A 72,089-nucleotide genomic window follows, 5' to 3' on the forward strand; every position below is an offset into this window, starting at 1 on the left:
GAATGTGATAAGGCTTTCCAAGAATTAAAAGATTATTTGTCTACTCTCCCTGTATTAGCTAAGCTTATAGTAGGAGAAACTCTTTAGGTATATTTGTCGGCTAATGAAAATGTTGTAGGCTCTGTATTATTCAGACAAGAAGGAAAGGAACAACAACCTGTATATTTTTCTAGCCATTTATTAAAAGGAGCTGAGTGTAGATATACTACACTAGAAAATTTGGCTTATGCACTAGTCTTGACCGCTCAGAGGTTGCGCCCATATTTCTTAGCACATGAAATTATTGTATTAACCAACAGTACTCTTGGACGGGTGTTACTCAATCCAGAGGTATCAGGTGTTGGGTTTTTGGAGCCACGAAAACCACGTTTTTGCGTCGCGGAAACCCCGAATCACCCATGCCACTGGATCTTGTGCGAAGAAAAACTTTCAAAAATATGAGTACGAGTTAAAAGCTTCGATCTACAGTAGATCTACAAAAGAAAACTTTTATACCTTTGAAGCGAAGCCCTTCGCGTTCCCGCTCGTCCAAAGGGTGTCGGATCTCAAGAGTATCAAAATAGATACTCCTCTAGAAGTATCCACACGAACTAATTAGGTGGAGAAGACCTAAACGAAGATGTGCTAGCACGTTGATAGGTCACGGCAAGAAGAGGAGAGGGAGAAAGGAGAAGAGTACTTGAGGAAGAAGATGGAATAATGAGGCTTGAATGAAAAAATCAAATTCTCATCCACACTAAAGTGATCGGCCACCTTAGAATGTGTAACCCCCATTCTCATTAAATGTACCCATTAAAGAGAATGACATTGTAACTCCCATGAGGTGGCACACTTTGACGATGTGGCACATTATCATTAGTCCTCCGAATGCCAAATCACTAATGATGTGGCAAATAGTCAAGTAAAACTTGACTCTTCCTCTTCCTCTCAAGTCAAGTCAAACTTGACCAAATCTCTCCCATGGTTGATCGAAGCTAACCATTTGATTCAAGCCAACTTAATATAATGAATCTAATTCATTTAATTAAATTGATTCAATGAGTCATAATCTAAATTATACTCATTGAACACATGAATCAACTTGAGTCCAACTCAAGTTATCCCAATTAGGATTACTCTTAATCCAATTTGATTCATCAAATAAATCTAATCCTCTTGGTTCATCATATGAACCTAATCTCCATCTAATTGTCCTTATTGTGTGACCCTATAGGTTCTTGTAACGTTGGCAATGCCCTAAACTCATTTTGGAGCATAAGTAATGAGCGGTATCTAGCAACACATCATTACTACCCAAGTTACAAGAATGTTGAGATCCAACATCACCTTTGTGACTACTAATTGTGACTCCTCACAAAATATGTGACATTGTCCTTCTATCCTAGACATCTAGATTGATCAATGTGAGGCATAGACCGTGTCATCCTCTAATCAATCTAAATCTTGAACTCCAAGTAGACTCACTCGATCAAATGAGCTCAACGTCTCATGTTGACTCATTTGGGCATGGCCATGCACTTCGTGGTCTAACTCTATCAAGAATACCGATGTCGCTCCCGTCATATGAGAGGGATAGATCCCATCTACATCACTCACATCCCTCTGCATAATTCGTTATATACCCAGTAATCGCCTTTATAGTCCACCCAGTTACCGGTGACGTTTGACGAAACCAAAGTACATAACTCCTTATGTAGGGAACCATGGTGACTTCAGGTCTAAGGACCAATAGTCATACTAATAGTCACATGAGAAAGTATATGACACTCATATAACGATCCATGATACTTTCTCATGGCGGGTCATTCAGTATACATTCTCCAATGCATACCCATGTGTCAACTTGATATCTCCATATCTATGACTTGTGAGATCAAGTCATCGAGTTGACCTATATGCTAGTCTTATTGCATTAACATTGTCCCTAAATGTTAATACTCGACTAGGAATGATTTAGAGTAGTGTTCCCTATATCATCTCACTATCGATTCAACCAATCGATTGATATAGGTAAGAACCTTCTACTCAAGGACATTATTATACTTAGTTTATTTGACACCAATACAAGTAAGTATAATAACCAAAAACCAAATGCCTTTATTTATATAGAATATGATACAACAAGTCCAAAATACAATCATCAAATGATTGGCTCTAGGGCTCTAGCTAACAATCTCCCACTAGCACTAGTGCCAATCAGTGTAGGCTCTAAGCCCCAATGACCTAGTGTGACCATCATGCTTCCTCTGTGCTAAAGCCTTGGTCAAGGGATCTGCGATGTTAGCCTCTGTAGGTACTCTGCAAATCTTCACATCTCCTCTCTCGATGATCTCTCGAATGAGATGGAAGTGCCGTAGTATGTGTTTGGTCCGCTGGTGTGAGCGAGGTTCCTTCGCCTGTGCTATAGCTCCATTGTTGTCACAATAGAGCTCAATGGGGTCAGCAATGCTAGGAACCACCCCAAGTTCAGTGATGAACTTGCGAATCCAAACTGCCTCCTTTGCTGCATCTGATGCAGCAATATACTCGGCCTCTGTTGTAGAATCAGCTACTGTGTCCTGCTTCGAACTCTTCCAGCTCACAGCACCACCATTAATGCAAAACACGAACCTCGACTACGATTTATAGTCATCCTGGTCGGTCTGGAAGCTAGCATCACTTTAACCCTTTACAGCTAGCATCATTGCCTCCATATATCAAGAAATATTCTTTAGTCCTTCTCAAGTACTTAAGAATATTATTGACCGCTATCCAGTGACTTTCACCTGGATCTGACTGGTATCTGCTCGTCATGCTCAAAGCATACGAGACATCAGGTCGAGTACATAGCATGACATACATGATCGATCCAATGGCTGAGGCATAAGGGATCTGATCCATGCGGTCTCTCTCCTCTCTAGAAGAGGGACCTTGAGTCTTCGAAAGACTCACGCCATGTGACATCGGCAGAAATCCCTTCTTGGAGTTCTGCATGGCAAACCGAAGGAGTACCTTGTCAATGTATGTACTCTGACTTATGTCAAGCAATCTCTTAGATCTATCTCTATAGATCTGTATCCCTAGAATGTGAGATGCCTCACCTAAGTCCTTCATTGAGAAGCAACTCCCTAGCTATGTCTTGACAGACTGAAGCATAGGGATGTCCTTCCCAATGAGCAGTATGTCATCCACATACAATATGAGGAAGACAACTATGTCCCCTACAACCTTCTTGTAGACACAAGGTTCATCTTCGTTCTTGATGAAACCAAACTATTTGATTGCATCATCGAATCGAAGATTCCAGCTCCGAGAAGCTTGCTTTAGTCCATAAATGGACCTATGCAGCTTGCATACTCTGCTAGTATGCTGTGGATCTATAAAACCCTCAGGTTGTGTCATGTACACATCCTCGAGTAGGTTTCCATTCAGAAATGCGGTTTTGACATACATCTGTCATATCTCATAGTCATGGTAGGCTGCAATAGCAAGCATGATCCGAATGGACTTAAACATCGCTACTGGAGAAAAGGTTTCATCATAGTCAATACCATGAATCTGCTTGAAACATTTAGCTACCAAGCGACCCTTATAGATAAGTCCATCCATGTCAGTCTTTCTCTTAAAGACCCACTTACACCCAATGAGTTTTACCCCTTCAGGTGGATCAACCAAAGTCCATACTTGGTTGGTGTACATGGATTCCATTTCGGATCTCATGGCCTCTAGCCATTTCTCAGAATCTGGTCTCATCACAGCTTCCTGATAGGTGGTAAGCTCATCATCTATGAGCACAATGTCATCATGGTCAGACAAGAGAAATGAGTATCTCTCAGGCTGACAACGTACCCTATCAGACCTGCGAAGATGTATGTCTACTTGAAATGGTTGTTGTTCCTCAACTCCTTGTGGAACAACATCATCCACAACACTTTGTGGTTCCAGTTCAATTTCCATCGAGGCATCAGTGCTATTGTTCGCATCTTGAACTTCTTCAAGATCGAACGCGCTCCCACTAGTCTTTCTAGAAACAAAGTCTCTTTCTAGAAAGACCCCAGTCTTTGCCACAACTACCTTGTGCTGACTGGGAAGGTAGAAGTAATATCCCTTAGTTTCCTTGGAATATCCAATAAAATAGCACTTGTCGGATTTGGGTCCTAATTTGTCCGAGACTTGACGTCTAAAGTAAGCCTCACAACCCACATCCTCATGAAAGACACCTGGGCATCTCTCCCAGTCCATATCCTATATGGTGTCTTTATCACGGCCTTGGATGGAACTCGGTTGAGTATAAAAGCTGCCGTGTCTAGAGCATAGCCCCAAAGGTATGTCGGAAGATCTGTGTGACTCATCATCGATCTTACTATATCTAATAGGGTACGATTCCTCCTTCCGGATACACCATTCCACTGTGGTATTCCAGGAGGAGTGAGTTGGGATAGAATCCCACACTCAGCTAGATAGTCACGGAACTCATGGCTAAGGTATTCTCCACCTCGATCGGATCGAAGTATCTTAATACTCTTGCCAAGCTGGTTCTGTACTTCATTCTTGAATTCTTTGAACTTTTCAAAGGATTCTGACTTATGTGTCATCAAGTACACATAACCATATCTACTAAAGTCATCAATAAATGTGATGAAGTACCTATAACCGCCTCTAGCAGCGACATTGAAAGGGCCACATACATCACTATGTATGAGTCCTAACAAATCAGTCGCTCTCTCGCTCTGCCCACTAAAGGGAGTCTTGGTCATCTTGCCTCGTAGGCATGACTCGCATATCTCATATGATTCAAAATCTAATGAGTCCAGCAAACCATCCTTATGGAGCTGGGATAAGCGCTTGTCATTTATATGACCTTAGCGACAGTGCCAGAGGTAGGTTTGGTTCATGTCATTTGACTTGAACCTCTTAGTATTTATGTTATAGATAGGGCTCTCAAGGTCTAGAATATAGAGTCCGTTTATCAAAGGTGCACTACAATAGAACATATCGTTTAAAAAGACGGAACAACATTTGTTCTTTATTGTAAACGAGAAACCTTTCTTGTCCAAACAAGAAACTGATATAATGTTCTTAGTTAATGCAGGCACATAACAACAATCGACTAACTCTAGTACAAGCCCAGAGGGTAGAGATAGAAAGTAAGTCCCTACAGCAACAGCAGCAACCCGTGCTCCATTGCCTACTCGTAGGTCCACCTCGCCCTTTGTCAATGCCCTGCTATTTCTCAGCACATCAGTACAAATGTGAGAAGCACATCCAGTATCTAATACCCATGATGTAGAAATAGATAGATTGACTTCTATAACATATATACCTGAAGTGGAAGTCTCACTTCGCTTCTTCTTAAGATCCTCCAAGTATACCTTGCAGTTCCTCTTCCAGTGCCCGGTCTGACCGCAGTGGAAGCAGGTAGCATCCTTGGCGACCCCTCCTTTAGGCTTCAGTGCCTTGCCTTTGCCCTTGGCTTGGGACTTTCCCTTGCCTTTGGGCTTGCCCTTGCCCTTATGTTTCTGAACCATCAGAACAGTGTTGGGCTTAGCCTTCTTAAGGTTTAGCTCAGCAGTTCTTAACATGCTGAGCAGCTCGGGCAGTGGCTTGTCAATCTCGTTCATATTGTAGTTTAGAACGAATTGACTATAGCTATCTGGCAAGGATTGCAAGATCAGGTCAGTAGCCAGCTCTTGGCCAAGAGGGAACCCCAACCTTTGTAGGTTCTCTATGTACCCAATCATTTTGAGTACATATGGGCCTACGGGAGCCCCGTCTGACATCTTGCACTGAAACAGTGCCCTTGAGATCTCAAATCTCTCATGCCTCGCTTGTCCTTGATACAGCTGACGAAGATGTTCAACCATATCATAAGCGCCCATTAACTCATGTTGCTTCTGAAGCTCAGAGTTCATGGTCACGAGCATTAGACAAGACACATCTAATGCATCATCTTGATGCTTCTTGTAAGCATCTTTGTCAGCTCGCGAGGCATTGGCAGGAGGAGCCTCCGGAATGGGCTGCTCCAGAACGTACAGTTTACGTTCTTGGGTGAGAACTATTCTCAGGTTCCTGTACCAGTCCAGGAAGTTTGCTTCGTTGAGCTTGTCCTTCTAAAGGACAGATTGCAGGGAGAAGGTGTTCGTGTTCGACATCATGGTAATCTACAACAGAAATAAAAGCAGAAATAAATATCATATTCTTAATCATTTAATTAGGCCTTTAACTAAATGATGCTCCCACTGAATTCTATAATTCATGTGGGACAAGATCCACATCATACTAACTCTTGAGTTAGCTTTGGCTAATACGCCCAAGACTTAGTATGATCGGTAGGTAACGATTACCAATTACATCTCTATGCAACTCTTGTTTATAGGATCAAGATCCGCATTGATATTAAAACTCGAGTTAGCTTTGGCTAATACGCCCGAGAGTTAATATAAACGTGATTTTGTCCTACCTTTCCAACCGTTGGAAGAATGCCTACTGTTGTACTCGATCCAACCGAGTTAACTAGTTACTCAATCTAATTGAGTTGAACTCACCCATGCGTTGATAGGCGGGACCAAGATTGTCCCTCCGTACCCTACCAAGATAATATGTGTTGCTCTGCTTTGGCAGATTCAACAACACATGTGATCGAGGTAGTAGTAGGTATCACGGCACGGTAGACATTAGAGTTGACGTGATTTAGATCTAATCTAAATGATGATGCATATCAAATACTTGATTTAGATCTAATATAATCGTGGGGTGCATCATGTGCACGATTTAGATCTTATCTAATCGCTAGACACTAATTAACTACTTAATTAAACATGCATCACATACATATAAGCAATTAATTAAATTATTTTGTGATTGTGTCATGGCCCTACTACGATCTTCTCAAGCCAATGAGAAGATCGGATGGTCAACCTAAAGTCAACAGCTTCTCAAGCTTCTTCCTTTGACCACCTTGTGTTGCTCGCGCCCTCCTCGTAACTCCGTCTCGTGTGGACCTTCCACCGCTTCAAAATTACATTACAATTTTGAAACTCGAGTTACATTCAAGTCTAAATCTAATTTACAACCAGAATACAAGAGAAAGGCACGACGCGCAGGTCGTGAAAATAAAATAAATACAACACACACATCACATAACGGCACGCAGGCCGTATTATGAATTACAACACATTTCCAAATCCAATTTGGGTCGTTTGGGCCATGACTATCACAAAATTAACATATAATTCAAAATTATATATTTCTATAATTTTCTGTAATTTTTTATAATTTTACAGATTTTATGAGTAAATTTTTCCCGGCGGTCCCGATTAGCGATTTTGGGCGCAATCGCGGAGCAAATCCCCATGCGGGGTTAGGGGCAGTACCCCTACCCGCGATCTAACCATCGCGAGTTGCTCCTAAGTGATCCAAGAGCGCCTTAGCCCGCTGTCCCAAAAATTTTTGGGGCGAAACTTTGCCGTTTTGAAAAATTCTTCTCGGTAGTCGAAGCCTACAAGTGCCGAAACACTTGTGCTTCGCTTCTACGAGAAAAATACCCATAAAAACTCTAAAAACCATAAAATTACAGAATATCACAGAACTGAATTTTTGTCACAAAAACAAAAACTAAACTCGTACAAACTTCGCACGTGGCTTTGATACCACTGTTGGGTTTTTCGGGCCGCGAAAACCGCATTTTCGCGTCGCGGAAACCCCGAATCACCCATGCCACTGGATCTTGTGTGAAGAAAAACTTTCGAAAATATGAGTACGAGTTTAAAGCTTTGATCTACAGTAGATCTACAAAAGAAAACTTTTATACCTTTGAAGCGAAGCCCTTCGCGTTCCCGTTCGTCCAAACGGTGCCGGATCTCAAGAGTATCAAAATAGATACTCCTCTAGAAGTATCCACACGAACTAATTAGGTGGAGAAGACCTAAACGAAGATGTTCTAGCACCTTGATAGGTCACGGCAAGAAGAGGAGAGGGAGAAAGGAGAAGAGCACTTGAGGAAGAAGATGGAATAATGAGGCTTGAATGAAAAAATCAAATTCTCATCCACACTAAAGTGGCCGGCCACCTTAGAATGTGTAACCCCCATTCTCATTAAATGTAGCCATTAAAGAGAATGACATTGTAACTCCCATGAAGTGGCACACTTTGATGATGTGACACATCATCATTAGTCCTCCTAATGCCAAATCACTAATGATGTGGCAAATAGTCAAGTCAAACTTGACTCTTCCTCTTCCTCTCAAGTCAAGTCAAACTTGACCAAATCTCTCCTGGTTGATCGAATCCAACCATTTGATTCAAGCCAACTTAATATAATGAATCTAATTCATTTAATTAAATTGATTCAATGAGTCATAATCTAAATTATACTCATTGAACACATGAATCAACTTGAGTCCAACCCAAGTTATCCCAATTAGGATTACTCTTAATCTAATTTGATTCATTAAATAAATATAATCCTCTTGGTTCATCATATGATCATAATCTTCATCTAATTGTCCTTAGTGTGTGACCCTATAGGTTCTTGTAACGTTGGCAATGCCCTAAACTCATTTAGGAGCATAAGTAATGAGCGGTATCTAGCAACACATCATTACTACCCAAGTTACAAGAATGTTGAGATCCAACATCACCTTTGTGACTACTAATTGTGACTCCTCACAAAATATGTGACATTGTCCTTCTATCCTAGACATCTAGATTGATCAATGTGAGGCATAGACCGTGTCATCCTTTAATCAATCTAAATCTTGAACTTCAAGTAGACTCACTCGATCAAATGAGCTCAACATCTCATGTTGACTCATTTGGGCATGGTCATGCACTTCGTGGTTTAACTCTATCAAGAATACCGATGTCGCTCCCGTCATATGGGAGGGATAGATCCCATCTACATCACTCACATCCCTCTGCATAATTCGTTATATACCCAGTAATCGCCTTTATAGTCCACCCAGTTACGGGTGACGTTTGACGAAACCAAAGTACATAACTCCTTATGTAGGGAACCATGGTGACTTCAGGTCTAAGGACCAATAGTCATACTAATAGTCACATGAGAAAGTATATGACACTCATATAAGGATCCATGATACTTTCTCATAGCGGGTCATTCAGTATACATTCTCCAATGCATACCCATGTGTCAACTTGATATCTCCATATCCATGACTTGTGAGATCAAGTCATCGAGTTGACCTACATGCTAGTCTTATTGCATTAACATTGTCCCTGAATGTTAATACTCGACTAGAAATGATTTAGAGTAGTGTTCCCTATATCATCTCACTATCGATTCAACCAATCGATTGATATAGGTAAGAACCTTCTACTGAAGAACGTTATTATACTTAGTTTATTTGGCACCAATACAAGTAAGTATAATAACCAAATGCCTTTATTTATATACAATATGATACAATAAGTCCAAAATACAATCATCAAATGATTTGCTCTAGGGCTCTAGCTAACATCAGGTCGGCTGATCAAATGGACAACTGAACTTGGAGAATATGACATTCAATATCAACCTCGCTCAGCCATCAAAGCACAAGCTCTGACAGACTTCATTATAGAAGTTTAAGGCCCTCCGGAAGAAAAGATTTGGAAAGTTTATGTAGATGACTCCTCAACCAGACAAGGTAGTGGAATTGATGTTCTTCTTATATCTCCACGGGAAGACAGACTTCAACTCTCTATCAGATTGAAATATAAAGCTACTAACAATGAAGCAGAATATGAAGCCTTGATAGCAGGATTGCAGGCTGCTCGGCATATAGGGGCAGCCCGAGTCCTCATCTATTCTGATTCTCAATTGGCATCCCAACAACTATCAGGTAATTTTGAAATTAATAATGACAGACTCAGGTTATATGCTGAGGCATTTGATAGGTTGAAGTCTCAGTTTCAAGAAGTAAATATACAAAAGGTTCCTCGATCTGAGAATCAGGTAGCAGATGAATTGGCTAAGTTGGCCTCTTCTATAGTACCACGGAGTTTAGATCGACCCGTAGAACAAACTCTGTTAATATCCTGTATCGAAAGACAAGCTGAAGCAGAAATCCAAGGTGACTGGAGAGCTCAAATCATATTATATTTACAGCAAGGTATTCTTCCAAGTAATACAGAATAGGCAAGGGTATTTAAGAAGAGAGTTGCTCAGTACACTATGGTAGGAGAGCAGTTATATAAAAGAGCTTTTTCTAGACCGTTGCTCAAGTGTATTGGTACAGAAGATATACAATTTATTTTACAGGAAGTTCATCAAGGTTCATGTGGTAGTCATATAGGAGGGAGATCCTTGGCCCATAAAATCTTATTAGCGGGATATTTTTGGCCTACTCTACACGAAGACGCCAACAAATTGGTAAGAACTTGTATGTCCTGCCAGAAACATCAAAATATTTCGCATCATCCCACACAGTTGTTGAAAACCTCTATAATCTCATGTCCCTTTGATCAATGGGGCATGGACATAGTGGGCCCATTTCCTATGGCGACTGCACAAAAAAGGTTTTATTGTGGTAGTAGATTATTTTTCCAAATGGGTAGAAGCAGAACCACTTGCTCGGATTACTGAGGATGCAGTTATTAAATTTCTGTGGAAAAATATCATATGTAGATTTGACATTCCTCATAAATTAGTCTCTGATAATGGAAGGCAATTTCAAGGGGATAGAATTCTAGCTTGGTGCAAAAGTTATGATATTACTCAAGCCTTTACCTTTGTGGCTTATCCGTAAAGTAATGGTCAAGCGGAAGTAACCAATAGAGAAATTATAAGAGGTTTACAAAACAAACTGGATCATGTCGGAGGTAGCTGGGTAGATGAATTACCCAGCGTTCTTTGGGCATATCGTACTACACCTCGAGAAGCTACAGGAATCACACCCTTTCAATTAGTCTATGGGGGAGAAGCAATAATTCCCATTGAAGTGGGAATAGAATCTAATAGAAGGCAATTATATGATGCAGACAATGAAGGTCGACGACTCATGGAGTTGGACTTGATAGAGGAAATTAGAGATAAAGCCACTGCTCGTCTTGTATCATACCGACAGAGAATGAGACAAAATTACAACAAAAGGGTCATTCCTAGATTTTTCCAAGTAGGAGATTTAGTATGGAAGCGTATTAAACCTATCGGGGATGTTAGTAAGTTGGCACCACAATGGGGTGGACCCTACAAAGTAGTGGAAAAGCTCGCATCAGGCTCATATTATCTCCAAGATACTGAAGGAAGAATTCTAGAACGTCCCTGGAGTGCAAATCATTTACAACCTTATCGGATTTAACAAAGATCATGCTACTTAAGAATATGTCAGAAGGAACAAGCCATAATTATCTGAGGTGAGTTTCCAATGAAAAGAAGACAAGTATTTTCACAATTTATGTACTCCATTTCTTTCAATAAATGCAATACAAGGTGAATACCGCCACGAAAATAAATGTGGCTCATACAGATTGAGAAGTATTGGCAAAACTTTTATAATCTATGTTCGATCAATCAACAGTGGGGAATCTTAAAGACATATTCGGCCCCCCCTGAGAAATCCAGAAATTTTAATCATTATAAGGTTAGTGCAACCATACTTTTACAACATAATATGGTCGATCGGGAAATCTCATGAAGTAACTCGGACGGGTCTTCATGGGAGGAACCGGAGACTTTAAACCATCACAGAACATGGTCGATCGGGAAATCTCATGAAGTAACTCGGACGGGTCTTCATGGGGAAAACCGGAGACTTTAAACCATCACAGAACATGGTCGATCGGGAAATCTCATGAAGTAACTCGGACGGGTCTTCATGGGGGAAACCGGAGACTTTAAACCATCACAGAACATGGTCGATCGGGAAATCTCATGAAGTAACTCGGACGGGTCTTCATGGGGGGAACCGGAGACTTTAAACCATCGCATAACATGGTTGATCGGGAAATCTCATGAAGTAACTCGGACGAGTCTTCATGGGGGGAACCTGGAGACTTTAAACCATCACAGAACATGGTCGATCGGGAAATCTCATGAAGTAACTCAGATGGGTCTTCATGGGGGGAACCGGAGACTTTAAACCATCACAGAACATAGTCTATCGGGAAATCTCATGAAGTAACTCGGACGGGTCTTCATGGGAGGAACCGGAGACTTTAAACCATCACAGAGTATAGTCGATCGGGAAATCTCATGAAGTAACTCGGACGGGTCTTCATGGCAGGGCCCGAAGACTTTAAACCATCACAGAACATAGTCGATCGGGAAATCTCATGAAGTAACTCGGACGGGTCTTCGTGGGGGGAACCGGAGGCTTTAAACCATCACAGAACATAGTCTATCAGTAAATCTCATGAAGTAACTCGGACGGGTCTTCATGGGAGGAACCAGAGACTTTAAACCATCACAGAGTATAGTCGATCGGGAAATCTCATGAAGTAACTCGGACGTGTCTTCATGGGAGGAACCGAAGACTTTAAACCATCATAGAACATAGTCGATCGGGAAATCTCATGAAGTAACTCGGACGGGTCTTCATGGGGGGAACTGGAGACTTTAAACCATCACAGAACATGGTCGATCCGGAAATCTCATGAAGTAACTCGGGCGGGTCTTCATGGGGGGAACTAGAGACTTTAAACCATCACAGAACATAGTCGATCGGGAAATCTCATGAAGTAACTCGGACGGGTCTTCATGGGAGGAACCGGAGACTTTAAACCATCACAGAGTATAGTCTATCGGGAAATATCATGAAGTAACTCGGACGGGTCTTCATGGGAGGAACCGGAGACTTTAAACCATCACAGAACATAGTCGATCGGGAAATCTCATGAAGTAATTCAGACGGGTCTTCATGGGAGAAACCGGAAACTTCAAAGCTTAATCAATCAGAATTACATTGGAATGGCAGATACAAAGTTATACGAATTTATTCACAAAATCGGTTGACATTCTACACTGGATCAGAAGCCAAAATTCAAGGGGGATTCTATGCATGTGATATGTTATTTTGGAGGCTCATTCATATGGAAATCTTTATTAAAAAATCGCCCGGAGTATTATACTCAGCTCGGAGCTCAGGAGTTTTATGCAGTTCCTTATCTAAAATCACTCGGGATTATTCATTCTTTTAGAATATGAAGCACTCTAGATGTTATCTGCAGAAGGATTCATCAAGACAAGGCTTAACTTCAAAAAATGAGCAGGGAATTCTCGAATGAAACCTATAATTAATGCTCGGAAGCATTTCAAAAGAAGCATTCTCAAATCGGCACAATAGAAAAACAGGTAAGTATAAAAAATTTCCTATACATCACAAGCATTTAATCACCAAGCTTTGATTACACTTCTTTTCATTACCAGTTTTTTCCATTACAAGTCTTTTATAAACAATCTTTTTAGACATCTAGAAAAGGACCTTTTAAATCTGCAAGTAGTTCTTCGTTAAGCCTGCGACGACTTATGAAAGAAGGGGGAGGTTCCTTGGGTAGATAGCCACCCTCTCTTAATTGTTGAAGAACTCCCGATACAGAATGATTTAAAGCACCCACTATCCTACGAACGAATTCTTGGGCAAACGCTGAAGACTTTAAATAAGCCAGACGCCACTCTTCCCATCGACTCTTCTCTTGCTCCTTATAGCTTTGAAAATCAGCCTGCAGTTTTGTATTTTGATCTTTTAAAGCATTCTTCTATGATTTAAGCTGTTCCAATTCCTTCTGGAGCAGTGACAACTCAACATCTTGAGCTTTCCTTTGCTCTTGTTCCTGTAGGATAGTGAAATCATGAGAGGCTAGGTCTTGAGCTTGGTCAGAAAGACAAGCATTATGAAGCTTCTCTACTTTCTCTAAAAGAAGACTTTTATGAGAAGCATCAGAGAAGAGCTTTCTCCTTTAAGGCGATCTCTAGTCGAAGACCAGAATGTAATCGATCCACCTGTAATTTCAAAGTTTTCCTTGCAAGCTCTTTATCTTTCAATAATTGTTGGGACTCCTCCAAATCTTGTTTCAAGGTCTCCAATTGTTGATTTTGTAAGGCCACTTTCTCTTGCAACTGGGCCAGATCGCTATTAGAAGAAGGTAAAGTAGCCTTCAATGTCTCCAGTTGAGCTTTTAATTTATTGTTCTCCTGGTCCTTAGCCATAAGTAGCTGGTCGATATGCAGACTCGAGGCAAGAAACTAAATAAAAGGATGATATAGTTAAAGATGAGGACGTGAAGTTGACAACATATAATTAGAAATACTTACAGCTACTGCCTGACGACTATGGTGGTCATCTCGATGTGGAAGACTAAGGCCTCTTAGTTGTTCTTGACCTTGTAGCCAAGATTCGGATAATAGGCCTTGTAGTTGCAAAGAACCATAGCTAGATGGGGCAGAGGATTGTCCCAATTGAGAAGGTAGACCCACAACCTGTTTAAATAAAGGTCGGGGAATGGAGGAAGAAGGAGGCAAAGAAGAAGAAGATGCAATGGAGGGAAAATAAATAGTGGAAACAAGAGAAACAGAGGAAGAAGTAGATGGAATAGAGGTTGACAATGCAGGAGAGGCTGATTCCGTTATGGAAACACTAATAACTGAGGGGATGACACTTGGAGAAGATCTCCGACAAGGTGTCCATTTTGCTCGAAGCCCAGAAGCCAAGGGAGGCAAGGCCAATGCCAGAGGTGCAGAGGACATAGAAGGGATAACGACCATCTCAGAAGCAGAAACAGAGGGAGCTGAAATAATAGAAGAAGAAGGGATAAGTAGACCGGGTCTCATCATCCTAAGAGAAGGATTAGAGATAATATGGGTAGGGGTTATCGGTGCCTTACCTCTCTCGAGAAAAATGGGTGCCGGGACAAGAGGAGCTTGCACAAAAGTACCAAAGAAATCACTAAAGGGAGAATCCTCAGTAAGCTTTGGCTTTTTAACTAAGGCAACAAAAGGCTCTTCTTCTTCCTCTTCCATGGCTGCGACAGCCTCTGCCCGTTGTTCTTCTTCAGATAGCAAACCCAAGGTGGAGGAATTAGGATTGGATCGGCGGGCACGCAACCATTCTTCTCCAAGATTATTGACAAAGGACTTAGTCATAGCAGGATTCTTGTACATAAAAGCTGGAAGAAGGGCATCAACTGAAATACAGGAATTAAGCACCGTTATAAAAGAGATATATTAATCAGTAAATACGGATCGAAATGTTTATACATACCAAAAGATCCATCCAAAGGGGTATCAATGTTGTCTATCCCAAAAGGAAACATTAAACCCTCCACAATTAGATGCGGCAAGCTGAATTTTGCTCCTCTCAGTTTAGGTAAGGAAGAAGCCACAAAGGGATCGTTAAGAAGATTATGAGTGCTAGGAAGTGGAGGTAAATCATATATCCATTGGATAGGAAACGGAGGAGGAGAAGGGAGACGCATATAGAAAAATTTGTGATACCATTCCCCCTGAGGAGGAATTCGGTTCAACAAAATAGCCTTAGGACGATATTAGAATTTGAAAACACCAACATCTACTCAACGAGGAACAAAGAAGTGATGAAAAAGACGAGGAGACAAGGGAAAATCTAACAGTTTAGATACCCCGACAAAACCCATAAGGATAGAAAATGATTGAGGAACAAACTGGTTGAGGGGAATATTAAAATAGAGACTAACATCACAGAAAAAAGAATGGAGAGGAAATCGAAATCCTTGTAGGACTTGATCTCGAAAGATAGATATACACCCTAAAGGAGGAAGATGCGGACCATTATGAGGAGCGGGACGGGTTATATAATGAGGAAAACCATAGGTCACCTTTAAATCCACTTCTTCTGTATCTATAAGGTTGGAAGCGCACGAGAGAAACCATGCAGGAGGGGAAGTTGTCATAGATAGACAATAAAAGGAAGAGGAGTCAAGGAAGATGAAGAGAGATGGAGGAAAGCGGAAGAAAACTTTGTAAAACCCTTGTTTTTCTTTCGGCCCTGTGCTAAAACCCCCAAACAGAAATAGCAGAAGAAAAGAAGAAAAGAAGAAAAGAAAAGGTACTTAGAATTCCAATCATCATAAATGAGTGATAATAGTAAAGGATAAAATCAACAAAAAGAGGTAAGGCTAAGTAATCTTCCTCGAAATATGTGTAAAGTTTCCTTAGAAACAATTCTTAAGAAAGCTTGACGGATAGTTATAAGTTCAGGTTATTGGTGTAGTAAAATGAGGCAAAAGTTGAGCGTAAGGTATTAGTTAACAAACAGGAATTGGTTAGAGGCTACCGGAGGAGGTCCATTGATATAAATCGGGCGGTTAAGATAGATCGGCCGAGACAAAGAGCACCCAAACATGTCAACCAAAAGCTTATCATAATAAGTTAAATAATATACACTATGATAAAACCATATGAGACTTGATTTATACATAAAATAACATATGAAGATATAGGTGTAAATCAATCAAGTAAAATAAATCGACCAATATTGTGGACATCATGATAGAACCCTGCTAGATCGGGCAAGACATAATTAGTCTATGATGTATCGGGCGGTACTTATCAACCTTGATATATATCGTCCGGTCATGAGGAAACAATCTAAAACATAACAATCTGTTAAGGGAGGTTGTATGATGACCCGCCAAACAACATTTGACATATTTAAACAAAAACAGATGACTGACATGAGAAAGAATGAAATTTACAATGAAAAGGGGATAATCAGCGTCACATAAGTTTGTCAGAGTGTCATCATAGAGTTTTGGTTCCACTTTTTTACAAGAATTTGAATTTAAATCATACTAAGGACAGCTTAGGGTATAGATCAGGGGGCTTATTCTAAATGAGTCTGCGACGATTTAAGAAATTAGGAGGAGGGTCGCGAGATAAGTAGCTCTCCTCTCATAATTGATGAATCGCTCCTTGAGCTCCCGCAGTAAAGGATGATAAGATGGACTTCACGATCGGCCTATTGAATTCAGGAGACTCAATCATGGCGGTGGCCCGTTCCTGATAATGAGTATCTTCGTTCGCCTTGTAGACCACCAAAGCCGTTTGGGAAGTCTTTAGTTCATTCTCTTTGACAGAAACCTCGGCTTTAACTGAATTAAGGGAGGTGTTCAAGAAAGTTATTTCATCTTCCTTCAGCTGCAGGGCTTTGAGTTTTTCAGCCAATTCTGCTTCATAATCAGCCTTTAGTTCGCCAATTTTAGAAGTCAATTCTTGGTTGAGGTCCGTAGCCGATTTGAATTATGTTTGAAGACTTTCAATTTGGGTTTCAAGTTACTTCTTGGTAGCATCGGAAAGCGCGGCAGAAGATAACTCAACAACATGTTGTCTCAGTTTGTCATTCTCGGACCTTAGTTTCTTGTTCTCGTTGTATAAATTGTGCATTAGTCAAGATAAGCTCATGTTTTCCATCCATCGCTAGAAATATAATAAAAGGTCAGGGAATAACCACTAAAGAAATAGGGAGCAAATGTTAGTAAACATACCTGATTCTCCCTATGGGAGAAACGATCAATTGTCTCAGAAGTATTGAGTTCTTCAAAAATGGGACAAACTTCATCCCAATCGCTGGTGAAGGAACCTCCTAGCAATATGGGAAGGACTGGAATAGTAGAAGAACCAGCAGAAAAGGAGGAAGTAGGGATAGAAGGAGGAGCAAAGACTAAATAAGAAGAAGGTGAAGAGGGTAAGGATCCAGAAGTTGGAATAGATATGGGAAAAGTGAAAGAAACATCACCAGAAGCACTGGCATTAGAGAAGGGTGAGGCAGGAAAACTGAGAGAAGGGTAGAGTTCGGCCAACGTAGGTTCATCAGAAGGAGGATCAGCAGGAACAAAACCTTCTGAAACCTGTTCATCAGCCGGAAGGACAAGCCTCCTTTTGGATGGAGGAATTCTGGTAAGTTTACGCCCCGGGCGTTTGCCGGTAACAAGTTCAGCTATTGATTTATTGGGGCTACCGAAAGATGTGAGTTCCATGAGGGGAAGAGGAGCAGATGAGGAAGCAGTAGTAGCCATTGGTGAAGTAACAGTGGGTAGAGAAATAGCAAGGATCTCTGTAGAAGGACCTTCAGGAGCTTCAAGAGCTTCAAGAACCCCCAAGGAACTGGGTGCCTCCGCTAAAGGAGTCGGCTCTTCGATTGAAGGGGGAGGAATAATAGCAGCCAGAAGTTCGGCTTCTTTGGCACGAATTGCAACCTCTTCCAGACATAGTTATTTGTCAATCAAAGCGTCATAAAAGCTCTCCACTACATAGAAAAGAAAAATAATTTAGTTAGTTAAAAGTAATAAGAAAGAAACAAGGTGTTACCTAAAGGAACTTGAGTATCAGGTTTGACGAGACTTAAGCCAAATAGGTATAGAAGGTCGACTCTCAGCCACTTGGGAATAGAAAGTCGGTGGCCTAATAACTTCTCACAATAAACAGGAAAAGAAGGATGAAGATGAAACTCCTTGACGTCGGGCAAGTAAGGCAAGAAGGATTTCCAGGCATAAGACCAAGGAATGGGTCCTGGAAACTTTAGAAAGAAAAAACGGGATTTTCAGGCTTTGAGAGACGAGGGCATGTCTCCAAAAAGAACCATTTTAGTCCGTGAGTGAAATAAGAAAACACCAGGTTCTGAACACTTGGGATAAGAGAACATGAAGAAATTTTGAGGAGTAGGAGGAATATCCCGCAAGCGAAACAGCATGTATGTACCACATAGATAACGAAATGCGTTGGGGGCAAATTGTTGCAAAGGAATATCAAAATACTGGCTTATTTCAATCAAGAAAGGAGGAATGGGGAACCTTAAACCTCCTATCAACTGATCCTTGAAAAAGGTTACGTAATCAGCAGGGAGACAATGAGGACGATCATCCGGTTTTGGGATTATGATGCCATATTCTCGGGGAATTTCATACTGACGACGGATGGTTAGCCTAGCATTTTTATCAAAAGAAGAAGACATGTGGGCGTACCAAGGAGCAATTGCTTCCTCAGCCATAGACAAGAGTATAGGCTAGTAAAACAACAGGTTACTTACTGAAAGTAAGAAAGAAAATCGTCAAGAAACGGTGAGCACGAGGTTTGGTTGAAGACTGCAGCAAAAAAAGAACGCTAAGGAAGAGAAAAGAAGGGACAGAGTTGAAAAGAAGACGAAGGGTTTAGGGTTTGAAAAGCACACAACCGTCGTCAGATCAAAACATTTTTATCTCAACAGACGTTGAGGATCACAGGAAAAAGGCAAAGGCTTACATGATGTGGCAGCCAGAGAAAGTATGTGTCATACCATCATAAAAAACATTTATATTGGATGCGACAGATCGGATCACGCTGGGGTTGGTAACACCTCGGGGTACACTTCTAACATTCTCTCACCCGAAGAAGAGCCAATCACCAGCTAGGAAGCTTTGAAAGGAGACGTAATTAACTGGACATAATAAAGTGAAAAGGACTGGATTTTGACTAAGCCCAGGCTAAGGACAAAAATATTTAAAGATAGAGATTTAGGCTAATAACATATTTTATTATGAAATGCAGCCTAGCATTGATCAAAATAATTTTATACTCGTCGGCATAACTTTGGTTATGCTAGACAAGTATAATATTAGTTTAAATAGCATTATTTATCATCAACGATACAATACTAGTCAATATAATGTTAATTACAACAGATGAATATAACATCGACTAAGACAGTCTTGTTTATGATAGATAAAAGCTAATATTGGTTGATATAACATTTAGCTATAATATAGAAATATTCCAACGGTTGAGATAGCCTCGGCCATGATAAATGACACATAAGATATACAAAGGGGTAAGAGGCACAACATCACATTTATTCTTATAAATCAAAAGGATTCAATAGAATCACTTAATTCAATACAAAAGATTATTTTTACATTTAGAATCTGGTCAAATACATAACATTACATTTTCCCTCAGAACAGTAAACCTCAGACAGATAGCAAAAATTACATAAGCTCTTGAGACGCTTAGAAAATTTCAGTCCCACTAGATTCAAACTTACCATGGAGCAGAGATGGAAATATTTTACCTCGTCCAAGCTTGTCAAGGCACATAAGTGGCAATATTTTGCCTGGGACGAAGAAAGCAACAAAGCAGAAAGACTCAAGGGCAAGGGGAAGGGGAAGGATCTATTTAGACCATAATGGAAAAGTAAATGAAAAATCCACTTCCCCCCTCAAGCCTTGGAGTTCTGCAACTAGAGCCACCCAGCTTAGCCCGTCGGCTAGATGTGCTGTGCCCTTCTTGTAACATCCATGGGCTATTGGGTTGCCCCTCCATGAGTAGTGAAAATCTCTCTGAAGTTTCTTGAGTCCTTCAGAGCACTGGCACCTTTGGGGGAAAATTCTAGAATTTAAAAAACTTCATCCCTTAAGACAGTTCCTTGAACCCTAGAGTTAGCTGAAGCAAGAACATGAATAAACTCATAGATAGATCTCGCCTTGTCCAACAAAAGCCGCCCCCAAAAAGGGGGAGTCGAATCCATACTCTTAGCCAGAAAAAAGAGCAATGAAAGTTAATAAGGAAGGAAAAGAACTAGGATAGGAGGTGAACGAAGAGAAGGTTGTAACCCTATTTAAAGGATCAAAAGACTCAAGGAATCACTGTACTGAGGTTCACGGGATCACTATACTCAGTATCATCAGTTGAATGTACACAAAATATGTGAGGTCATTTCAATATCTGGGGCAGAGTCACAGGTAGGAGAAGACAAAATCAGACTTGTGTCTAGTCAGTCGTCTACAACTCCTTCGACTAGACTTGAAGGGAAGGCTAGTAATATGGGTTAGGTTTTGTAAGTCCCCGATAAGAAGGGAAAAATGATATAACCAAACGAAGGAGGTAAGCTAATATCGGCCGGGATATACCTTCAAAGGAGGTAGGTTGGTATCAACCAAAATATGCCTCCAAGGAGGAAGACCCATATTAATTGACATATACCTCAAAGGAGGTAAGCTAGTATCGGCCGGGATATACCTCCAAAGGAGGTAGGTTAGTATCGACCGAAATATGCCTCCAAGGAGGAAGACTCATATTAATTGACATATACCTCAAAGGAGGTAGGTTAATATCGGCCGGGATATACCTCCAAAGGAGGTAGGTTGGTATCGACCGAAATATGCCTCCAAGGAGGAAGACCCATACCTCAAAGGAGGTAGGTTAATATCGGCCGGGATATACCTCCAAAGGAGGTAGGTTGGTATCGACCGAAATATGCCTCCAAGGAGGAAGACCCATACCTCAAAGGAGGTAGGCTAATATCGGCCGGGATATATCTCAAAAGGAGATAGGTTAGTATCGACCGAAATATGCCTCCAAGGAGGAAGACCCATACCTCAAAGGAGGTAGGCTAACATCGATCGGGATATACCTCAAAAGGAGATAGGTTAGTATCGACCGAAATATGCCTCCAAGGAGGAAGACCCATACCTCAAAGGAGGTAGGCTAACATCGGCCGGGATATACCTCAAAAGGAGGTAGGTTAGTATCGACCGAAATATGTCTCCAAGGAGGAAGACCCATATTAACTGGCACATACCTCAAAGGGGGTAGGCTAATATCGGCTGGGATATACCTCAAAAGGAGGTAGGTTTGCATCGACCGAAATATGTCTTAAGAAGGAAAGCCAAGACCGGTCGGTTGACCAATACCTGGGAAAGATACTTGATAAAATATAACCTAGTGCTAGTTAGATAAATAACATAGAAGGACGCCGATAGAAGCCTCATGAGGAATAATAATCATTAACTAAGTCTAGTTGTGATTAACCTCGACCGATACAAGGAACATTGGTACATTAAGCTATCCATGATATAATAGAAGCAGGAGGGGCGAAACGATAGAAACACTTTAAAGGGACTCATGAGGTAGGATAGAGGTAAATATTTCAAATAAGATAATTAATGAAGATATTTGTAATATGTGACTATATAACAGGTATTATATATTTTGGCGGGAAATATGTTTTTAAATTGTTTAACAGGTGCTAAACGATAAAGGAGGTACATCTGGGGTACAAGAAAGATTCCTTAAAAGTCATTCACCACAAGTACGCAGCTTACGTCATCTCATAACAAACTCTAAGAAACCAGGGTCCACTTCATGACTACGGAAGTTATATAAAGTGGTATAAAAGGGGGAATCCTCTCCGTTGGCCAGGTAAGTTCACATCATCGCGCACATTCATAACCCTAATTTCTCAACTACTGTTCATCATCTTCTTCCTTCTTCCACACCGAGAGAGATCATTGACTTGAGCGTCGGAGGGCCTAGCCAGGGATTCCCACCCTGGTCTTAGGTCACTGACGGTAGTGTTGGTTGGTCTCTTGTGCGCAAGGAGTTTTGGGAGTTTCGAAGCCGGTGTTCTTCGATTGGATCTCCTCATCGCCATTGGTATTTTACCTCGAGAGGATATTTGGGGGCTTCATCTTCTTGGATCCACTTTGGGTTTCTCGGATCGGCACTCTCTAGGCATTATTCTTTAGCAGCGGTGGGTTTCTTTCTACCGGATCTCCGTCTTGTCCAGCTTCTCAAACAGGATCAATCGGCATTTTGAAGGAATGGGAATCAAATGTATGGTAGCAATTATGGCAGCATAGTCTTTTAGTATAATTGGGAGATTGTTAGAGTATATACTAAACGCCTAGTTTTTTGTAAACATTTATTTTGAAATAAAGAATCACATTGGTCAAATGTCTACATTTATGTGTTAAGTATAGTTGTTCAATTAATTTATATTGTAGATAACATGGTGTATGGTGTCACACACAGAAGATCATGTTATCAGTTCCTTATAAATTATAAATAATATCTCACAACTAAGATGGATAGGAACAAACCATTGGAATAAGTCGTAGTGTAATTTGGTATTAGTTTATCTTAACTATAAAATTACACTAGTACACTCTGAGTGTATTAAGCAGGACCATTTGAGATAGTATCTTTTTATACTAATTATATAAAAGAATAATACCTCTGTTATTATGAAAGTGTGTACTCTTAATCATGATATAATAACAAACACATATACTTAATGCTTATTTCTTTAATTTATCAAAGGGTGTGATTTAGCTTGTTAAATCAATAGGCCCGATAAGTTGGGAAATGATATTATTTATATGGTGTGTTGTTAATTATAGAATGAAACTATGTCCTAGTAATCAAGGTTGAAGATGTCCCCTTGAGGAGCTCATAAGGATTGTCATGTAAACCCTGCAGGTGGACTTAGTCCGACATGACGCTAAGGTTGAGTGGTACTACTCTTGGAGCTAGATATTAATTAAGTGAGTTGTCAGTAACTCATTTAATTAGTGGGCATTCACTATCTTAAACACAGGGAGACTAACACACTCATGATAAGAAGGAGCTCATATATTAATATGGGATTGGTGCGGTAGTTCAATAATAACTCTTTAGTGGTATGAGTTATTATTGATGAACTCGAGTTGGGTGTTCGGGGTGAACACGGGAAGCTCAAGTTCATCGAGAGACCAAAATCAATTCCTCCTCTCGGTCCCTATCATAGCCTCTTATTTATAAAGTCTTATACCCACCTAAACCCAACTTATTACCCACCTTAAGGTGGCTATCCAAGCCTAGCTTGGAGCCCAAGCTAGGGCTGGCCAAACCAAGGAGAGATGGGTTCAAGTGGTGGCCAACCCTAGCTTGGAGCCCAAGTAAGTGGCCGGTCATAATAAAAATAAAAGGAATTTTAATTTTAAAATCTTTCCTTATGTGGAAGCCATGATTTAAAAGAGAGTTTTAAAATTAAAATTTTCCTTTTATAGTTTTTATAAATGATTAAGAGAAAGGTTTGATATCTTTCCTTATTTGTAGTTAAAAGGAAGATTTTAATTTTGAAGAAAACTTTCCTTTTTGTAATCATCCACATGTTTTAATAGAGAGATTTTAATTTATAAAAGTTTCCTTTTATAACCAACTATGAAGGGAATTTAAAGAGAGAATTTTTTATTTTAAAAATTTCTAGAAACAAATTAGGAAGTTTTAATTTTGTGTTTAAAACTTTCCTAGTTTGGAGGACTTGTAGGGGCCGACCACAAGATGGGCTAAGGGGAAATTTTAATTAAATTTTCCTTAATTAATTAAAATAAGGAAGTTTTAATTATGTTTAAAACTTTCCTTATTTGCTAAGACCAAGGAATATAAAAGAGAGGGTAGAGGAGCCTCACCTTACAACCTAATCTATTATTTCCTCTCCTCTCTTCCTTGGTGTGGCCGACCCTCTTCCATTGCTCTTTCTCTTCTCTTCTTCTTTGGTGGTCGGCGACATCTAGTCTCAAGGAGATTTTTGGTGGTCAGATTTTGCTTGGAGAAGAAGGAGAGATAGGAGGCATTGTTTCTTAGCATCCCTTGGAGCTTGGTTGGTGGCCTAAGTTCTTCATCTCTAGGAGATTGTTGGTGGCCGAAACTTGCAAGGAGAAGAAGGAAACTTGGGTGGATTCTCATCTCGGTAGATCGTTACCCACACGACGTCCGAGATAAGAAGAGGAATACGATAGAAGATCGTGAGGTCTATAAGCTACGAAAGGTATAACTAGTTATTACAGCCCGCATCATAACTAGTTTATCCTTTTGTTTAGATCTTGAAATTGTTGGTGCGGGAAGCATCAGACGATCAAACCCAAGTTTTGATAATGGCAAAGGGTTCAAAGTTAAGTCATCTTGTGATCTAATAGTTTGAATGAGCTTGTAGGAAAAGTCCTAAGTGTACTTAGACAAAAGTCCTAGCTGCGGTTAGGCAGGTGGAAAACCCTAGGGGGTGGTAACCCTAGGTCATAGGGGGTGGTAACCCTATGCAGAAAGTCTTGGTGGGTCGAGAGCTTCAGGCAAAAGTCCTAGGGGGTGGTAACCCTAGGTCATAGGGGGTGGTAACCCTATGCAGAAAGTCTTGGTGGGTCGAGAGCTTCAGGCAAAAGTCCTAGGGGGTGGTAACCCTAGGTGGAAAGTCCTGGTGTCGCGAACCAGGTGGAAGACTTGACGGGTTGGGAAGCGGGAGTCCAGCAGAAAGTCTGAAAGCTTCGAACACTGAGCAAAAGTCCAGTCGATCTGGAGGATCGCACTGGTAACAGGTAAATCTCTTGAGTGGAGTAGGTGAGGACGCGTTCCCCGTAGAGGGAATAGTAGGCGTCGGGTCGACCTAGGGTTTCCGATTGGAAATCCGAAGTCAGACCCAGACAGTCTGATGACTGTCGACTATCATTTGTTATATCGTTTCTATGCTAACTTTATTTTGCAGGGTATGTGTTTGAGACTAACACATTTTGCAGGAACAAAGAAGTAACTTTGGCCTCGGATGAACAGTGTCCAAGGCGCCTCCATGGGGCTTGGAGGCACCTCAGGTGTGAGCTAGCAGAAGTCTGCGTAGAAGACTTGGAGGTGCCTCGGACGTCGTTGGAGGTGCCTTGGACCAGGCATTGGAGGCGCCTTGGAGCAGCTTGGAGGCGCCTTCAAAGGGATAAGGCACGACCGGATCAACGCTTATCACCGCAGCGGACTGGGGGCTTGGAGGCGCCTCCAGCACAGCATAAAAGAGGGGTCGAGGCAGCAGCTCAATACAACAATTTCTAAGTGATCAACCTACAACGTGCTGCTTCAAAAACACCCTGAAGTGCTGCTACAGGTTCCCGACGACCCAGAGATCCGAAATAACTATTCTTTGGTCGGTATAATTGTTTTTTTAATTACTGGAATGATTGTAATTCATTTCTAACCTTTTACCGAGCTTATAGTTGTTGCCCATAGAAAGCGATCAACGATCGCAGACCTTGGAATAGGAGTCGCCACTGGCTCCGAACCAAGTAAACATCCTGTGTGTGCATGTGTTCTTGTTTTCTCTTTTATTTCCGTTGCATTTAATTACTCGTATTTTATGATTCTGAAACGAAATAGCCACGAGCGCTATTCACCCCCCTCTAGCGCTTCTCGATCCAACAATTGGTATCAGAGCGGGGTCGCGTTGATCTGGTGCAACCACCAATCACGTAATATTTTCGTGGTATTTTCGATTTTACAGACTCAATTAGAATCTAGCTTAATAGCTACATTCTAATTCTTTTTACGAATCGATTTTTGCTCGAAGTTGGTGCAACACCACTCGAGCTCGTGATATTAACTTTATTTCCCGCACTACTACTCCAAAACCTAGTCTTGGGACATATCTTCTTTTTTTCTTTGTTTTGCATATTATCAATGGCCCAACAAGAGGGTTTCAGCACTGTTCTCCCCCCGCTCTTCACCGGAGAAGATTTCGGGTACTGGAAGGGACGAATGGAAACTTTCCTCAAAATCCAGTTCGAGACATGGATGATCGTCAAGATTGGATTGCAACTACCAACCGATGGAGATGGCAAGCCTACACCCTGCGAAAACTGGGAACCCGCCCTAATCAAGAAGGTGGAAGCCGATGCCAGAGCGACCTGCACCCTCCAGTGCGGACTGACCAAGGAAGAGCTCAACAGAGTTGGACCGTTCTCCAGCGCAAAAGAGCTATGGGAGAAGCTGATCGAACTCCATGAGGGCACCTCCGACACCAAGGTTAGTAAGAGAGATTTGTTATTTAATAAATTATATAATCTAAAGATGCAGGAAGGAGAGACAACAAGTTAACTCCATGCCCGCATACAAGACATTCTCAACTCCCTCCATGCGATCGGGCAGAAAGTCGAAAATCAGGATATTATAAGGTACGCTCTAAATGCTTTTCCAAGGAGTACATTGTGGGCATCAATAGTAGATGCCTACAAAGTCTCCAAGGACTTATCTTCCATTAGACTAGATGAATTATTTTCTGAATTCGAACTGCATGAACAGACTAATACACAGCCAACCAAGAAGGGTATTGCTTTGGTTGCAAGTACCAGTCGAACACGCGAACCAATATCACAGCGAAGAACTGAACTGGAGTTGGAAGACGAACTCGACTCAGACGATGAAGACGACAAATTGACCTCCGAACTCGTGAATCTTGTGAAGAAGCTCTACAAGAAGAAGAAGGGCTTCAACAAGAGAGACCTAAAGAAAGCAGTCCAATCCAAGAAGAGTCAACCAAGCTCAAAAGTCAAGTTCGAGGTAACTTGCTATGGGTGCAACCAGAAAGGGCACATCAAGGCCAACTGCCCAAATCAGAAGGATGAAAAGAAGCAGAGGAAAAAGAAGGTGATGAAGGCGACATGGGACGAATCCTCAAAAGAAGATACTGACGAGGAACTCGATCAGACGAGTCTCCTCGCACTAATGTCCCGGGACCAGATCGTTGTGTCCGAGAGCGAGAGCGAATCGGAAGCCGAGTCCAAACAAAGCCATGGATCCGTATCCATTTCCGAAGGGCCTGACACCGCTGAACATAAAGAATTGGATCAGTGGATGTTGAATAGTGGATGCTCCAGACATATGACTGGAGATAAATTAAAAGTTCACAAAGCTCAAATTAAAGAATTTAGGGTCTGTTGCATTCGGCAATGACAGCAATCTTAAGGTAATCGGAAGAGGTAACATTGAACTCAAATCTGTTTTATTATTCAAAAAGTGTTACTAGTTGAAAACTTTAACTTTAATTTACTCAGTATAAGTCAATTGTGTGATAGTGGTTATTCAGTTAACTTTACAAAATCTGAATGTATAGTTAAAAATATTGATAATCCTGAAATCATACTTAAGGGCACTAGGAGAAATAATGTCTACACCATTAACCTACCAACATCCTCAATAAAGTGTTTTCTAACACAACAAGAGGAAACTGAGTTGTGGCACAGAAGATTGGGACACACTCATACTAGACTCATTGCAAAAATGAGTTAAAATGGTCTAGTTAGAGGTTTGCCCAAATTAAAATTTATTGAAAACTCAACCTGTAATGCTTGTCAACAAGGTAAACAAACTAAGGCAAACCATAAATTAACCAACCTTAATAGAATAACCTCAATACTTGAGCTCCTTCACCTAGACTTGTTTGATTCACATGGAGCAAAGTCACTAAGTAAAAAATCAATATTGCTTAGTGATAATCGACGATTACTCAAGATTTACTTGGGTAAAATTTATAAAAAATAAAAGTGAAACCTTTGAAGTATTTAAAATCTTCTGTAAACAAATAGAAAATGAAAAAGATACTCAAATAAAAAGAATTAGAAGTGACCAAAAATCACAACTTTACTAAATTTTGTGAAATTAATGGGTATCAACATGAATACTCTTGCCCTAGGACCCCCCAACAAAATGGCCTAGTAGAACGTAAAAATCAAATCCTACAAGAAGTCTCTAGGACTATGTTAAATGAATATAAACTATCCAACCAATTCTGGGCTGAAGCGATAAACACAGCATGTTATGTACAAAATAGAATCTTAATTAACAAATCTCATAATAAAACATCTTATAAAATATATTATAATAAAATCCCTAATCTAAATTATTTAAAAGTTTTTGGATGTAAAGTACACATTTTAAACACTAAAGACTACTTAGGAAAATTTTCATCAAAAACAACTCTAGGAATATTTTTAGGGTATTCAACTGTTAGTTAGAGCCCTAGAGCCAATCATTTGATGATTGTATGGACTCATGTATATCATATTCTTGTATATTAATAAAGGTATTTGTTTGGTTATTATACTTATTTATATTAGTGCCAAATAGACTAAGTATAATAGAGTCCTTGAGTAGAAGGTTCATACCTATATCAATCGATTAGTTGAATCGATAGTGAGATGATATAGGGAACACTACTCTAAATCATTCCTAGTCGAGTATTAGCATTCAGGGACAATGTTAATACAATAAGACTAGCATGTGGGTCAGCTCGATGACTTGATCTCACAAGTCATGGATATAGAGATATCAAGCTGACACATGGGTATGCATTAGAGAATGTATACTGAATGACCCGCCATGAGAAAGTATCATGGATCGTTATATGAGTGTCATATACTTTCTCATGTGGCTATTAGTATGACTATTAGTCCTTAGACCTGAAGTCACCATGGATCCCTACATAAGGAGTTATGTACTTTGGTTTCGTCAAACGTCACCCGTAACTGGGTGGACTATAAAGGCGATTACTGGATATATAACGAATTATGTAGAGGGATGTGAGTGATGTAGATGGGATCTATCCCTCCCATATGACGGGAGTGACATCGGTATTCTTGATAGAGTGAGACCACTAAGTGCATGGCCATGCCCAAATGAGTCAACATTAGATATTGAGCTCATTTGATCGAGTGAGTCTACTTGGAGTTCAGGATTTAGATTGATTAGAGGATGACACGGTCTATGCCTCACATTGATCAATCTAGATGTCTAGGATAGAAGGACACTTGTCATTATTTTGTGAGTAGTCACAATTGGTAGTCACAAGGTGATGTCGGATCTCGACATTCTTGTAACTTGGGTAGTAATGATGTGTTGCTAGATACCGCTCATTACTTATGCTCCTAAATGGGTTTAGGGTATTGGCAACGTTACAAGAACCTATAGGGTCACACACTTAGGACAATTAGATGGAGATTAGGTTCATATGATGAACCAAGAGGATTAGATTCATTTGATGAATCAAATTGGATTAAGAGTAATCCTAATTGGGCTAACTTGAGTTCGACTCAAGTTGATTCATGTATTTAATGAGTCTAATTTAGATTATGACTTATTAAATCAATTTAATTTAATGAATTAGATTCATTATATTAAATTGGCTCGAATCAAATGGTTGGATTAGATCAACCATGGTAGAGATTGAGTCAAGTTTGACTTGACTAGAGAAGGAAGACCAAAGGTCAATTTTGACTTGACCTTTTGCCACCTCATTGGTGAGTTGGCATTAGGTGGACCAATGATGATATTCCACATCATCATGGATGCCACCTCATGGAAGTTACAAAGCCATTTTCTTATTAACTTCACATTAATTGCATTTAATGGGGAGTTACACTAGAAGAAAGTGGCCGGCCACTTTGTGAATGATGGTGAATTCATTTTTCATTCAAGTGTGGTGAATCTTCCTCCTTCTTCCTCTCAAGCTCTCCCTCTCCCTCTCCTCCTTGCTTGGCCGAATCTCACCAAGGTGCTAGCACACCTTTGTGTGAGGTTTTCTCCACCTACGTGTCCGTGTGGATACTTCTAGAGGACCGGCGCTTGACGGTCTAGAGATCCGGCAACTCCTTGGACGAGCGGGATAAGTGAAAGGCACGCTTCGAAGGTATAACCCTTATCTAGTGTAGATCTAAAGGTTTTACAAACTCGTACAAGAAAAGGTTTTTCGAAAAGTTTTTGTTTACGAATCTTTGCACGGATCTACGGCTTTGGGTGACTCGGGGTTTCCGCGACGCGAAAAAGCGGTTTTCGCGGCCCGAAGAACCCAACATCAACAACCAGTAGGGCATATAGAGTGAATAACAAACATACCCTAAAAGTTGAAGAAATGATAAATGTAATATTTGATGAAGATAATAAAATAACAAATGAAAATAATACAGAAAATCCTAACCCAAGAATTATTAAAGATGATGAAATTCAATCTAACACTAATAAACCAGAGGAACAAACTTCTGGCCCAAATATAAGACCAACAAGAGTAAGTACTTCTCACTCACCTGACTAAATTTTGGGTGATCCAAACCTAGGAGTTAGAACAAGATCTTCCTATAGAAACCTGAGTCAGATTGCCCTTATTTCTAAGATTGAACCAAAGACCATTGAAGAAGCCCTACCTGACCAAGACTGGATCATTGCTATACAGGAAAAAATAGCCCAATTTGATAAAAACCAAGTCTGGGAACTTGTACCTAAACCCGTAGATAAGTCCATAATTGACACCAAATGGGTATTTAGGAACAAATTAGATGATCAGGGTGATATAGTGAGAAATAAGGCAAGACTAGTAGTGTCACGCCCCCAAAGGAGTCCCTACCGAAAAATTTCGGCAGCATCTCCCCTGTACCGGTGATAATCTGAAGCATAAATACAAACAAAATACATCAGCCACATGCGGCTGGAATATATATACACAACCACACAGTTTATATTCAACCCACTCGGCTGGAACATAATAAAACACAACCACACAGTTATATATATATAATAAACAGCCCACTCGGCTGCATTAAAACCAACACAGTGGAAAAACGATAACGGAAAGCTCAATACAACACAAATCAACACACTGATAGCCGACTAGGCTTTATACAACAACCACAACAACACACCAAATACAGCAAATACCAAATACAAATAAAACATATACAAAACTCGAAACGGTCTTGGGAAACCCGAAACAGTCTTCGGATGTGACGTAGGACCGGCAGACAAAATACTCCAAGCGACACACCAACCATCTATCTGCTACCTGAAAACATAAAGGTATAAATGCGGTGGTGAGTATAGATAACTCAGCGGGTAATAGACCAGATAGTGCATGGACTACAAATAAACATGGAGATCAAAAGTATACAGTCTCAGTAGAGAATAAAGAACATGATCACACTAACATATCCAATAAATACAACTACCAGTACCAGTCAATCTCACATGGTATAACAATCATAACTGACATACAAAAACTGCACCTACTACGACTGACAAGATGATAAATACATACCCAATCTGAAGACAACACATGGTACAATGATCAGTAAACTCACCGGATCTGCAACAAACCCACTCATGACACCTGTACAATATAAATACAACTGCATATACATGTAAAATAAATGACATGTATGCAGCATAACAATCATATGCAGCAAGCATATCTCAAACAAGTGCAACAACCACAATCACATGCATCTAGTATCTACTAGGCATGTATGCAAATATATCTCCAAAGATGCACCGCGCATCATATGCAAAATGCGTATGCATGCTCCATGATCACCCCCGCCACCTCTCTAGACACCACGACCCCTGTATGGCCGAGAGGCTTGGGTCCATGACAAACCGTACTAGCCTCCAGTACATGCACCGCTATAGGTGGCCGAAGCGAACGATCAGCTAAGTAGTTATATAACTACATAGCTAAGGGTCCCTGACCACTCACATCTATAGCCCTCTGACAACTGTACCCTCAAGACTCACTACTCCAGAGTGGTCGAGGCTGACAGAACACTGAGCGGTCGAATAAGCGCAACAGGACTAGCTCCGCTCCTAGCTACCACTCTCCATCAGTGGTCGAAAGGACAGCTATAAACGACTGACGACTCTCTCAACTACAAGGGAGACACTAGTCGTCAGCGATGCAATGAATGATGAACATGATATATATATAATCATGATCCATGCAACCCCCAAATCCACATAAGTACCCCCACAACATGAATATAATCGTAATGATATATCCACATATCCCACCAACACATGTACACCACTACACATGTATAATCACCCAAAAATCTTCAATAATCCCTCGAGACACAGGTACACAGAACATCAGTACTATCAACGTGTATCCTCTAGTAAAAACACATCAGGCATGTGTATAAACCACAGACATACAATCAACACAACTCCTCCAAAAGTACATAACAAACACGTGCGTACATACAACATGTAAATGTAAGGTCAACATGATGACTCCTATAACGCATACCATCCTACATACAATCCCCATCATATGCACAATCGGCATGATAATACAAGCAACCCGATAATCCCTACAATACATACTCTACACGTGTGAACATAACAAAGTAGATATCAAGAGTAGAGACTGTATATGATATAACTAGAAATCTCAAAGATCAAGCATAAGTATCAAGCAGGAAAGTAACAAACAAATATGATATAAGGTACGACAGCCTAATCCATCACATAAAATCATCCACTAAGCTCAATAAAAATCTACATAGAGCCAAGGAAGAAATACCCGCCTTAATACGTAAATCGTGTCCGGAAATCCCACGTCGAGACCCTCTTCCCGAATCCAAGTCCTGCGATCAATCAATAGATATATTTTATTTAGTTAAATTCATATGAATTAAATAGCTAAATAAAAGCCATAACCCAATTATGATCACTCCAATCAAATCTGATCTCCGATTAATCCTCCAAATCAATAATCCAATTCTATCAAACATCATAATAACACCTCCCAATTTGATAATCATGCAATCAACCTATCAACCAATCATCGGACCATAATCAATCACAACTCCAATAATCCTCAATCAACACAATCATTTCCTCCTCCAATTCACATCTATATTTAGTAATTCATTTCCTACCAAACCTAGCACCATCATCACTTAAAAACCATGTCATCAACAAAATGTATCCTAATCTCCAAACACACAATTGGATCGATCCTATTTCACCATAAACATAAATTAACCACCCATCCACCACAAGAAATCTGGAATCAAACTCCATCAACCACACAAGAACAACCAACTACAACGAATCCTTCTACATGTTTCCATGTGCTCTAAACTAAACATAATCTAATAACCATTAATAACACTGATATAACAGAGCAATAATAGAAAGATCTAGAGATATATCACCAAAGGGAACTCACCTTGATGTATAGATAATAATTCTGAAGCACCTATCCCCAACAAGAACACTGCCCGTAAGCTACAAATGACATTATTCACCAATCCTCTCTAAGAATCAGTCTAGAATCCAAATTATACAACAAAGAATTGCTGAACTCTAACAAAACAGAAGCAGTACTTACCTAAATCGATCCCCACCTCTCAACCGAGACCTCAACAGCTACAAGAAGTGAAGGGGCAGTGATATGCTCACTAAGAATCCACCAAGAAGCTGATCCGACGCTTCCCACAAGTCCAGCATCAGGAAGAACATCACAAACAAACCCAATTACATAAGAATCCTTGAATTCACAGCACTTCCCGACACTTCCTTACCTTAACCGATCGCCTCCAATAGTGTCGCACGATCCACTCTAACTGGTGATGATCCGCAACCCCCTCCTGTGAATAGATCAAAGAGAAAAACTGAGAGGGGCTCGATCCACCAAGAAAGATGCGAATCAACTCCCCCCTGTCGTGCCCTAGCTCCGCCGGATCACCGTCGATCGCCCGCAAGAAAGAAAGACGAGGAAGACCCCACGCCTCGAGAAGGAGAGGGAGGATGGAGACTCGGCCGAAGCACGCTAGAGGAGGGATCATTGCCGGCGATGAGCTCGTGGCAACCGGCGATCGAGCGAGAAGAAGTCGCGAGAGGGGGCTCGGCAGAAGGAAACTCGCGCGAGGGGAAGAAGAAATCGGGGAAGGAAATTAAGGGAATCAAAATTTAAACCTAGGTTAGATTAATTAAAATCTAAGTTCATTCCCAATTCAACTTCCACTTAAATGGATATTCCAAACAGACCTCCTTCGTACCCCGAAATTCATCCCCTTAAAATGAGTCATACGGACTCCGTTTAAATCCCAAAATTTCTAAAAATTTTCGAAAAATCCAATAAGATTTTTCGTCTGACAATATTTATTATTTAATTTTATGATATCTTACATTCTCCCCCACTAATAAAAATTTGGTCCCCAAATTTACTGGTCAATTTAGGGATCCTCATCCAAGAGTAACAATCAACTAACATCCTCATATACCACTCTCCCCTAGCATCATAATATATCTCCAACCATGATAATCCACCTCCGAATGAATAGCGATGACTCTGTGGCTATGAGCACACACTGCATCTGCTACTTCCACACTACTATCTAACACACTGTGGATAAATCAACTACCTCTGAAATTCATAATCCACTATCAACAGATCCTCCAACATCTGTATATGGCACTCAAACTATCCATCAGTCTGAGGGTGAAAATCTATACTAAGGCTAAGCTCTGAATCCAAAATCTACTGTAACCTCAGTCAAAATCATGATATGAAATCGCGGATCTCCATCCAATTCAATACTCAGAGATATACCATAATATCCGATGATCTCTCTACAGTATAATCCTGCTACTCAATCCAAAAGAATCTGTCCTACAAATCGATAGCTAGGGAGCAAAGTCATCACCCAACAATGATTACCCAAACCATCATATCCTCGCCATATCCTGGATAATCCCACAACAAAATCCATCATAACATACTCCCAACTCTACTCCAAACTACGAGTCTACTGAAACAATCCTACTGATCTCCGATGTTCATGTTCAGCCTCCACTTGTTGACATACTAGACATCAAGCTATAAAATCCGTGATATCTTCCTTCATGTCAATCCACCAATAAGAACGCTCCAAATCTCTATACAACATGTATCATAAATCCAGATCAATGTGTTTCCTGCAATAACTCCTCCCGGATAAGAAGTGACTCGAGAACACACATAATCTCCCATAGAAATCAAAGAATCTCATTCCCATCCCATGCCAATTCGGTATACTGGCATGAGACTGCTCCGCTCATACCACATCAGAACTGCACCAAACCCCAGGTATGATACATCTGTGTAGAGTACAAATCCGTCTACACTAGAAAGCACAACTAAGACGGTGCAGTTAGAGCCGTCAATTTGGGTTAGGCCCGTCGGGTTGGCCCGCCCCGCCAAACAATTTAAGCGGGTTGGGTTCCAATTTTATCAACCCAAGTCCGCCGTGGGCCAACCCGCCTAGGCCCGCGACCCACGCGGGTCGGCCCGCTCGGGCTTGGGTTGGCCCGCGGGTTGAAAAACATATGTAAGTTAAGTTTTAGGTCAATTTATTATCTTTCTTTGTTATAATTTTGAAATAAAAATAGTACTTTTTATCCAACATAAGTATTCATTTGTGTTCATTTATATTTAAAATACATGTTTATGTATATATTTAATTGTAGAAAATTTTTTCGAAGTAAAATGTTGAAGATATAAAATATTTTTTAATTTTTTAAAAAAATTTTGATGGGCCCGCGGGTTGGCCCGCCAAACCCGCAACCCGCCTTAGAATGGGTTGGGTTGGAAATTTCCCAACCCGCCAAGTTGGCGGGTTGGCCCGCCCCGCCCCGCCAAATGGTTAGCCCGCCACAAGCCGACCCGCCCCGCCACGGGTTGGCCCGTCTGACAGCTCTAGGTGCAGTTAACAACTTTTTGTTTCAATTCCTGAAACTGATCTCGTAAGCATCCATCCAGGAAAGCTCTATGCCCTTCCTAGACAGTCCAGTCAACTGCATAATGCTGAAGAAACCCTCAATAAAACTCTGGTAATATCCAGCCAGACCAAGGAAGTTGCGAGTCTCTGGTATAGACTACTACTACTTCCAACTGGTAACAACCTCTATCTCCTACAAATCCACCTCAGATCGGGAATATATCACAACATCGTCAATGAAAACAATGGAAACTAATCCAAACACCTTATGAATACCAAATACATCGAGTCAACATAAACATCTAGGACACTGTAAACCTAAATGGTAACACCAAGGATTTATAATCTTCATACCACAAGCACACTCAACCGTAAGATCTCCAACAATTCTATGATCTGATCCCCAACTACAAATCCATATATATCACAAACATACTACACTCCATGTCAATATCAACATCAAACACCAAATAATAGATCATCTAGCCATATGTCCACGAATAAATTATCAAAAGACATTATATCACCACACCTGATCTCCTAATATCCATCAATCAAAATCATCCTCAACATCAATCAATCATATCAGATAGTCTCCTAAACAAGATAGAGAAAAAGGAAAGCATCCAATTTTCAAGACTCATTGCCAACAAACTAAATGTATCCAAAAAGTCTACCAAATCTCATCATCTCATCCTTTTGATAATCAAATATCCACAGTAAAGGAATGACAATCCAAAGTCAAAGGGTCATATAACCTCCTGACTGAGAGTCTACCATCAAAAGAGTATCTCCACAACTCTCATAATCATCCTATATTTGTCTCTATCAAATAACTCAAGATCTTGACCACATGATCATTTTACCATGTACCACTAAATTGTCATGCCCCCAAAGGAGTCCCTACCGAAAAATTTTGGCAGCATCTCCCCTGTACCGGTGACAATCTGAAGCATAAATACAAACAAAATACATCATCCACATGCGGCTGGAATATATATACACAACCACGCAGTTTATATTCATCCCACTCGGCTGGAACATAATAAAACACAACCACGAAGTTATATATATACAATAAACAACCCACTCGGCTACATTAAAACCAACACAGCAGAAAAATGATAACGAAAATCTCAATACAACACAAATCCACACACTGCTAGCCGGCTAGACTTTATACAACAACCACAACAACACACCAAATACAGCAAATACAAAATACAAATAAAACATATACAAAACTTGAAACGGTCTTCGGAAACCAGAAACGGTCTTCGGATGTGATGTAGGACCGGCAGACAAGATACTCCAAGCGACACACCAACCATCTATCTGCTACCTGAAAACATAAAGGTATAAATGCGGTGGTGAGTATAGATAACTCAGCGGGTAATAAATCAGATAGTGCATGGACTATAAATAAACATGGAGATCAAAAGTATACAGTCTCAGTAGAGAATAAAGAAAATGATCACACTAACACATCCAATAAACACAACTACCAGTACTAGTCTATCTCACATGGTATAACAATCATAACTGACATACAAAAACTGCACCTACTACGACTGACAAGATGATAAATACATACCCAATCTGAAGATGACACATGGTACAATGATCAATAAACTCACCGGATTTGCAACAAATCCACTCATGACACCTGTGCAATATAAATACTGTTGGTGCGGGAAGCATCCGACGATCAAACCTAAGTTTTGATAATGGCAAAGGATTCAAAGTTAAGTCTTGTTGTGATCTAACGGTCTGAATGAGATTGCAGGAAAGTCCTAAGTGTACTTAGGCAAAAGCCCTAACTGTGATTAGGCAAGGTAAAAACCCTAGGGGGTGGTAACCCTATGTGGAAAGTCTTGGTGGGTCGAGTGCTTCAGGCAAAAGTCCTGGGGGGGGGGGGGGGGTAACCCTAGGTGGAAAGTCCTGATGTCGCGAACCAGGTGAAAGACTGGACCAGCCAGGAAGCGAAAGACCAGCAGAAAGTCCGGAAGTATCGAGCACCGAGCAAAAGTACAGTCGATCTGGAGGATCGTACTGGCATCAGGTAAATCTCTTGAGTGGAGTAGGTGAGGACACGTTCCCTGTAGAGGGAACAGTAGGCGTCGAGTCGACCTAGGGTTTTCGGTCGGAAATCCGAAGTCAGACTCGGACAGTCCAGAGACTATCATTATCATATCTATATTGTTTTGTGCTAACTTGGTTTTACAGGGTATGTGTTTGGGACTAACACTTGTTGCAGGACCAAAGGAGCACAACTTAGCCTCAGATGAACACTGTCCGAGGCACCTCCATGGAGCTTGGAGGTGCCTTGGGTGCAAGCCGAAGCCAGCTGTCCAGAGGAGCTGGAGGCGCCTTCATGGGGACTGAAGGCGCCTTGGACCGTGGCTTGGAGTGGCGTTGGAGGCGCCTTGAGGTGGATAATGAGCAGCGGTCAAAGCCTGATCGACAGCAGATTAATCGGGATAAAACCTTGGGTTGGAGGCGCCTTGGAGCTTAATGAAGGCGCCTTGAACACCCTTTATAAGAGGGTCTCAACCAGCAGCTCTTTACAACTCATTCCAAGCAATCCTTCTGCGACTAGCTACTAACGACACGATCCCGAAGTGCTGCGACGACCCCCCGACGACCCGGAGCTCCGAATCTTCAGTTATTCATATTGTCGTCGGTATAATTTAATCATTTCTTATTGATTATTGTACTTCACTTGTAATTCAATTCGAGCTATTAGTTGTTGCCCACGATAAGCGATCAAGGATCGCGGGCTTTCGAGTAGGAGTCGAGCTCGGCTCCGAATGAAGTAAATACCCTCGTGTTTGTGTTGTTTTTCTCTTTTATTCCGTTGCGTTACTCAAGTGTTTAATCGAACGATTTACGATTCCGAACCGAGTGAAAGCCACGAGCGCTATTCACCCCCCCCTCTAGCGCATCTCGATCCAACAATTGGTATCAGAGCGGGGTCGTTTTGAATCAGTGTAACCACTATTCAAAACATTTTCTTTCGTGGTATTTTCAGTTTTTCGGAGTCAATTAGAAATTAGCTTATTAGCTAAAATTCTAATTCCTTTTCGAATCGGTTTTGCTCAAAGTTGGTCAATACCACTCGAGCTCGTTTCTTTTTATTAATCGCGCACTACTAATCCAAGACTTAGTCTTGGAACAGAATTCTTTTGTCTTTTTTTGCAAGATGTCGATGGCCCAACAAGAAGGCTACAGCACTGTTCATCACCCACTTTTCTCCGGAGAAGACTTCGAATATTGGAAGGGGTGAATGGAAACCTTCCTGAAGACGCAATTTGATACATGGATGATAACCAAGACCGGACTACAACTCCCATCCGACGAAGACGGCAAGCCGACACCCTGCGAAAAATGGGAACCGACCACAATCAATAAAGTGGAAGCTGATGCCAAAGCGACCTGCACCCTCCAGTGCGGACTGACCAAGGAGGAGCTCAATCGAGTTGGTCCATTCACATCCGCAAAGGAGCTTTGGGAGAAACTGATCGAACTCCACGAGGGCACCTTCGACACCAAGGTTAGTAAAAGAGATTTATTACTTAATAAACTATATAATCTAAAGATGCAGGAAGGTGAGATGGCAAGTTCGTTGCACGTAAAAATTCAAGACATCCTCAACTCCCTCCACGGAATTGGGTAGAAGGTCGAGAATAGGGACATAATAAGGTATGCACTCAACTCCTTTCCTAGGAGCACATTGTGGGCATCAATGGTAGATGCCTACAAAGTCTCCAAAGATTTATCTACGATTAGATTAGACGAGTTATTTTCAGAATTCGAACTTCATGAGCAGACTAATACACAGCCTTCCAAGAAAGGAATTGCTTTGCTTGCAGGTACTGGTGGAGCTCGCAAATCAAGATCACGAAGAAAAACTGAACCGGAATCAGAAGAAGAATCCGACCCAGACGACGAAGACAATGAACTTACCAGTGAACTCATGAACCTTGTGAAGAGACTCTACAAGAAAAAGAAGGGCTTCAACAAGAAAGACCTAAAGAATGCAGTGCAATCAAAGGAAGGTCAATAGAACTCGAAGATCAAATTCGAAGTGACCTGTTACGGGTGTAACCAGAAGGGGCATATCAAAGCCAACTGCCCCAACCAAAAGGAAGCAAAGAAGCAAAGGAGGAAGAAGGCCCTGAAGGCGACATGGGATGAATCTTCCTCAGAAGACGACGACGAAGAACTCGATCAGATGAGTTTACTTGCGCTGATGGCCCGGGACCAGATCGACGAATCCAAGAACGAGAGCGAGTCGGAGACTGAGTCTGAGCGAAGCCACGGATCCGTATCCGTTTCCGAAAGGCCCAATCCCTCTATAAGTATCCCTCGCCTCAATAACTTAGTTAATTATTTACTACAAAAATTAGCTAAGTCGAATCTTAAAATTTAGTCACTTCTAAAGGAAGTAGCTGTCCTTAAAGAAGTGACTAACTCTGAATCTTTGACTGAACCAGTTCAGACTAGAAACTCAACTCAAGTCCAAAAACTTGAAGAAGAGAATTCCAGCCTGAAAATTCAAGTCAAGGACCTAGAGAAAACACTAGAACAATTTTCTTTAGGTTCTAAGAATCTTGACCTAATTCTTGGGACACAAAGAGCCGTTTACAATAGAACTGGTCTAGGATTTAAACCAAAAAGGAAATATAAATCTTACTTATCTATTGTACAAAGAACAAATAGAAACACAGTCCAAGCATGGGTCCCCAAGTCCAAATTAATTAATCAAGTTGGACTTGGTCAATATTGGATCCCGAAGGATCAAATACACTACCTCGATAGACCATATCGAGGCTATGATCCAGGGGAGCAAAACGAAAAATGATATTAATAAAACGAACATGATCCGGCAGTGAGGACGGGGGACCCCCTTTGAGGGAAGTCAACACCACGTGGAGGTCAAAGGTCAAACGACCGACCGAAAAAGGGGGGTCGACCGGCCGAATGGGGACCAATCGAAAGCAAAGAACCTGACGGGGAGTCGGGTCTCCGACGCTCATGGTGAACAAGGTCGCCGGGCCGAGCGGGTAGCCCGCTCGGCCAAGGCATAAAGCATTAATGTTGTGAATAGTTTCATCTGAGCACACGACTTGGAATCTCCCGAGCGGATCAGTACCTATGTCCGATCGGACGTGATGGGACTGCCGAGCGGCCAGACACTCGGCGCGGGAACAGAAGAGACAAAAAGACAAGGGAAACATCGGGGGACATCTTCTGACAACAAGCGTGTTCGACTACTAACCCATACGCAAAAGCCTATGACGGAAGGTTCTACTGTCCCATCAGAGAAGTGCTCGGACTGTAGCAGTATGGTGTCAGGCAAACTCCTCTGACAAGCCCATACTGAGGTATGGTAAGAGGACACGTATTAGCCTCGGTATGTGTGCATAAGCTTCTTCACAGCTCTATATAAGGGTCCTCACACTTCGCCGGAGGTACACATTCTCTGAGATTCAAAGCCACTCCATAGTTTCCTCTTGCCTGACTTGAGCGTCGGAGGGTCGTCGTCGGGAACCCCTTCCTGGCTCGACTTCCTTGCAGGTTCGCCGGAGACCCCTACGACCGGCCGGAGTTCCACGTCATCAGTTCGGAGAGCGCCACGTGCCCAGCGTCCGTTGATTCAGCATTCAGACAGGATCAAATTGGCGCCGTCTGTGGGAACGCACCTGAATCCGAGCGGAAGCAATGGACAAAGCTGGACGATCGCATACGGTGATGCTCTCCACGGAGGAGCTTGATGCTCTGATCGAGGTAAGAGCAGCTAAGCTTGTGGAACGATAAAAATAGAAGGCGTAAGCCGAGCGGATGAAGCAACAAGCGACGTCCGCGTCGGGAGGCCGAGCGGAAGCACCACCGGCCACGGTCCCATTTTATCGGGCCCTATTCGCACGCCTCCTGAAGCCGCAATAGTTAATCGTGACCGAGGATCTTCATCCGACGAGGCGCCTATGCGAGACAACTGAAAAGGCAAGGCTCCCCGAACGGACGCCTCCCCTGAACGGATCAACCGACAATTTTCAGAGGCCATCCTGCGGGACCCTCTACCAAAACATTATGTGCCCCCGGCGATCGGGGAATACAACGGAACCACTGATCCGGATGACGATCTTGGTAAGTTCGACAACACGGATACCCTACATCAATACACAGATGGAGTAAAGTGCTGGGTGTTCCTTACCACCCTCTCGGGATAGACGCAACGGTGGTTTCGGAGGCTGCCGGACGGATCCATTACAAGTTTCAAGGAGTTCCGCACAGCCTTCCTCCATCATTTTACAAGCAGTCGGCATTACCAGAAGACTAGTGTCAGCCTATTCGCCATCAAGCAAGAGCCCAGGGAGTCACTCAGAGCATACATCCAACGATTCAACCGAGTGGCCATGGATACTCCAACTGCCACTTCAGAAACGATGATAAATGCGTTCACACAAGGCCTCGTGGACGGTGACTTCTTCCGTTCACTCATTCGGAAGCCGTCCCAAGACTACGATCATATGTTACACTGGGCCAATGAATACATCAATGTGGAGGAAGCACAGGCGGCCAGAAGAAAAGAAGTACCAATTGAGCGGCTAGCCCCTGCCGAGCGGAAGGCTGTCACTCGACAGGAGCTGCCCAGAGGACTGCAGACCGAAGCAGTCTACTCTCACCATGCGATGTCCCATGGCGTCCAAGAGGTAGCTGCCGAGCGGCCCAAACCAAAGAAGAAAGTATGGACCCCTATGTTTTGCTCATTCCACCGGACTGACACGCATAACACAAGAGATTGCCGAAGCCTTCCCCTGATCGCCCACCCCGTTCCCCGGAGTGGCCACCGTCGATCACCATCATCCGACAGGCGACAGCGACAACATGAAGCCGATCGGTGGATTCCCGACAGGCGACAGCAACAGTCTCCCGAGAGGCATTATCCTCAGAAGCACAAGGACCATCCCCGGGTGTCTAGGGAGTGGCCTAGGCCGTCCGCACGGGAGGAAGAAAACAGAAGCAACACGTCCCGCGGAGAAATCAATATCATCGCTGGCGGGCCGACCGGAGGTGACTCCAACAGAGCAAGGAAGGCAAGTGTCAGGCAGCTGCAGATCCATGCAATCGGCTGCAGTCAAGAGCGGGCGAGTGGGCCTGAAATCAGTTTCGGACCAAGGGATCTTGAGGGAGTCGAAGTGCCACATGACGACGCCCTCCTCATTAAAGCGGTAATAGCCAACTATACTATTCACCGCATTTTCATCGATACAGGAAGCTCGGTCAACATTATATTCAACCAAAGTCTTCAACCAACTGCAAATTGATCGAGCCGAGCTGCTGCCCATGACAACCCCCCTCTACGGGTTTACGGGCAATGAAGTTCTGCCGGTTGGACAGGTCCGACTGGCTATTTCACTGGGAGAAGAGCCGCTCAGAAGGACACGGACTGCCAACTTCGTCGTAGTCGACTCTCCTTCAGCATACAATGTTATCTTGGGGCGACCGGCACTCAGCGAGTTCCGAGCGGCCGTCTCCACATTCTACCAGAAAATCAAGTTCCCGGTGGAAGATAAAGTTGGAGAAGTGCGAGGAGACCAACTGGCGGCTCGGTGATGCTACGTCGAAATGATCCGAGCCGAAGCTAATTCCGCTCGGAAGACGCCGCGGATCGAGGTAAATGCCATTACCGAAAAACCAGCCTCTTTGGTTTATGAAGAAAAAGAGGAAGTGCAGATTCACCCGACCTGATCGGAGGCCACCACATTTATTGCGGCCGATCTGGAGGCAAGCCAGAAAAAGGAGGTGATCAAATGTCTCCAGAGAAACAGTGATGTCTTCGTTTGGTCGACGCACGAGCTGCCGGGAATCTCGCCAAGTATCGCACAGCATGAGCTTCACGTCCGACCGGACACTCGACCGGTGAAGCAAAGGAAGAGGGACTTTAGCGCCGAACAAAATGTCGTCATCCGAGCGGAGGTCGAGAAGCTCCTGGAGGCCGGCCACATACATGAGGTCCAGTTCCCGAGTTGGTTGGCGAACGTGGTGCTAGTCTCCAAGCCTGGCAATAAGTGGAGGGTTTGCATCGATTTTCAGGATCTCAACAAAGCATGCCCAAAGGATTTTTACCCTCTGCCCCGGATCGATCAATTGCTCCACAGCCGGCTGCGAGCTGATATGCATGCTAGACGCCTATTAGGGCTATCATCAAGTGCCGCTCGCCCGAGAAAATCAAGAGAAGGTCAGCTTCGTCACAGCCGATGTCACTTACTGTTACAATGTAATGTCGTTCGGACTGAAGAACGCGGGAGCAACCTAACAGCGCTTGATGAACAAAGTATTCAAGGAGCAGATCGGACGTAATCTAGAAGTGTACGTGGATGATATTCTCATCAAGTCTGTCCGAGCGGCCGATCTTTTTAAAGACATGGAGGAGACTTTCCGAACGTTGAGGAAGTATGGAGTTAAGCTGAACCCTCAGAAGTGTCTGTTCGGAGCAAAAGGCGGGCGTTTCTTGGGCTATATAGTGACCGAGCAGGGCATCGAGGCAAATCCCAGCAAGGTGAAAGCATTGCAAGATATGCCGCCCCCAAGAAATCTAAGGGAAGTGCAGCGCCTGACCGGTCGGATAACTGCGTTGTCAAAATTCATCTCGAAGACCGCCGATCGGAGTCTCCCTTTTTTCAAGATCCTACACAAAGCCACCAATTTTCATTGGGATGAAGAGTGCGATCGTGCGTTCGAAGAGCTGAAGACATACCTGAACTCGTTGCCCGTGCTAGCCAAGCCAGCTGTGGGTGAGTCGCTTTGTATTTATTTGTCTTCAACCGAGCAAGCAATAGGCTCGGCATTAGTAAGGACGAGCGGAGAAGAGCAACCCGTGTACTTCTTGAGCCATATTTTAAAAGATGCTGAATCTCGCTACACTGGGCTCGAGAAGTTGGCTTTTGCTTTGGTCCTCGCCGCTCGGAGACTTCGCCCTTATTTCCTAGCACATACCATCATAGTCCGAACAAATAGGACATTGGGAAGAGTGCTGCTGAACCCAGAAGCGTCCGGCCGGCTCATCAAATGGACAATGGAGTTGAGTGAATTTGACATTCAGTATCAACCCCGGTCGGCGATAAAGGCACAACCCTTGGCAGATTTTGTCACCGAAGTGCAAAAGCCAGAGCCCGAAGCTATGTGGAAAATATTTGTGGATGGATCATCCACTCGGCTCGGGAGCGGGATTGGCGTGCTATTACTCTCTCCCCAAGAAGAAAGGATGCACCTATCCGTCCGGCTGGATTACAGAGCCACAAATAATGAAGCGGAGTATGAGGCCCTTATAGCCGGCCTGCAAGCCGCCCGGCATGTCGGAGCCGGTCGGGTGAGACTCCACTCAGATTCTCAGCTGGCCGCTCAGTAGCTCTCAGGCACTTTTGAGATTAACAACGCTCGGCTCAAGCTTTACGCTGAGGCCTTTGAAAAGCTCAATACCCACTTCAGAGAAGTCATTATCCAAAAGATACCCCGAGTGGAAAACCAAGCAGCAGACGAGTTAGCCAAGCTGGCAAGTTCAATATCACCAGTTGTCATTCAACAGCCAATTGAGCAAGTATCTTTGGTGGCACACGTCGACCGGATGGAGGGCCTCGCGTTTCTGAGCGATTGGAGGACAGCTATCATGGAGTTTCTGAGATCGGGAGCAACACCGTCCGATAGGGAAGAAGCCCAGCTATTAAGGAGGAGAGTCGGTCGGTTCACACTCATTGGAGACCAACTCTACAAGAAGGCTTTCTCCCGCCCACTGTTGAAGTGTGTGAGCTCGAAGGACGCGGAGTACATCCTGTTAGAGTGTATACTGAAAGCCTAAGCTTTGTAAACATTTATTTTGAATAAAGAATCACATTTGGTCAAATTGTCTACATTTAGTTGTAGTTGTTCAATTAATTTATATTGTAGATAACATAGTATGTGGTGCCACATACAGAAGATGATGTTATCAGTACCTTATAAATTATAAACAGTAGCTCACGACCAAAATGGAAAGGAACAAACCATTGGGAGGTCGTAGTGTAATTAGGAATTAGTTTATCTTGACTATATAATTACACTAGTACACTTAGAGTGTATTGAGTAGGATCATTAGAGGTCGTTTCTTTTATACTGACTTTATAAAGAAACAAATACCTCAGTTATTATGTAAGTGTGTGCTCGTAATCCTAATATAATAACAAGCACATATATTTGATATTTATTTCTTTAATTTATCAATAGGTGAGATTAAGTTCGATGAATCAATAAGCCCGATAAGTTGGGAAATGATATCACTTATAGTGTGTGTTGTTGATTATAGAAGGAAATTGTGTCCTAGTAATCTAGGTTGATAATGTCCCCAAGATGAGCTCATAAAGATTGTCATGTTAAACCCTGCAGGTGGACTTAGTCCGACATGACGATAAGGTTGAGTGGTACTATTCTTGGATGAAGATATTAATTAAATGAGTTTTCAGTAACTCCCTTAATTAGTGGACATTTGACATCTTAAACACAGGGAGACTAACACACTCATAATAAGAAGGAGCCTAAAAATGTAATTTGGGATTGGTGCAGTAGTTCAATAATAGTTCTCTAGTGGAATGAATTATTATTGATAAAATTAAGTTGTGTGTTCGGGGCGAACACGGGATGCTTAATTTTATCGGGAGACCAAAACCAATTCCTCCTCTCGGTCCCTATCGTAGCCTCTTCTTTATAGAGTACTATACTCACCTATACCCACTTACATACCCATGATAAGGGGGCCGGCCAAGCTAGCTTGTGGTTCAAGCTAGGGTCGGCCAAGCCTTGGTTCATGGGTGGCCGACCCTAGCTTGAACCCAAGCTTAGGTGGCCGGCCCCATTACATTAAAAAGAATTTTAATTTTTAATTTTTCTTATGTGGAAGATATAATTTATTGGAGAGAATTAAAATTAAAATATCTCTCTTAAAAGGATCTACAAAAGATTAAAGAAAGAGATTAGATCTCTTTCCTTATTTGTAGATTGGAAAGATATTTTATTTTTTCTCTTTGTAAATTATTCACATGTTGAAAAATTAAAATTATAGAAATTTCTTTGTATCAACCATGAAGGGATTTTAAAGGGAAATTTTATTTTTTAAAATTTCCTAAGACAAATAAGGAATTTTTAATTGTTGATTAAAAATTGTCTTATTTGCTCTCCATGAGGTGGCCGGCCACATACAATTAATTAGGAAATTTTATTTAATTTTTCTTAATTAATTGTTGTCAAGGAAAGTTAAGGAAATTTTATTGTAATTAAATTTCCTTATTTACCAAAACTAAGGAATATAAAAGAGGGGGTTGGGGTGCCTTCATGAGACACAACCTCAATTATTCTCTCCCTCTTTTCCTTGGTGTTGTGGCCGGCCATCCTCTCTCCATCTCTTCCTCTTTGTGGTGGCCGAAACCCTCTCTTGCTTGGAGCTCTTGTGGTGGCCGGATACTACTTAGAGAAGAAGAAGAAGGAGGAGAGAAAGCTTTCATCCCTTGGAGTTTGGTTGGTGTTTTTCTTCATCCTTGGTGAAGCTTTTGATTTGGCCGAACCTAGCAAGGAGGAGAAGAAGGTGCTTTGGTGGTCCTCATCTTGGAAGATCGTTGCCCACACAACGTCCGAGGTTAGAAGAGGAATACGGTAGAAGATCAAGAGGTCTTTCTAGAAGGTATAACTAGTATTTTTCCTTTCCGCATCATACTAGTTATTTTTGGAAATAATACCAAATACAAGAGGCATACGATTTTAGTGTTTCGAATTTGTTTTCGATGTAGTGTTCTTTTGTTTTTCTTTTCCTTGTGATTTGATTGTTCTTTTCGGTTGACCTAAAGTTATTTTAGGAAATTAAATATTAGTTTTCCTTAAAAGGTTTTGTCTAGTCGGTGGTGGTTGCTCCCATATCCAAGAAGGTCATGTTACTCGCCACGTCAGTACTGGAAACCAATTTTGGAAATTATTATTTAATGGAATTAATAATCTAGGTGATTTGGATCGAACGTATTAAGTTCCGCAGGAGATCCAATTCAAAACCTAAAAGAACAAATAGATTAAATTTTAGATCAAACGTGTTAAGTTCCGCAGGCGATCCAACTTTAATTTAAAAGAATACATGGTAGCTTGGAAAAAGGTTCAGACCGTTGTACAAAATTTTTGTACAGTGGAACCATTAGGTTTCCGAGTACTAACCAACAATTGGTATCAGAGCTAGGGTTTTGCCTCTGTGTATGTAACACCCACGAAATTATAAGATAAGTATATGAGTACTATTTTCTTTAGAGCATAGAAATAAAAAGAATAAGAGAAAAAGGGAAAATAGAAAAAAAAAAGAATATATAAAATAAGAAGAGGTGAGGTCAAGGATTGAACCTTGAACCTCCCACAAATAATAGAGATAAATTGATTGTATGATAACCACTAAGATAATGAATAATATATGGATAGAAAAGAATGAAATTTTAGTTAAAGGTGAGAAGGAAATAAAAGAAAACTAAGCAAAAGAGCAAGAGAAAACCAAGTTGCTTACCTTCTCTTTCTCTTGGTTAAGAAAAGAAGCAAGCAAAGGATGAATTGCCTACTGTTCGCTCTCCGCAAGTGTATGGATATGTCGCAAGTAATATAAAAGATTATCGTATCCACAGGGACTAGAATAAGCACTAGAAATGTCTCAATACGAATTAGCTAAACAACTATCCAATCGTTTCAAAAGCAAAGTAAAGGTAAACAAATCTAATCTTAAAGATCAACAAACAAGAGTTTAGTGTTTTGGGTTATGATAAAGGGAGATTCTAGGAGTTTCGGTTTCTTTGTAGGATTTCTTGAATGTAAATGGTTCACCAATTCTTATCCCTCAATTGCCAAACATGTAGAAAGTTTCCGGTTCTCTCTTGCAATAGACAACCGGCTAGGGACTGAGAAATGTATCTAAATAGGATTAATTAGACATGAACCTACGTTGTCCTTACACAGAAGCGCACCTATTACTATGCCTTCCTCGGATATCAACATAGAAGCCCACAACTTATTAATCTATCAAGATACAAGAAACTAATCACAAGATCCATCCTACTCTCTTGAATATTCCCATTTCCTCTTCAAGATTATCTCTCAAACGTCCTTACACGGGCTTGCACCTGTCACGTGGATCCCTCGGATGATCGAGTGAGAGTTTATCTTTACAGAGTCCACAAGAAATTCAAACAATCAATCAAGAATGAGAATTAAGCACAAATCACCATTAATCATTCAAGATCTAATTGATACAAGCAAGACAATGTCATTGAAACAAGAAAATGGCAAATCCATAAGAGATTACATCAATCCACCATACAAATACTCCCTTAATCCTAGAATACAAGATCTACTCCATGAATCGAGGAAAAAAACCCGAAGAAATAGAAATTACTAGCATTTCTTAAGTCCCCAATCCAAGAAATCAAGAAGAGGGGGAAAGAGAAAACTTATCTACGAAGAAGCCTCGTCTTCGGATCCAATCCTCGCTTCGGAGTCGAAATCGTCGAGATCTCCCTTAGAATCGCCGAGAAATCCTCCCAAGAATGGGTGGAAACCACCAAATCTTGCTTTCTCCCAAAGGGGGAGAGATCCCCTTTCAATTCATGAAGAAGGGTTTAAATAGAGGAGGAATCGGCCCACACGGTCCGTGACACGGCCGTGTGAGATTCACACCGCCATGTCCTCTTCCCTTCCTGTTAAGCCTACACGGCCATATTCTATACGGCCTGATGCTACTCCGTGTGGTGCACACGGCCACAGCCTGCTTGGTCTCTGCAAACCTCACACTGTAGATCCACACGGCCATGTAAGGCTTCTGCTCTGGTTGGCTTCAACTCTTGACAGGTTCACACGGCCATGTCATCTTCCTCTTCTGTTGGTGCCAAACTCCACACGACCCGAGCTCCATACCAGTGCAACACGGCCCAGTGCTTTCTCCCTTTGTTTCCTCCAATGCATGCCCAAAGATGTAGATTCTTCACCAAATTGACTCCTGTGTACAGAAAATGCACAAAAAGCAGATCTCCGAACCAAAAGAGTAAATATGCTAAAAGGAAAGCTGGAAGTATAAAAATGCATAGATCAAGCATGCTCAAAATATGTAAATATGCGTAAAAACATGCATAAAAGAGTATATAATCTACGCACATCACACCCCCAGACTTAAACTTTTGCTTGTCCTCAAGCAAAATGCTGCAGTCTAAATTCATATGTTCTACAACACATTCATAAAACCCAGTGCACTTTCCTAACTCTATCAAAAGGTTTCATTAACAAGCATGATCATGGAAACAAGTAAAGTATGGTTCAAGCATAAGAATCTTGTGCGTAGTGTAAAAGTAACTCAACACCCTTCAAGTTTCAATCCATGTCCTAGTCAAGTCGTCATCAAATTTGAATTCCTAGTGTTCCCAGTGAAAGACAAGTAACCAGTGATAGGCACTTACTCACCATTCACTTGGTTCATATTTCTCAACTAACCCAAGGTCTCAAAGGTGTGCTCAATCTCAAGAGAAGCTAAACAGTCATTTCCCCAGTAACCTAATGTTGGGTTCTTCGAGCCGCGAAAACCGCTTTTTCGCGTCGCGGAAACCCCGAAGGACCCAAAGCCGTAGATCCGTGCAAAGATTCGTATAAAAAATTCGAAAAAACTATTTCTTGTACGAGTTCAAAAACTGATCTACTACTTAGATCTACGAGGAAAAAATATTTACCCTTGATGCGCGCCCTACGCGTATCCCGCTCTTCCAAGGTGTTGCCGGATCTCAAGACCGTCAAGCGCCGGTCCTCTAGAAGTATCCACACGGACAACTTAGGTGGAGAAAACCTCACACAAAGGTGTGCTAGCACCTTGGTAAGGTTCGGCCAAGTAAGGAGGAGAGGGAGAGGGAGAGCTTGAGAGGAAGGAGAAGAAGATGCACACTAGAATGAAAAATCAAATTCTCATTTACACCCAAAGTGGCCGGCCACTCTCCATGGTAAAACCACCAAATTAATTGCATTAATTGCAATTAATATGAAACCATTAAGAGTTGTAACCCCCATGAGGTGGCACTCTAGGATGATGTGGATCAACACTATTGGTCCACATATTGCCACCTCACTAAATGACATGGTAACATGTGTAACCTCCTCATTTAATGTGGGCTGGCCACATTAAATGCTATGGAGGCTTGTAACCTCCATGAGGTGGCACACATTGATGATGTGGAGCAATCCTATTGGTCCACATCTTGCCAACTCACTAGTGATGTGGCAAAAAGTCAAGTTAAACATGACTTTTTCTCTTCCTCTCAAATCAAGTCAAACTTGATCAAATCTCTCTCATGGTTGATCTAATCCAACCATATGATTCAAGCCAACTTAATATAATGAATCTAATTCATTAAATTAAATTGATTCAATGAGTCAAAATCTAAATTAGACTCATTTAACACATGAATCAACTTGAGTCCAACTCAATTAGCCCAATTTGGATTACTCTTAATCCAATATGATTCATCAAATGAATCTAATCCTCTTGGTTCATCATATGAACCTAATCTCCACCTAATTGTCCTAAGTGTGTGACCCTATAGGTTCTTGTAACGTTGGCAATGCCCTAAACCCATTTAGGAGCATAAGTAATGAGCGGTATCTAGCAACACATCATTACTACCCAAGTTACAAGAATGTTGAGATCCAACATCACCTTGTGACTACTAATTGTGACTCCTCACAAAATAATGACAAGTGTCCTTCTATCCTAGACATCTAGATTGATCAATGTGAGGCATAGACCGTGTCATCCTCTAATCAATCTAAATCTTGAACTTCAAGTAGACTCACTCGATCAAATGAGCTCAACATCTAATGTTGACTCATTTGGGCATGGCCATGCACTTAGTGGTCTCACTCTATCAAGAATACCGATGTCGCTCCCGTCATATGGGAGGGATAGATTCCATCTACATCACTCACATCCCTCTACATAATTCGTTATATACCCAGTAATCGCCTTTATAGTCCACCCAGTTACGGGTGATGTTTGACGAAACCAAAGTACATAACTCCTTATGTAGGGATCCATGGTGACTTCAGGTCTAAGGACTAATAGTCATACTAATAGCCACATGAGAAAGTATATGACACTCATATAACGATCCATGATACTTTCTCATGGCGGGTCATTCAGTATACATTCTCTAATGCATACCCATGTGTCAGCTTGATATCTCTATATCCATGACTTGTGAGATCAAGTCATCGAGCTGACCTACATGCTAGTCTTATTGTATTAACATTGTCCCTGAATGCTAATACTCGACTAGGAATGATTTAGAGTAGTGTTCCCTATATCATTTCACTATCGATTCAACTAATCGATTGATATAGGTATGAACCTTCTACTCAAGGACGCTATTATACTTAGTCTATTTGGCACTAATATAAATAAGTATAATAACCAAACAAATGCCTTTATCAATAAACAAGAATATGATATACATGAGTTCATACAATCATCAAATGATTGGCTCTAGGGCTCTAACTAACACCTAACTCGGTCTCAAATGGGTGACTTGCTAGATTCCACTCATGACAACTGTTTTTTATATCCCTTATTATTCTTTTATTTATTTTTTTCTTTTTTTTTAGGTGTTTGCATTATGCAAAACTTATTCACAAATGTACTTTTAGCACACCTGTTGGGATATTTTGATTTTTCCAAATGAGCTTTAATGATTTGAGCCTCATCCAGTAACCAAAATGAAAGTTGAGAAATCACCATAGAAACCAAGTACTAAGCAAACAAGATGAATCATGACTATTTCAATGACATCAACTATTCAAGCGTCAAGCACAAGTGCAGTGAAGATAAAATCCTTAAGGTTGAACCAAAACTAAAACTCATCATCATAAGATTCTTAGCTTATTAATGCTTCCCAAGATAGAAAAAAGAACTACACAAAGTTTACTACTAGCATCATTCGAACATCATGAATCAAGACAATAATCGTGCTAACATTTCACTTGAATCCAAGAAAGCATATAAGTGAAGATTTGATGTTCTCAAAATTTTTTTTTTTTTGCCATGATTATTTCAAAAACAAGCACAAGCAAAATAAAGCAACAAGCAATGAAAATAAGAACCAACATGAAAAACTAACAAAAACTAAAAACTAAAAACCAAACTAAACAATACATGACACCCCCCAGACTTAAACTTTTCATCGTCCCGATGAAATCAGTATGGTGGAGGAGGTGGAAGATTAGGAAAATCAGGGAAGGAAGATGCAAAATCTTTAACAAACCATTTAACTTCGTTTCTGAAAAAATTATGATATTCAAACAATTTATCAATATCATCCTGCACAAATCTCATACAACCTCTAAGATCTTCATGAAATTCCATTTTAGCCCTATAAGCATTCATCATTTTAGAAATCTTATCACACAATTCTCTTTCACTCTTGAAACAATCTTGTAGCTTTTTAAACAGTTCCTCCTCCATAAGCTTCTTATCTTCAAGAAATTCATTAGTTGAATCTAAATCACTATGAATATTCTTTAAAGCAGAATTAAGTTCTTGAAACATAAAACTATGAATCTCTTGGTTACCCTTAGAAACATTTTTTTGAGTAAAAGTTGACAAAGCTCTAGATTGTTGCCTAGCTAACTTTAAACACCAATTCTCTTTATTATGAATTGTAGTAAAATCATGATTGGGCAATTTTAAAGGGAAACCATTTTTAATGACTAAACTAAATCCATGCTCTTCATGCTTAATCATTTTCATTGCTAAACATGAATTGAAATCCAACGTACAAAAACTCTCCACCACCTCTAATTCACTCAAATCACATCCTAATACTAAGGTCAATTGAGTAAGTAATCCCCCCAAAATAATAGGTGTGGTAGAATTTGATTTCCCTAATTTTGCCAAATGTCTAAGATAGAAATAACCATAATTAATTGGAACATTTTCGACCATTGCCCACAAACAATACAAATCTACAAGTCTTACCGATCCCTCTTTGTCCTCCCTTCCAAATATAGTGTTTTTCATGACCAAATAAGCATATTTAAAAATAGGATTGATAATTTGGCAAACTCTGGAATTATGAGGATCAAATAACGGTTGTTCAGAAATTTGTTGCCAAAACTGTGAATTCTCAAATTGGGGCAAAATCACACACACATCATTCTTTGGCAACTCATAACAAGTATTAAAATCTCTCAACGTCCATTCATAATTTTCATTAAACAACCGAAATTTACACTTCCCCCCTCCTTGAACATTATCAACTTCTATTGAGCTTAAAAATTCAAAAACAATTCTAGGATAAGTAGGATATCTCATGTTCACTAAACCACTCCATCCTATCCTTTCAAATAGCCAAACTAAATCATCCTTAAACCCCAAAGTTTCTAAAGTTTCAACATCAAGAAACCTAGTGCCTAAAAGAGGTCGTTTACATAAGGACGAATATCTATACCGTTGCTCATCACTAGAGAAAACAATACCAAAGTCATTAGAAATACCTTTAAAGCAAACATTCCTCTCCTTTCTTGCAACCACCTTCTCCTTCCCTTTTCTTGTGGCCGAAGTCTCCTCAATCACGTTTTCCATGGAAGAAAATCAAATCTCCTAAAGAAGAATGAGAAGGAAAAATTGGAAGAAGTAATTCAATCCTTTAGAAATGGGGAGATAGGGAAAAGGAGCAAGCGGCGGTACACGGCCGTGTGCTGCCCCCACCCCGTGCCCTAATTCCTTAAGAAGATGTGGATCAGGCTGTGTGATATCACACGGCCATGATCATTTCTCATCGCACGGCCGTGTCTGTGACACGACCCCCTTCCCTTTCTTCTCTGGATTCCAGACACGGGCCGTGTCTGAGACATGGCCCAAACCTCTTCTTTCAGGGGGTTTCTTCGCACGGCCGTGTCTGGTACACGGCCTATTCATCTTTCTCCTCGGGATTCCTTACACGGCCGTGTTCGGGTGGCACGGCCCCAGCACTTCCCTTCGCTGCAACCTTTGCCAGGCCGTGTATAGAACACGGCTGGGCTTTGTTTTGCATCTAATCCTGAAAACAAAAATAAAAAACAAGTAAAAACCAACAAAATGAATTTATACTAGCTAAAAGAATTCAATCTGGAGGGCGAGGTTCAGAAAAATACAACCTTTGTACCTCTTCTATTTTCGTGCCATGAATATATTTTTTCAGTCGTTGACCATTTACCTTAATTATCCCAAAATCTTTGTTCCAAATATCTACAGCTCCAAAAGGATAAACCTTCTTTATCTCATATGGACCCGTCCACCTTGACTTAAGCTTCCCAGGAAAAAGTTTTAATTTTGAATTGAACAACAAAACCAAATCTCCCACATTAAAGTCTTTACGAAGAATGTGTTGATCGTGCCATTTCTTTGTCCTTTCTTTGTAAGATTTAGCATGCTCATATGCATCCATCCTTAATTCATCAAGTTCGTTCAACTGAAGCTTCCTTTTCTCCCCTGCTTCTTTAAAATCCATATTCAAATTTGCAATTGCCCAATAAGCCTTATGTTCTAGTTCAACTGGAAGATGGCAAGGCTTACCATAAACTAATCGAAATGGGGTCATCCCAATAGGAGTTTTATAAGCAGTTCGATATGCCCATAAAGCATCATCTAGTTTCAACGCCCAATCCTTCCTTGAAGTAGATACAGTCTTTTCCAATATGGACTTAATTTCCCGGTTAGATATCTCAGCTTGCCCATTAGTTTGAGGATGATAAGGTGTTGCTACTTTATGCTTCACTCCATATCTTCTAAGTAAGTTTTCAAACTGTTTCTCTATAAAATGTGATCCTCCATCACTAATGACTGCCTTTGGCACCCCAAATCTTGGAAAGATAATACTCCTAAATAATTTGATAACTGTTCTCGCATCGCACGTAGGAGATGCCACAACTTCTACCCATTTGGACACATAATCTACTACCATAAGAATATACCTATTCCCATATGAAAGACGGAAAGGTCCTATGAAATCAATTCCCCAAACATCAAATAACTCAACCTCAAGAATGTAATTTAACATCGTTTCATTTCTTCTAGTTATATTCCCAGTTCTCTGACATTGGTCACAAGATTGAACAAACAACTTAGCATCCTTGAATAAGGTTGGCCAATAAAATCCTGCTTGAAGAATTTTCGTAATCGTTTTTGAACTACCCAAATGTCCTCCATAAGACGAAGAATGGCAATGAAACAAGATATCTCTAACCTCTTCTTCAGGTATACATCTTCGATAAATCACATCATTGCATTTCTTGTACAGGAGAGGTTCATCCCAAACATAATTCTTAACTTCTGAAAAAAACTTTTTCCTTTGTTGATGAGAAAAATCCGGAGGTAACACTCCACTAGCAAGGAAATTCACAAAATCTGCGTACCAAGGAGTTTTCACACTTGATAAGGCTAGTAAGTGTTCATCCGGGAATATGTCATCAATAGGCAAATCAACATCCACCTCATTTTCTGACTTTTGAGATATTCTAGACAAATGATCCGCTACTACTGATCCGGCGGTAAGAATGGGGGGCCCACCTTCTGAAGGGTCCCAGCCTAAGGACGGATGGAGGGCTGGCCAAGCGGGTAATGGTCCGAGCGGAGCTAGAGATAACCCATCCATGGGCTTGGGTTTCCGACGCCAAGGCAGGAGGATCGAAGGCCCGAGCGGGAGTCCGCTCGGCTGGGACCGAAGGCCCGAGCGGGTTGTCCGTTCGACCAAGATAAGGGCGAGGGTACAAAGGTGGCCGAGCGGCCTATGCGCTCGGCTTGGGATATGGGATATCAGCAGAAGCATGTCTGATGATTAGGCCGTACACAAGATCGCACGATGGAGGATCTTGCTGTCACATCATGGAAAGGTTGATACAGTAGCAGTATGGCCTCTTGGACGTCTTCCTGACAGATCCATATCTGAGCATGGCCCTTCTGACAGACCCATACCTGGGCATGGTCAAAAGCAGGTGGTTGCTTTGATTGGCGCGCTCAGGCTTCTTGGAGAGGTCTATATAAGGTCTCCATTTCTTCACCGGAGGTACACAAGTCTTCATTCTGCAGCCACTTTCTTCATCCATTCCTCGCCTGACTTGAGCGTCGGAGGGCCGTCGCCGGGACACCCCCCCGGCTCGGTTTTGTTGCAGGTTCGCCGGAGCACTCGAGGATCCAGCAGGGAGCGCCACGTCCCCAGCGTTCGTTGACCCCTGGTTCGGACAGGATCAATTTGGCGCCGTCTGTGGTAACGCACCTGTATCCGAAAGTGAACGATGGACGAGGCTGGAAGAATACATACCGTGGCACTCTCACAAGAGGAGTTGGATGCCATAGTCGAGGCGAGGGCAACCAGGATAATGGTGCAGCAAAAGGAGAAAGCACAGGCTGAGCGAGCGCAATAGCAAACCTCGGCTTCAGCAGGCCGGGCGGCGCAAGCAGATCGCCCGGAATATGTTTCAACAGGAGGGTTCCCTCAGGCACTCTTCCGTACTCCCCCAGAAATCGCGCCCGCTCACGGGGGGCAAGGATCTTCATCTGATGAGCCTCCCGTGCGGGATCATAAGAAGGGCAAAATCCTCCGAGCGGACGCTTCTCCTGAGCGGAAGCACCGACTGCCCCAGTTCCATTTCCCTCAAAAGCAGATACTTCATCTCCCGAATTCGACTTATAGCAAGCCTCTCCTTCTGGAACCTCAAGAGCGGGAGTTTGATGTCAGGCGATGAATCGACCGCATACGAGGAAGTTGGGTGGACGAGCCGCCGAGCGGATGAAGAGGGATTGGCACTTGGATCCACCGTGAAGCACAAATTATCTCTAGCCTGTCCGGGGCAGGGCGAGAGATATGTGCTGTATATTTTCTATTTGGTTGTATATTTGAAATGTAGAAGGCGAAATGTTATAATGTGCGCAATTGGAATTATTGGCCAAGCGGCCTATCTTCATGGTGTATAAGATACGAGCCAAGCGCTCTTGACTCGATGAAGAAGGCCTCGAGCCGTTCGGCTGGAGGTATAGTATCCGAGCCAGGCGCTCGATGACGAAGGCTCGTGGAGCAATGGGAGCAGAAGGCTCAAGTAAAAGGATAAAGCAGCAGGCCGCCACCACCTCTGGTAGGCCGAGCGGCCATGGAGGACCGACCGGGAAGTTTCGCCATCCTCCTGGCCTTGATAAATTTCGACGAAGTACATTGTATCCACCTCACTCCACGGGTATTCGGGAGTTGAGAAATTGCGTTAGATCTTATGCTGATCAGCAGGTTAGTTTTTCAGATAGAGTTTATTTCGGGCGTAGAATTCATCGTAATTTTTGAAATGAAGGCCCCCGAGCCGCTCGGCCGGGAGGTTGATATACAAGCCAGCCAGAGGCTCGAAATCGAAGGCCCCGCGCCGCTCGGCCGGTGGTAAATGGGTCGAGCCAAGCGCTCGAGTAACGAAGGCCCCGCGCCGCTCGGCCGGTGGTAAATGGGTCGAGCCAAGCGCTCGAGGAACGAAGGCCCCGCGCCGCTCGGCCGGTGGTAAATGGGTCGAGCCAAGCGCTCGAGGAACGAAGGCCCCGCGCCGCTCGGCCGGTGGTAAATGGGTCGAGCCAAGCGCTCGAGGAACGAAGACCCCGCGCCGCTCGGCCGGTGGTAAATGGGTCGAGCCAAGCGCTCGAGGAACGAAGGCCCCGTACCGTCCGGTCGGAGGTACTTGCGATGCAGGAAGTAGAAAGATGAAAGCACATTGAGTATTCTCTGCTGAAAGGAAGGCCGAGGATCCAGCAGGGAGCGCCACGTCCCCAGCGTTCGTTGACCCCTGGTTCGGACAGGATTAATTTGGCGCCGTCGTTAAAGATCGAGAGCCGCGCCGATCATGATCGTTCGCAAGTACCAGACTGATTAAGGCCGATCGGCCGTCGGTTTGCTAACACTTCGCATTCACTGAAGGCAATTAGCATAGCCAAGCGCTAAACGATTCTGAGGAAACAAGTCAATTGATTAACCCGATCGGTCATTTAGTAGGAATCTAGGGGAGTCCAACTGATTCTACGAATAAGCAGCAACACACTAAAACGAGACAATGAAGGGCAAACAAAAAATGCAAGCAAAGGAACATAAGGAGGCCGAACGGCACGTACAAAAATTTTTGCATCCGCTGAGTGGATGAAATACAGAAAGCACTTGAGAGAACTCGCCTCACTCAGGGTCTTCAAAATTAAAGAAGGCATCCGGGATATCATCAATCATGGCCGCCAGGTCGGAGGCGGGAATATGCATTCCCTCGGGAAGGTGGCCACCCTTCTTTAAGTACGTCATGGTGACCTTAACCGCTTTGGCGAAAGTAGAAGAGACGTTGCCGCCGAATTTTTCGCCGAACCTCTCCGAGCGGAGGTATTCTTGGCGCGCTGCTGCTAGGCGGTTCGGCTCTCCCTCCTTATATTTTTTAAGTGCCGCTCGGGAAGCGGTTAAGGTATCTTGGACAGCCTTCAAGTCCACCTCGGCCTTTGTGCGTTCTGCCGAACGGACCTCTCGCTCGGTGTTCAGCTGGGCCTCCAGATCCTTGGATCGCTGATCTAGCGCGCGGACATCTACTTTCATCTTGTCCAAATCGGCTACCGCTCGCTTCTTCCGGGCAGTAGCGCGTTTGGCATCCGCTTCGCGCTTCTTGACTTGGCCCTCTAGCCGAGCCACCTCTGTAGCCAGGTCGGCAGACTTCTTCTGTTCGGCCTCGAAGGCTTGTTTTTCTCGCTCAGCAGACGGACCTCCCGACACTTGGAGTTTTTCCAGGAGCTCCTCCAGCTCGGCTAGCCGATGGCTCGTGGCGATTTGCTCAGCCCATCGCTGTAAGGGAAATAATGAAATCAGGGACCAAACAGTAGCGTGGTGCGGGAAGAAAAATGAATTTACCTGAGTGGCCTACTGCATGTTGTTGTCGCCGAGCTGCTTGGGCGTCATGAGGGCCACTTGAATCTGCGCGTCCTCAAAAAGCTTGGCGAGCGGACCCGTCAAGGTTATTTCGTGAACAGGGCTCGAGGGCCAATCGGCGGACAGTAAATATTCCTCCGATGGGAATCGGAGGGTAGTCTTGATGGTCGGATGGCTGGACGGCGCTTCTTCAGTCGCGGTCGCCTGATGAGAGGACTCCCCTATGGTGGAAGTTTCGCCCAACCGACGTAAGCGGCGACGAGTCCGGGGAGGAGAGTCGGAGGGCTGTGCGGTAGGCGAAGCCACGGGGGTCCCGATCTGTGAGGGCGTGCGAGCAGGCGAATTTACGCCGATCGGCGCCTGTGGTGCCCCCTCTTGGGTCGGCGGCAGGCTGGAGTCTCTTCGTCGTTTCCGCCGAACCTCCATTGGTGGATCTCCGACCTGGGGGACGCCCAGCTCGGCGGGGGCTGAGGAAACAGGATCCGCCTCAACCTCCGTTGAAGCCGATGGGGCAGCTTCTGTTTCAGGGGCGGACTGCGCACCCCCCTCTCCTACATCTGCCGGGCGGCTGGGGATGAGACCCTGCTCGGCGAGCTCTTTTTTGGTGGCCGCTTCAATTTCCACGGACTTTAATTTCAAATGAGCGGTAGCCTTGGAGCGCCACATGACTTCAGCTGCAGAAAAAGAAATTAAAATCAATTAGACAAAAAAGACTAAGAGAGTAAAGAATCCTTACTCATGCGGAAGGGGAGATTTGCCCGAACGGGAGACAATCCGAAAATATACAACACCCCCTTGAGAAGCAACTGGTCAATCTTGTATCGCTGACCGGATAACCATTCACGAATGAAGATAGGTGGGTTGCTTCGAACTTGCCGAGCTCCGGTGAGTCCAATGATCCGCCACTTGGTTTCTTGGCCGCCGAAGTCGGATATAGAAGAAAAACTCCTTCCAGTGTTTGTTGGAGGTCGGCATATTATCAAAAAATCTAAAGCCTATTCTACTTTGGAAGATAAAAGTGCCCAGCTCGGATTGTTTAGGGTAGAAAAAGAAGTGGAATATTTTGGGGTCAAGAGGGATACTGTGCAGCTTAAAGAGGACAACCACCCCACCCAGCAGCCTAAAGGAATTCGGCACAAGTTGGCCGAGCGGGATGCGAAAATAGTTACAAACCTCTAAAATAAAGGGATGGGTAGGAAATCTAAGGCCGCCCTGGAATTGGTCTAGAAAAAAACAAATGGTGCCGATTGGGGGGTCATGGGGCCGGTCAGTCGGGTCGGCTACAACTATTTCATAGTTATCGGGAATCTCATACATCCGAACAATGCGCCGAGCACCCTCCTCATCAAACCGACTTTCCATGGTCAGATACCAAGGGCCATGAACACCCACAGCGGGTTCGGAGTAGCTTGCCATCTCGAAGAAGCAAAAAGATAGCGAGGAATCGAAGGAATGGGAGCAAAAGAGGCAAAACAAGTTGGGAAGACCTTGTAAACGAAGGGAGGAGACTCACTGAGAAGGAAACGGGCGGAAAGGATCACCGGTGAGATGGTAGCCGCCGAAAAACAAGAACTGGATCGTCGGAGGTCGCGGCAGAGGAAGGAGCAGAAGGCAACGTACAAGCGAATATGCGGCGAAGGAAGGAGACGGAGGCTTTATACGGCTGAGGTCGGTCGGCCTCCGCCGTCGGATGCAGGTCACGGAAGACAAGGTCATCATCTAACCGTCCATTTCAAAGCAATCGGCGTCCCATCGTACGGATCATCACCGCCACGCAAGAGGAGCCACGTGGCGCTCTGTCACCAGGCACAATTAATGCGCCCATACCGCACATGCTTCGACTTAATGAAAAGGATTTGCGCGATGTTCGAGAAGATTTAGACAAGCGAACATCCACGTTGAACGCCAAGACATCCAAAACAAAGAGCCGAGCGGCTGAATGTGGCGTAAGGCCCGAACGGCTCAAGGGATATTATAAGCGACGGTAAGGCGACGACCGCTCCGTTCGGACACATAGTCCAGTCAGTCGGACTCACTGCCTCCTTCGACTAGACTTGAGAGAGAGGCAAGTGATCCGGCGGTAAGAATGGGGGGCTCACCTTCTGAAGGGTCCCAGCCTAAGGACGGATGGAGGGCTGGCCAAGCGGGTAATGGTCCGAACGGAGCTAGAGATAACACATCCATGGGCTTGGGTTTCCGACGCCAAGGCAGGAGGATCGAAGGCCCGAGCGGGAGTCCGCTCGGCTGGGACCGAAGGCCCGAGCGGGTTGTCCGTTCGGCCAAGATAAGGGCGAGGGTACAAAGGTGGTCGAGCGGCCTATGCGCTCGGCTCGGGATATGGGATATCAGCAGAATCATGTCTGATGATTAGGCCGTACACAAGATCGCACGATGGAGGATCTTGCTGTCACATCATGGAAAGGTTGATACAGTAGCAGTATGGCCTCTTGGACGTCTTCCTGACAGATCCATATCTGAGCATGGCCCTTCTGACAGACCCATACCTGGGCATGGTCAAAAGCAAGAGGAGCCACGTGGCGCTCTGTCACCAGGCACAATTAATGCGCCCATACCGCACATGCTTCGACTTAATGAAAAGGATTTGCGCGATGTTCGAGAAGATTTAGACAAGCGAACATCCACGTTGAACGCCAAGACATCCAAAACAAAGAGCCGAGCGGCTGAATGTGGCGTAAGGCCCGAACGGCTCAAGGGATATTATAAGCGACGGTAAGGCGACGACCGCTCCGTTCGGACACATAGTCCAGTCAGTCGGACTCACTGCCTCCTTCGACTAGACTTGAGAGAGAGGCAAGTGATCCGGCGGTAAGAATGGGGGGCTCACCTTCTGAAGGGTCCCAGCCTAAGGACGGATGGAGGGCTGGCCAAGCGGGTAATGGTCCGAACGGAGCTAGAGATAACACATCCATGGGCTTGGGTTTCCGACGCCAAGGCAGGAGGATCGAAGGCCCGAGCGGGAGTCCGCTCGGCTGGGACCGAAGGCCCGAGCGGGTTGTCCGTTCGGCCAAGATAAGGGCGAGGGTACAAAGGTGGTCGAGCGGCCTATGCGCTCGGCTCGGGATATGGGATATCAGCAGAATCATGTCTGATGATTAGGCCGTACACAAGATCGCACGATGGAGGATCTTGCTGTCACATCATGGAAAGGTTGATACAGTAGCAGTATGGCCTCTTGGACGTCTTCCTGACAGATCTATATCTGAGCATGGCCCTTCTGACAGACCCATACCTGGGCATGGTCAAAAGCAGGTGGTTGCTTTGATTGGCGCGCCCAGGCTTCTTGGAGAGGTCTATATAAGGTCTCCATTTCTTCACCGGAGGTACACAAGTCTTCATTCTGCAGCCACTTTCTTCATCCATTCCTCGCCTGACTTGAGCGTCGGAGGGCTGTCGCCGGGACACCCCCCCCCGGCTCGGTTTTGTTGCAGGTTCGTCGGAGCACTCGAGGATCCAGCAGGGAGCGCCACGTCCCCAGCGTTCGTTGACCCCTGGTTCGGACAGGATCAACTACATTTTCAGCTCCTTTCTTATCCCTAATCTCAAGGTTGAACTCTTGCAAAAGTAAAATCCACCTGATTAACCTAGGTTTAGCGTCCTTCTTTCCAAGTAGATACCGGATAGTTGCATGATCAATATATACTATTACTCTTGATCCCACTAGATAAGATCTAAATTTATCAATAGCAAATACCACTGCCAATAACTCTTTTTCTGTAGTAGAATAGTTTACTTGGGCTGCATCAAGTGTTTTACTTGCATAATGGATCGCATGCAAAATATTATTTCTTCGCTGTCCCAAAACTGCTCCTACAGCAAAATCACTAGCATCACACATTATTTCAAAAGGAATATCCCAATCAGGTGCTTGAATGACTGGAGCTGTTGTAAGAGCACTCTTAATTTTATTGAAGGCTTCAATACATTCGCTATCAAAACAAAACTCAACATCTTTAATCAACAGATTAGTTAATGGCTTGGAAATCTTTGAAAAGTCCTTAATAAAGCGTCTATAGAAGCCAGCATGTCCTAAAAAACTCCTAACTCCTTTTATATTGATGGGTGGGAGTAATTTGTCTATTACTTCCACTTTTGCTGGATCTACCTCAATACCACGCTCTGAAATTTTATGCCCCAAAACTATTCCTTCCTTAACCATAAAATGACATTTTTCCCAGTTCAACACTAGGTTTGTATCTTCACACCTTTTTAGAACAGTAGAAAGATTTGACAAACAAGAATCAAAGTCATTCCCATAAACTGAGAAGTCATCCATGAAAACCTCCATAATTTTCTCTATTAAATCTGAAAAAACTGCCATCATGCACCTCTGAAAAGTGGCTGGAGCATTACAAAGCCCAAATGGCATCCGACGATAGGCAAAAGTACCATAAGGACAAGTAAAAGTAGTCTTCTCCTGGTCTTGAGGATGAATAGGAATTTGAAAAAATCCAGAATATCCGTCCAAGTAACAAAAATAAGAATGTTTAGCCAATCTTTCAAGTATTTCATCAATAAATGGTAAAGGGAAATGATCCTTCCTTGTTTCTTTATTCAACTTCCGATAATCAATGCACATTCGCCACCCCGTCACTGTTCGTGTTGAAATAAGTTTATCTTCTTCATTCTTGATAACAGTCAGCCCTCCTTTTTTTGGAACCACGTGGACTGGACTCACCCATGCACTATCCGAAATTGGGTAAATAATCCCCGCATCAAGTAGTTTAATCACTTCCTTCTTTACTACCTCTTTTAAATTTGGATTTAGTCTCCTTTGATGCTCAATTGAGTTCTTGTACCCCTCTTCAAGTAAAATTCTATGCATACAGAGAGATGGACTAATCCCTTTTATATCATCTATTGTATATCCAATGGCCTTTCTATGCAACCTTAACTCATCCAACAGTCTCTTTGTTTCAAACTCATTTAACTGAGCATTAATTATAACTGGATAAGTAGAATTCGGCCCAAGAAATTCATACTTAAGATTTGGGGGTAATGGTTTAAGTTCAAGTTGAGGTGGTACTATTTCTGGAAAAACTAGCTCTTGTTCTATCAACATAGTCTCCTCCTCAGCCAAGCTTTCTTCTAACAACTCTTCATTGTCTAAAGACAGATCTTCCTCCTTATGATCACCAAGACATACCCCCTTTTCTGTTGAAAATGCTTTTTCGCCAAACGTTTTTGATAATGATGCACAACACCAAGGAAATAATGTTTGGAAATCACTTTGATTCAAGATAAGCCCTTTTTCAACATCATCCTTTCCTCTAATGATATCCATTGTCAAGAATGAACTATCTTGCTCTGCCCAATCATTGGAATTTTGCGTGATTCTGCCAACTATATCAAAAGTTTCTTCTAGACTTTTTTTCAAAAATGATCCTCCAGATGCTAAATCCAGTTGATTCTTATTTGAGAAAGAAAGCCCAACATAGAACAAATGCATAATTAACCATTTCTCAATTCCATGATGTGGACATAACTGCAGAAGAGAAGAATATCTTTCCCAGGCTTGGTACAATTTCTCTCCATCCAATTGCTTAAAATTTAAAATTTGACTTCTCAAATAAGTAGTTTTCCTTGGAGGGAAATATTGGTCAAGGAATTTTTGCTCTAACTCATCCCATGTTCTGATACTTTGAGACTTTAGAGAATTGTACCATCTTTTTGCAGCACCCTTCAGACTAAAAGGAAAAACAAGCAGCTGAATAATATCAAATGAAACTTCTTCATATTTCAAAGTACAACAATATCTATAAAACTCCATCAAATGGGAATAAGGATTTTCAATCTCCAATCCTCCAAACTGAGTTTTCTGAATCATGGAAATAAAAGATGGTTTGAGTATAAAATTTCTTGCTTGTATGTTAGGGTAAACAATTGCTCCCATTTGTTTTGCAGACTTCGGAGCTCCATAATCTCCTAGTGACTTGCACACCATGTTTAAATATTCTTGTTCTTCGATTCGCTTTTGCAGAATTCTTCTTTTATGGAAAGTTCTATCAATCTCAGGGTCAAAAGGAAAGAATTCCCCTGCAAAGTTAGATCTTCGCATACACAAGAACAAGATAGCAGATGGCAATTCGACACAAAAAGAAAAAATAGAAGGATCAAAAATGCAGAATTGAATTTGTACAAAAAGAATTAACAAGAAGTGAAAGTTATACAAGAAAGTAAAAACAGAAATCTACTGATTAGTTACAGCTATGCAATATGAAAGGAAAACAAATGTTATGTTTAGTCTAACTCAATTGATAATTCCTAATGTTATAGCGCAGTCCCCGGCAACGGCGCCAAAAACTTGTTCGCTCTCCGCAAGTGTACGGATATGTCGCAAGTAATATAAAAGATTATCGTATCCACAGGGACTGGAATAAGCACTAGAAATGTCTCATAGCGAATTAGCTAAACAACTATCCAATCGTTTCAAAAGCAAAGTAAAGGTAAACAAATCTAATCTTAAAGATCAACAAACAAGAGTTTAGTGTTTTGGGTTATGATAAAGGGAGATTCTAGGAGTTTCGGTTTCTTTGTAAGATTTCTTGAATGTAAATGGTTCACCAATTCTTATCCCTCAATTGCCAAACATGTAGAAAGTTGCCGGTTCTCTCCGGTTCTCTCTTGCAATAGACAACCGGCTAGGGACTGAGAAATGTATCTAAATAGGATTAATTAGACATGAACCTACGTTGTCCTTACACAGAAGCGCACCTATTACTATGCCTTCCTCGGATATCAACATAGAAGCCCATAACTTATTAATCTATCAAGATACAAGAAACTAATCACAAGATCCATCCTACTCTCTTGAATATTCCCATTTCCTCTTCAAGATTATCTCTCAAACGTCCTTACACGGGCTTGCACCTGTCACGTGGATCCCTCGGATGATCGAGTGAGAGTTTATCTTTACAGAGTCCACAAGAAATTCAAACAATCAATCAAGAATGAGAATTAAGCACAAATCACCATTAATCATTCAAGATCTAATTGATACAAGCAAGACAATGTCATTGAAACAAGAAAATGGCAAATCCATAAGAGATTACATCAATCCACCATACAAATACTCCCTTAATCCTAGAATACAAGATATACTCCATGAATCGAGGAAGAAAACCCGAAGAAATAGAAATTACAAGCATTTCTTAAGTCCCCAATCCAAGAAATCAAGAAGAGGGGGAAAGAGAAAACTTATCTACGAAGAAGCCTCGTCTTCAGATCCAATCCTCGCTCCGGAGTCGAAATCGTCGAGATCTCCCCTTGAATCGCCCAGAAATCCTCCCAAGATTGGGAGGAAACCACCAAATCTTGCTTTCTCCCAAAGGGGGAGAGATCCCCTTTCAATTCATGAAAAAGGGTTTAAATAGAGGAGAGAATCGGGCGTCACACGGTCCCGTGACACGGCCGTGTGAGATTCACACGGCCATGTCCAGTTCCCTCTCTGCCAAAGCTGCACGGTCGTGTGCCTCCACACGGCCATAACCCTTCTGCTCTCTGGAAATGCTACACGGCCGTGTGGTGCACACGGCCACAGCCTGTTTGGTCTCTGCAAACCTCACACGGCCGTGTAGATCCACACGGCCATGTAAGGCTTCTGCTCTGGTTGGCTTCAAATCTTGACACAGCCGTGCGAGGTTCACACGGCCATGTCATCTTCCTCTTCTGTTGGTGCCAAACTCCACACGGCCCGAGCTCCGTACCAGTGCAGGGCCGTGTGAGGTACACGGCCCGGTGCTTTCTCCCTTTGTTTCCTCCAATGCATGCCCAAAGATGTAGATTCTTCACCAAATTGACTCCTGTGTACACAAAATGCACAAAAAGCAGATCTCTGAACCAAAAGAGTAAATATGCTAAAAGGAAAGCTGGAAGTATAAAAATGCATAGATCAAGCATGCTCAAAATATGTAAATGTGCGCAAAAACATGCATAAAAGAGTATATAATCTACGCACATCACCTACTTCCCTCCCTCTCTCTATTTTCGTGGGAATTAAAGGAATGAGGGAAAAGAGGAGTTGAGGGAATGAATGAAGACATGCTTCATTTACATTGGAATAAATTGGATTGGGAGAAGAAAAACAAGAGATTAAATCCTTTTCTTTCTTCCTCCTTCCTTCTCCTTCTTCATTCTTCACCGAACCAAGAACCCCTTCCCTCTCCTTATTCCAAAAGCTAAGCTAAGTTCCTCTTCAAGAAAACTAGATTTAGAGAGGAAACCTTCAAGATCTATCCCTTCCAAGCAAGAGAAGCAAAAGGAGGTACAAGAAGAAGAAGCTCTCTCCTTCCTTGGCACTTAGGATACTTTTCTTCTTAAGAAAAACCACAAGCGAAAGGATGTAAGTTTCCCTCACCTGTGGTACAATAGCTTGTGTGTTTTCTATGAGATTTGGTTACATAAAAACCCAAGTTAACTCATGAAAAATTTCGGCCAAGATAAGACCAAAAAGAAGGACCTAGGAATATAAAGACCTAAATTTTAACATGCTCAATATGCTTCTTATAACATGTATCTTAAGGTAGGGATTTATCTAATGTTCATATGCTAGAATGTTTGATTGGAACTTAGAAGCATGCCCTTAGACTCTCGGCCAAACATGAACAAAGGAGATAGGTAAATTGAGACTCAAACCAAGCATGCTCTTTTTTTGTTTTATGATAAGTACTTCATGATGAGAAAGTTGTTAACATGATATGCTCATGCCTAGATGATGAATAAATTTTATTCCATGCTTCTAAGTATTCGGCCATGATAGGATAAGGAGCCTAAAAGAAATCGTTAAACCTAAACTAATCATGCCATGATCCTCCTTAAGACAAGTTATGAGATTAATATGACATGCTCATGTTGTAGTGAGGTTAGAACTTGTTTTCATGCTCCATGAACTTTCGGCCACAACATGTTTAATGGCCTAGAAAACTTAGAATCTAACCTAATTATGCTCATATTGTTCCTTGAAATAATTGCTATGAAATTTGTTTAGGGTTCTCATGCTTTTATGACACTTGAACCCTAGATTCAAGCCTTACAAGTTTCGGCCACAATCATGTTTAAGGGCTTAGGAAACTTAGAACCTAACCTAATTATGCTCATATTGTTCCTTGAAATAATTTCTATGAAATTTGTTTAGGGTTCTCATGCTTTTATGACACTTGAACCCTAGATTTAAGCCTTACAAGTTTCGGCCACAATCATGTTTAAGGGCTTAGGAAACTTAGAACCTAACCTAATTATGCTCATATTGTTCCTTGAAATAATTGCTATGAAATTTGTTTAGGGTTCTCATGCTTTTATGACACTTGAACCCTAGATTCAAGCCTTACAAGTTTCGGCCACAATCATGTTTAAGGGCTTAGGAAACTTAGAACCTAACCTAATTATGCTCATGTTGTTCCTTGAAATAATTGCTATGAAATTTGTTTAGGGTTCTCATGCTTTTATGACACTTGAACCCTAGATTCAAGCCTTACAAGTTTCGGCCAAAATCATATTTAAGGGCTTAGGAAACTTAGAACCTAACCTAATTATGCTCATGATGTTCCTTGTAATATTTGCTACGGATTTGGTTTAGGGTTCACATGCTTGAATGATAATTTTTAACCCAATGTAATGCTTGTTAAGTTTCGGCCAGGATGAGTATATAAGCTTAGGAAACCTAGAACCCTACCTAAACATGCTCATGATGTTTCCTTATGGTATATGATATGATATTGGTTTAGGGTTCACATGCTTGTATGTGGTTTTCTTACCTAAATCACAACTATATGTTTCGGCCACTATATGACATTAGGGTTAGAAATCTAAATATGTTTCCCATGTATCTCACATGCAATGTTTTATGATGTGGTAAGAGCTTGCTAAGCTTTTATGTTTAAATTATGTACACTTACGATCTATGTATGATGGTAACCCTTATGTTGTGCTATGTGCCCAAGTTATGCATGCTATTTATGATGAGCTGTGTGCCCAATTTATGCATGATATTTATGATGAGCTGTGTGCCCAAATTATGCATACTATTTATGATGAGATGTGTGCCCAAACTATGCATGTGTGTGCTGTGTGCCCAAATTTTTCATACCATTATGATGAGCTGTGTGCCCAAATTCTATATGGTATGATATGATAAGAATTATGATGTGCATGAAAGAACAAGAACCATGATATGTATGACATGATACTTTACTTTATATGGCTTGTACCAACGGTGGGCTCCATAAGTGCCCCAGGGTCGATAGACTAAGAAACGGGCCTCGTTAGGGATGGGCTCCTAAGTGCCCCTACGTCGATGGACTAAGAAACGGGCCTAGTATGTATGCCTTGTAGGGTTCAAGACTTGCTACCTTGGACCTACATAGGACGCACACATTTATGTATGTGGTACAAGCCGGGGCCCCCAATTATGTTATGATTATGTTTAAGTATGTAAGTAATAAGTTTTCAAAGGACATGTTGCATATACTATTGCATGAATCATGTTTTTGAAAGTCATCTCGCATAACACTTTATGATTATGTTACGATATACCATGATGCTTATGATTATGACATGTTATGTTAGGATGAACTTTATGATTATGTTATGATAGGTTATGATCATGATTATGTTATGTTAGAATGCACCTTATGATTTTATCATGATATGTCATAATGCTTGTGATTATGTTATGTTATGTTAGGATGAACTTTATGATTATGTTATGATATGTTATGATTATAATTATGTTATGTTAGAATGCACCTTTTGATTTTATCATGATATGTCATAATGCTTATGATTATGTTATGTTATGTTAGGATGAACTTTATGATTATGTTATGATATGTTATGATCATGATTATGTTATGCTAGAATGCACTTTATGACTTTATTATGATATGCCATGATACCTTACGATTACGTTATGATATGATGCTTTTATACATGATATGATGAGTTGTCTTTATGCTTTATGCCTTGGAGTTTTATTTATGCTATACGGTTTTTGTGAGTAGGAAAGGATCTTACTGAGCCTTGAGTGCTCATAGCTTACTTTCCTTGTACCACAGATAAGGGCAAGGATTGGATGTACTAAGGGAGCAGCAGGAGGGGGCAAGAAGGACGTGTGTAGTAGTGACTTGGCTAAAGAGAAAGACCTGCTTCTAGTTAATAAGAATTATGTTCATGTTGTTCTTTTATGACTCTATGACACTTCATCATGCTCTTTAGTATTATGGTTTAAATTTAAGTTAAGCATGTTATGTGACTCATATGATAGGTAGCTAGTGATGATGATTTGAAAAGTAAAGGAAAAGTTTAAAGGAAAAAATATATATATATACTATAGATAAGACTTCCGCTGTTTTTAAGAAGAAAAGATAAGTAACCCCCGTCAGCTTAAGCAGGAAGGGGCGGGGCGTTACAGTGTATTTGGTATTAGTTTAATTATGCACATGACATACATAATTTAGGCAGGTTAATAGTAGGAACCTTTTGAGGACCATAGGCGCAGCGGAACAAGGAGCAAGATGGAAGCGACAACTAGACCCGGTGGCAGTGGCCAAAGATGGCAGAAGCTAGGGTTGGCAACACACGGAGAATAACAATAGATAAAAGCTATAATAGTTGAAAATTAGTTTTTCATTTATTGCTTTTATATTGTGATGTGTGTGCATGTTAGTATACATGTCTAGTAGGCTAGCATAGTTAAAATTCCTCATTTATAAATAACTAAGTGGGAGAGGGATTTTAAATAAATTCCACGGTCTCTATTACTGGTTTGTAAGTGATGCAAACAAGCTTGCGCATTGGCTCTGAGTGCCTTCCTCCATATCGGATGAGCTTGTTTGTGGATCACTAGAACAAACTTCTATTTTGGATGACTATAGGAAGTTAATTAAGAGCGTGTGACCTTCCCCATCGGAAGGGGCACAATCTTATTAATGGACTTAGTGTCAAGTAATGGTGCACACTTAGGCACGTCTAATAGTATTCTCCCCATCGGAGTCACTGCTATTATTCGTGTGACCAAAGGATACCAACTATTAATTTTATTTGTCAAAAAGTTAGGTTGACAAGATAATA

General features: G+C 42.1%; 1 protein-coding gene across 1 annotated transcript; it reads right to left on the minus strand.

Moving 5' to 3' along the window:
• Positions 1-17,338: 17,338 nt before the first annotated feature.
• On the minus strand, positions 17,339-55,901 carry LOC122011124 (the record flags this gene model as incomplete). Its single annotated transcript, XM_042567553.1, has 4 exons — positions 17,339-17,368; positions 17,437-17,534; positions 17,688-18,147; positions 55,332-55,901. Coding segments are annotated over 4 exons (1,158 nt in total), but the record flags the coding sequence as incomplete, so codon positions are not given.
• Between the last annotated feature and the right edge of the window lie 16,188 nt (positions 55,902-72,089).

Source organism: Zingiber officinale, chromosome 8A (genome assembly GCF_018446385.1).
Source record: "Zingiber officinale cultivar Zhangliang chromosome 8A, Zo_v1.1, whole genome shotgun sequence".
NCBI lineage: Eukaryota > Viridiplantae > Streptophyta > Magnoliopsida > Zingiberales > Zingiberaceae > Zingiber > Zingiber officinale.